The sequence below is a fragment of the Pistacia vera genome, unplaced genomic scaffold (genome assembly GCF_008641045.1).
Source record: "Pistacia vera cultivar Batoury unplaced genomic scaffold, PisVer_v2 Contig446, whole genome shotgun sequence".
Lineage (NCBI taxonomy): Eukaryota > Viridiplantae > Streptophyta > Magnoliopsida > Sapindales > Anacardiaceae > Pistacia > Pistacia vera.
Genome location: NW_022196275.1, coordinates 148,207 through 220,295, shown reverse-complemented (window position 1 = coordinate 220,295; position 72,089 = coordinate 148,207).

Genomic DNA, 72,089 nt, shown 5'->3' with positions numbered 1-72,089 from the left:
CACACAAGATTTAAGTTTACTTCATCGCCGCGGCGAAGTCTGCAAATTTCAGTTTCTTTAAAACGCACAGTTTCATTTTTTGGCAAAGTCTTAGGTTTTTGGGCAAAGTATAAAAGCAAAACGTTGCCATTTTGAGAGAGAGTTGTGTTTTTCTTAGTCTAGAGTAGCTTTTTTTATCTTCCTTAGTTGAGATTTAACGAATTTTGGGTTGAAAAGTGAGAAGATTTGGGATTGAATCTGGTGGATTCTTCAACTAGGGGAGATCTCTTGTCTTTTCTCTCATTTCAATATGTTAAACTTTGTGTTTATTGTTTTTCTTGTTATGTATTTTGATTTAGCTATGAACTAACCCATTTTGGGTTAGGGTTTTGATGTAATTCAGATTTCCATGGATTAAGTAATTGATTTTTGTTATTTTCATATGCTATTGCATGGTTTGTGTGGTTATTCTGATTTTATTGCTTTTAATTGATAAACATGATAAGATTGAGAAATGAGTCATGTTAAGCTTCTTGGGTAATCACTATTGTGGTATTGAAATCTAGAGATAGATTTGAGAATCAATGAAATCAATCTAGGATTCCATGTGCTTAATGAGCTTAGAACTATTAATCTTCAATTTGTTGGGTGCGAAAGTTTAATAGGGAAAAGTAGGAAAACATAGCCCGAGAAGGTATGTTTTACAATTTAGAGAATTCAATTTACAATCAATGCATGTGAATATGGAAATAGCATAATCTGTAGGTTTAATCCATAGAGTCCGAATGAAGTCAAAACCCTACCCGTTTGTTTAAATTGATATTACCTTGTTTTTAATCTTGCTTTCATAATTTAGCTTTGAATATTTAGCCATTTTTGTTTTAGTTTTAAGTTTAATTTTTCTCCCATTAATCCAAACAATTTCGATTTCTCCAACTTGAAAACAGTAGAAAACTTAGTGCTTAGCAACCAATCCCTGTGGGAATGATACTCACTCATCACTTTATTACTTTGTGCGACTAGTGCACTTGCTGTCATTGCATATTGTAATTACAGTGCATCAACCCCTTCCACGCAATCTGAACAAAGTCAAAAAACCATATGACCGCCAGCCAATTAGAGCTGACAACAGACCATCCAGATTGAGCCAATACAAAGTTCCAGAGTACAACCTTAACATCGAACCAGCCCAAGTCGTGGCAATCATGAAAGGTATGGGACCTACCATTAAGTGGTCGAACAAGCTCAATCCCGAAGCGAGGAGGGACACGACTAAGTGGTGCGAATTCTACGGTGACCATGGTCATAACACCGCGGATTGCATCGCCCTACAATTGGAAGTTGCAGCATTGCTAAAAAGGGGACATCTCCGAGATCTATTGAAGGATAAAGGGAAGAATACAGTCATCCAAAGAAGCTCAAAGGAAATATCTCCACCTCCACGAGAACCTACACCAAAAGGGTTTTGCTAAATTATCTTTGGAGGGTCGGAGATCAATGGGGTCAGCTATTCCTCAGCCAAGCGCTACGCCCAAGCTAACTATCACCCTAAAGTCCAATCTATCCATCTGCCCTCTCGATTGCATACCAACCAGGTAATTCAGTTTGAAGATGACGAGCCAGTCACCCTGGCCACCCCTCTTTACAATGCTCTAGTCATCTTCTTCCAGATCGCTAACATCCTGGTAAAGAGAGTATTCATAGACGGGTGATCCTTAACAAACATTCTCTTCCTTGAAGCAGCGAAGGCCATGAGACTGTATGAAACAAATATCAGTAAACGACAAACCATACTGGTCGGGTTCAGTTCTGATTAGAAATACACCATTGGAGAAATCGCTCTACCAGTTTACACTAGTAGAGTCAATAAGCAATCCATTTTTCTAGTGCCTGACTGTCCTCCACCATACAACGTCATCTTAGGTTGACCCTGGATCCATGACATGCGAGCTGTTCTATCCACCTTCCTCCAAACTATAAGGTTTCCAACGAAGTGGGGAGTAAGGGAAATCAAGGGTGATCTTAAGGCTTCTAGAGATTGCTATAAAAACGCCTTCAAAAGCAAAGGTCATGCTTCATAGCAACTACAATCTCATCCAACCCCTCTAGCCAAGCCAGATCAACCATCTATAAAAGAGTTGGATGAAGTACAGATACACCCAGACGACCTCAAAATGAAGACCTAGATAGGCTCCCACCTTAGGCCCAAAATAAGAGAGAGACTCATAGAATTCCTCAAGCAAAACCAGGATTGTTTTGCCTGGTCCCACGCAGACATGATAGGAGTCAGCCCAGAAGCAATCGTCCACCACCTCAAAATAGATTCGGATCACCCCCAGTGAAACAGAGGCATAGGAAATTTGCGCTAGAGCACAACCGGATCGTCAATGAGGAGATTGATAAATTATTGAATAATGGTCTAATCAGAGAAGTCCACTATCCCGACTGGCTAGAAAATGTTGTGGTCGTAAAGAAAACGAATGAAAAGTGGAGGGTCTACATAGACTTCATGGATTTAAACAAAGCATGCCTTAAGGACTCCTTCCCGCTCCCACATATCGACATGATGGTCGATGCGATAGTAGGCCATGAACTCCTAAGCTTCTTGGATGCCTTCTCAGGGTACAACCAAATTTTGATGCACCCGGACGACCAGAAGAAAACAACCTTCATTACAGAGAGGGGGACCTACTACTACAAGGTGATGCCATTTGGTCTCAAGAACACTAAGGCTACCTATCAACGGCTAGTTAACAGAATGTTCTCCAAACACCTCGAGGACACCATGGAAGTGTACATCAACAAATGCTCGTCAAGTCCCTCATGGCCGGGCAGCACCTCGACCACCTCAGCCAGGCATTCACCATCCTAAAGAAGTATAACATGAAGTTGAATCCAGCCAAATGCTCATTCAGGGTCTCATCAGGGAAATTCTTGGGATACATGGTAACTCAGCGTGGGATAGAAGCTAACCCTGACTAAATCTAAGCAATCAAAGACGTCTAATGCCTCACAGGACGAGTAGGCACCTTGAGCTGCTTCATCTCTAGATCCACCGACAAGTGCCACCATTTCTTCCACACGTTCAAGAAATCTAAGAAGTTTGAATGGACCCCCACCTGTGAGGAAGCCTTGCAACAGCTGAAGAGATATCTGACCTCCCCTCCACTCCTTTCCAAGCCTGTGGATGGGGAAAAGCTTTACACCTATTTGGCGGTCTCAGATACAGCAATCTCAACAGTGTTAGTTTGGGAAGATAATACAAAGCATCTACCGGTTTACTATGTAAGCAAATCACTCCTCGATGCGAAGATACGATATAGTTAGCTAGAGACACTGGTACTTACCCTCGTTCATGCATCCAAAAAGCTCAGGCCATACTTTCAGTGCCACTCCATAATCGTACTCACCTTCTTCCCACTCAAGAAGACACTACATAAGCCAGAGTTGTCAGGCCGACTCACACAATGGATAGTAGAGCTTAGTGAGTTTGACATATCTTTCCAACCACGCACCACCGTCAAATCCCAAGCATTGGCAGAACTTATTGCTAATTTCTCCCCGAACACCACCGTTCAGGCAGAAAGAGAGTTATTGTGCATGAATAGCAGATCGCCTTCAAAGTGGACTTTCTCAGTGGATGGCTCAAGCAACGTGAATGGAAGTGGGCTCGGTGTCGTACTTACTACACCAGAAGGAGACGTCATCCAGCGGGCCATACAATATGGATTCAAGTGCACTAATAACGAAGCTGAATACGAGGCTCTCATCGCTAGACTCTTCCTAGCAAAAGAAATTGGAGTAAGGAAGTTGGAGGTAAAGTCTAACTCCTAAATCGTGGTCAACCAACTACAAGGCACTTACCAAGCCCACGACTCGAAGATGATAGCCTACCTGAACCTACTCAAAGAATTGTAGACTGCCTTCAAAGAATTATCCATTGCCCAAGTCCCAAGGATGGAGAACACCCATGCTGATACCCTTGCTAACCTCAGCTCAGCCCTTTAATGTTCCTCCCAGTCATCCATCTCTTTGTTATTCCTCCAATGGTTGGCTGACTGGAAAGAATGACTAAAGAACAAGTCGCTCGAAGAAGTAATGGACATCGAACTGGTTGACTCCTGGATGACCCCAGTAGTAAAATACTTGGAACACAATGAGCTCCCAGCCAATAAGAATGAAGCACGCTGCTTAAGAGCAAAAGCTGCCAGGTTCACCATATACGAGGGCCAACTCCTTAGGAAGTCATTCTCTGGTCCCTACCTTAAAGGCATAAGCCCAGAAGAAGCCAAATAGGTTCTTGCCGAACTCTATGAAGTTGAATGTGGAAACCATGCAAGAAGACGTAGCCTTGCCCACCGGGTGATCACCGTTGACTACTATTGGCCAACCATATGCACTGACTTAACAGCTTATGTGAAGAAATGTAACAGTTGTCAAAGGTTCGCCTACGTCTCAACCTCCCACCCGAGCAACTCAACTTCACTCTCACACCTTGGCAATTCATGAACTGGGGAATGAATATAGTCAGAAAGCTTTCGACCGTGCCTAGGCAGTAGGTCTTCATGTTAGTGATCACCGACTACTTTACTAAGTGGATGAAGCCAAAGTACTCGCGCAAGTCAGAGACTGAGAGGTAAAAGCTTTCATCTGGAAACACGTCATTTGTAGGTTTTGAATACAGAAGTAAATTGTCACCGACAATGGATCCTAATTTATAAGTTCAGGCTTCAAAGATTTATACGACATGTGGGGGATCAAGCTTAGCTTCTTTACCCCTCGCAACCCCTAGTCCAACGGCCAAGCCGAATAATTGAATAAAACCATCATGCAAACTTTAAAAAAGTGCATGTAGAAAGCTAATGGCGCATGGGCAGATGAACTACCTGGAGTCCTTTGGTCCTACTGGACTATAGCCCGCTCATCCATGGGTGAAACCCCTTTCTCCCTCACATATGGATCTATAATCCTAGGATGTTTTATCTTGACTTTTTGGTTGGATTTTGGATACTGCTTCTTTCGTTTGTACTTGAATTGCAGCTTAATTTCTTATATTTTATGTTTCAGGCAAAAACGTGTAGTTAGAGCAAATACTAAGCAGAATTGAGTTTCTGCACCCAGAAGCAAGCGAATCTCAGGATTCGGGAAAGTTCTGATGTGGATTTGAATCACTATGAAGCTTGTTCCTATTGGAGATCACTAAAGATTGAAGATTCAAGCAAGGAAGCAAGCGGAGGGCAGTTTCATAATTTCAGAATAGTTCAGAGAAGTTTGCTATGGTGAAGTTCTTTCTTCGCCACAACAAGAAACTCTTGGGTCATATTGTGTCCAATTCAATGTTGCGACGAAGTTTATTCTTTGCCGTGGCGAAAACTGCAATTTACAGTTTATTAAAACTATGCGTTTTAATTGTATTCAGAGAGTCTTAGGTTTTGGGGGTCGACTATTTAAGGGGGACTTAGAAACTTCTTAAGGAGTTCGACTTTGTTTTGGAAGAAAAGAAGAGAAATTGAAGATTGGAAGCCTTTTGTGTTCATCAACTAGGGAAGAATTTACTCTCTTTTCATTTTTCCATCATGTTAAACTCCTTGTTTACAACTTTTATTTTGTTTTGCTTTAATTTTTTATGAACTTGTTAGTGTATATTAGTGTATGCCCTAGAAACCATTCGTGCTGTCGATTTTAGAGTATTTGGTCTTGTATCTATATATAATAAATAATAGAAGAAAGAGTTCTTTAATTCATATATATAAATTGCTTCCTTTATTTAGTCATGCATTTAAAATAAAGTACATATATGAATTGTCCAGATGATTCATTTAATCGGTAAATGAATTATCAAAAAGGGTTCCCTATAGAAGCAATATAATTTGGGCAACTATATTGCATAGTAGGCATATTGGATGCTTTCGAAAGATATCATGAGTTGATATAAATACGGATGACGATGATAGTCATGTCACTAGGGCATTGGTATGGATTAGCGGTTGGTGAACTATTTTTCGAACATGACCGAGTAACGACAAATCACTTGGAAAAACATGTAGTCAATGATTTATCATTTGGTTATATCAGTGTACGATGTAGTCCTTTGACTTGAGAAATTGTGGTCGAATCTGATACGGATGTGTATGGTTCATACGGGGTATAAGTACGAGACTAGTCATGTTTCGTATGATAAAGCCTATTTGGTCATGTGTTGTTCATATGCGGAAACGAATGATAGTCAAGAAGGGATCCATTGACTCGGAAATATAGGATTAGGAGTACCGCTGACTCCATCCGATTCGAGTTCCTGCTCAAACGTTGATAAATGTCAAAAATCAGAATCTTTGGCCAGAGTCTATTATTAGTCATACAAAAGCAACTTTGTGATGATGACTTCTGGGCATATTGATCGACGATTCGATAGAAGATCGAGTTTAGGATTTTGACGTTCCATGAATCCATGCTCGATTAGGATACATCAATGGAGGGACTTTACCTGCATGGTACATATGATCTGAAATGGGTTTGATGAAGTATTTCTTCATCGTGGTTTAGGGACTATGGCACATTGCTAGATGTTTACTATAGTCGTTGGGCCTCCGAACAGGTTTTTGGATTCATCCAGAACTAGCTCACGGCTAATCCATGGTGGACCTACATGGTCACACCAATAGCCTTGAAAAGTTAGAGAAGAATGAGAGAGAGAAATGATTATCCAAAGAGGGCTAGCACTTTCAGAGGGTGATGATGGGATTTCTATTGTAATAGTTACATAGAAAGTTGTTTGTGATATTTTAAGGGTTAAAATGGCCAAGCAATAATTAATTATATTTAATTATTATATCTTAAAGCGTTAAGATTAATGAGATGAACGAAAATAACCTTTTAATAGTTAAAGGGTAATGTTAATGTAAACTAGTTTAGTTTACATGGGCCTTTGAATAATATTGATTATTCAAAGGGTAAAATAATAAATTCGTGGGCTCCTTTTGAAATAAGATTTTTTTGGGGCATGGAAATGAAAAACAACTAATTGCAAAAATTGCCCAAGTATATATAAATGCAAATGGTTGCATTTTAGTTCATTATTCACTTTGTTCACTCAAAGCAAACTAAAATCTCTCTCTCTAAGCCACGGCCATTCTCTAACTCACTCAAGGTGGTGTTAAAGTGTGGAGGTCTCATCATTTTGAGTCTTGTCTTCATCAACCCAAAGCAAAGGAGTAGGTATAATGCTTTTTCCAAGCTTTGTTTGAAAACCTTTTTTTTTTTTTAATCCAACCTTCCATGCTTTCAATCTTCATTTCCGCCACTTTTCATGCATGTTGTTCTTTCAAAACTCACTCACTTTTGGGTTAGGGTTTTGATGTAATTGGGATTTTAATGTCTAATTAATAAATTGATGTTGCTTTTACATTCTATTGCATGTATTGTGTATTTACTCTTGTTTTATTGAAATTACTTGTTGAGCATGATGAGACTGAGAAGTAAATCGTGTATTAGCCTCTTAGGGTAATTGCCATTGATTGATTGAATGCTAGAGATAGGTTTGAGAATCAATAAAATCAAATTAGGATTCCATTTAGCTTAAAGGACTTGGAACTATTAACCTTCAATTTGTTGGGTGCGGAAGCTTAATAGGGATAAGTAGGAAAACATAGCTTGAGAAGGTATGTTTTACATGTTAGGGTGTCCGATTTATAATCCTTGCATGTGAATGTAGAAGTTACAGAAATCGTTGATTAATTCATAACATCCTAGTGAAGTCAAAACCCTAACCGCTTTGTTATAATTGATATTTCTCTTGAATTGATTTTGCTACCATTAATTAGGTTTTAAGTTACATAGTGGATCTTGTTTTAACTTTAGCTTGATTTTTCTCTCGCAAATCCAAACATCTTTCGTTTGCTCTAACTTGATACAAAACTAGGAAAATCAGTGTTTGACATGCAGTCCTCGTGGGAACGATACTCTACTTATCACTTTATTAATTTTTGCGACTAGTGCACTTGCTACACATTGCATGTTGTAAAATCAACGCATCGAAATCTGAAGCAGTCATCCCAGCCAAAGTATTAGTCCCTTCCACTAGACTCCAATAGGCGAACGAGGAAACCAATAGCCAAAACCCTTGCCAGAACCTGGACACCATCGATGAACTACGTGAGCAGGTGAACATCTGCAATGCAGTCTATCAGCAACAGGTCGCCCGACACTACAACCGCGATGTTCAAATCAGAACTTTCAAAACAGACGATTGGGTCCTCCATGAGCTCTTTCAAAACACTAGGGAGATCAACTCTGGCAAGCTCGACCCTACTTGGGAGGGTCCCTACAAGATCGCCAAGGAAGTAGAGAAGGGAGCCTACCGACTCCAAACCCCTGAAGGTAAAGACATTAGCAACCGTTGGAATGCAGTCCATCTCAAACGTTACTACTTTTAGATTAACTCCTTCATCGACATTTTTGTTTTCTTTTTTCTGTTTATAAAAGGATGAGTGGGCCTATCCACCTCCTTCATCGTCAGTCGGCCTCATGGCCCGAATTCAATAAAGTACTATTCAGCAATAGAACAATTTACACCTTTAATTGGCCCATACCGATTTAAAAATTTACACCTTTAATCAACCCAGACCGATTCATAAGTTTACACCTTCAATTGACCCAGACCGATTCATAAGTTTACACCTTCAATCAGCCTAGATCGATTCATCAATTTACACCTTAAATCGGCCCAAACCGATTCATAAGTTTACATCTTCAATCGGCCTAGGCCGATACATAAGTTTGGACCTTCAATCGGCCTAGGCCGATACATAAGTTTAGACCTTCAATCGGTCTAGACCGATTCATAAGTTACACCTTCAATTTGCCTAGACCGATTTATTGATTTACAGCTTCAATCGGCTCAGACCAATTGAAAGACTTACACCTCCAATCGACGAGTCATTGACTCAACCCACTAGATAGTCCAGATGACTAAGCCACTTGGCCTCATCAAAATCACAGCACAAGTAGTCGGTTCAACCCCTAATACATCTACAAACAATCAAGCAATCAACTCATCCATCCACAAGGAAAGCAATAAAACAGAAACACAAGAAGAAACACAAAAGCCATTAATGGATAAGTATAATATAAAATAGCCTCAAGCGGCCAAGTATGAAGTACAAAAAGTGAGGCACACACGCCAAGGAAGGGCATCGCAGGCCCCAAAAATACATGAGTAACAATAAACCTAAGGGGTATCATGGCCCATATCATTGGTACGAGTCGTCTCAGCCATCTCTGACTTGGTCACCCTGTCACTGACCCTAACGCTCATCCCTACGGCCTGGTCGCCCATATCCTTTGTAACTGAGCACCCTGGCTAGCTAGAGAGGTCGAATACCTGTTCATCGACCCACTCTCCACATGCCCAACAACCTCCTCCTCCTCCTCCTCCTTCTCCATCTCCCGTATAAGCTGGATGTCCTCATCTGGGTTCCAATGGGAGGTGTTCTTGCCTTGTACTCTAGCATCAACTCTCCCTGTACCCTAATGATGGCATCATCAGTGATACTGAGGCACTGCTCCCTCAGGGACTTGGCCTCCGCATTCTTCTTAGCCAGCTCTCTCTTGAGTTGATCCAACTCGGCCTTAACCTCGCTCAAACGCTGCTAGCTCTCTCGCTTGGCTTTCTAGGCCGCCGCCTCTCTCTGGCCCAGAATGGCATTTGATTTGGATACATCTTGTATCCTTTTCTCCTATGACACGATGGAATTCCTCAGGTGCAGGCTGCTGGTGAATGCTTGCATAACAAAACAACTTGATCAATATACGACCACAATAAGGCAAAACTCTGGCTCATACCTGGAAAGCATGGGAAACCCCCCAGTCATCAGCCACGATCGCACCCATCTGGTTCAAACGACTCTCGTCCACTAGGAACAGGAATGAGTTAGCCAACTGGCTCATGGAGGTCGTGTCTGAGTAGGTCGACGAGAAAGCTGGGATACTAAAAGTGATCGTCTCAGTCTCCTCATCCAAGACCGTGGTCTTGGATGACCCAGCTTCGGCCACAAGTTGACGGCTTGGTGCAGTCGCCACCACATACTCCGCTCTCCTCTCCTCTCCTCTCCTCTCTGGCTGAGGATTCCCTCTTTTGTTTTTAATAACGTCTTGCGATAGACTTGCTCGCACTTGGGATGGTTAGCTTCTTCATTAGCTTTTCTGCAATCACAAACTCTATAACAGTTAGTGGGTTCAGCCTAGACTTACCTAACAAAATATGATTGTAGCAGCGGATGAGCAACACGCTCCAGGTTTTCTTTAGCGAAGGGAAAAGGATACCTCGCTGGATAGCACCTACTTCGGCCAAAAGACAACTCATCCTGAGGTTAGCCTCCTCCAACACCACCCACCAATCCCTCTACACTTTTGGAATGGCTAGAATCTTCTGGGTCTGCACGTCCAAGCCGTCCCCACTCTGCCTAGCTTGGTTGAATTCAAAATCTGCAAAGAAGAAACATAATAAGATTTTAGTAATCAAAATCCAAAGTAAAGACAAAGTTTCTCACCAGCCCCCTCGCCAGGCATACGAAATCTCGCCTTGGCCACTCTCTTCAAAAACTGCATCACCCCTCATAAAAGAGTACCGATCCTTTCATTTCCTATTTCTCGACCGGAGGTCGGTCACGAGGTGAGCCCGATCATACCTAAGGCTGATCAAGTATCGACCATTGTCCTTGTCATTTTCCTTTAGAAAGTACGAATATAGCAACTCGTACAACGCAAGCATCACCTGGTTCTGCACACAAAAGTCCTCCAGAGCCATCAGTAACCTCCATATGTTCGGCATAATCTAGGAAGAGGCAATCATGAAATGGTTTAGGACCTCCCATACAAGGCGAGGGATGGGAAGCCTCAGCCTATCGTGGAACCGTTTCTCATAGGCACTCACCCAACCTTTCGCCTTCGAGTCGACTCGCTCATACAACCGTGACACCCTAATCTCAACAGATTCTAGAATACGATACATTGTCCAGATTCGCCACATATCATTGTCATTCAATAAGGGCAAGTAATCCCAACTCAGTATCTCGCTACCTGGTCGACTTGGCTCGTCCTTGGAGCCGCTACTGGTAGAGGGTGAACTTTCAGAATCACCAACTCTATCGGAGTCGTCCCTACTCCTCCCTTGTTTCTCTGACTTGTCGTCACTCAGTCCAAAGGCAGCCACATTCACCCCAGTTGGTATACCGATTGGAACGCCCCTACCTTCGGGCATCGTCACCATGGTGGGAGCATTCTCATACTTATCTCCAACCTCCCCCTTAGCCCCACTCGAACCGCTCGACCTTGACCTGGACATTGAGCACCCTGTCCATTCACCTAGGGTGACCAATCTATCTCAATTCAGAGCTTACTTCATTTTAAAGCCTCACTGGCCCTCAGTCACTGACTGACTCCCTATACAAAGGCCAACACCGCCTTGATGACTACTCGCCCTGAACCACCGATCGGACGACCCTCAAACAACTAACTTCTCTAACTCCTGTGTGACCTTCAGCTCAGTCTGGACGACCAAATACTAGCCTAGCTCAAACTTCTTACCACTCTGTCTAGAAGACCGATCGACCCAAAAAGCAGTACCAGAAACTCCCTCAGCCAAACACTATACTCAACTCGGTCAAGCAGACCGAGATGAGCTGAACAAGGAACATGTATAAACTGTTTTCATCTTCCACTCTCCCCAAACCCAGAATCCTCGATCGCTGACAAAAGACCTTTTTTTTTACTTTCTCTGTTCGACGAAAAATTCAAACCTTTTCAAAAATAAAATGACACTTCAAATTTTTTCCAAAACCTTTCAAAAATCAACCAAATCCTACTCAAAACCCTCTAGGAACTCTACACAAACAAAGAGAAGAACAAAAAAAAAAATAATAATAAAGCGGTGCAAAAATACAATGTTTACCGTCAGGAGGGTCGGAATCTGCGAAAGAAAGACCACCACCACAAAGAAAATCTCGAAGCAAAGAAGAAAAAGCAAAGAAAATTAAACAGGATGCGAAACAAAGTTGTATAATCGCCCCCTCGGTTTTATGGACAAAGCCTAACAGAATGAGACACATGGCAGCCTCTCGCTGGTTATGGGGCAGAACAACCCTTCGTTTTCCCACCCAAACGGAGGAAAAATCTCCATCGCACACGTGGAGCAAATCCACAAACGCAAATAAATTGCGATCCCATGCACATGCCATGCTTAATCACGCGGCCTACCCAACCGAGCTGGCGTGTTCAAGCATAGCAATTGCCCGCGGCCAAGCCAATGCATTCTTGCACTTCATCCATTCACGATGCCCTCCAGACCGAGCGGCGAGACTGGAACCATAAACATCGCCTTGCAGCCCCGAGACAAGTATCGCCAGAAGTTAGAGCATCCAACTACTTAGTCATCACGGACGGACAAACCAGTCACGATTGGGAAGTGAGCACACATACACCTATTCTCTCAAATTCAGCCAATCAGCCTAAGGCACCACCACCAAGTTGAACCTAACATATTTCGCTCGGCGGGAAGTACCAAACGAGCACGCCTTCAAGGGATAGCTCACGCACCCACTCACCTGGCTCATTATACCAAGTGAGGACACCTCTAGAGGACAACTCACACACCCAGCCATTCACCCTGGCATATCAAACGAGTACACCGTCATGAGAGGCCTCGCACACTGTCTCGCTTGGGAGGATGGACCGAGTGAGGAGTTTTTAAGCAAATTCTTTCATGCTTCCCCTCAACTTGGTATGTTGGAAGAGTCTAATAGGGTCAACTCCACCTCTCCACTCGATCGGACGTACCAAACTCATCCATGACTATTTTCTCCTTGACTCGTTACACTGGCATACCAAATCCCCCATCGACAATAAGAGCTACACCATTCGTTCCCGGGAATAGAGAAGCAACACATTCATAAGTTTAACCTGTCGGTCGCGAAGGCCGACCAGATGCACCTCCAAGCAATGCCTACTCTCTCAGCTAAGCACTTCTTAACTCAGAGAGTGGGGGCAAACTGTTGGGGCCAAAAAATGTCCTCGGCCTAGATAGGCCCAAAGACAAAGACACCTTCAACAAAGCCGAAAACTTAGGCCCAATTTTGATCGGGCCCATATCAGAGTTCTGCAGATGAGGCCCGTCTGGTGTGCTTTCCCAGTTCCTCATCATCTGGGCCTAGGCCTTCTGATCCCAGAACACCTTATTGGCTTATGATCAACTTGGAGCCCACAATCACCTACGAACTATAGTACTACTTGAACTTTACTAGGGAAGTCAATCACTATCCTAATTCGTCTAAGGTCTATATCCTAGGCATGTTGGGACTCCCTTTCCTACCAAGATAAGGGAGCCAAAGGCTCCACTCTTTCAGAGAACCACCGTCATAAGGACTCCCAGTCCTACTAGGATTCCAAGACCTTGCAGCCACTATTTAAACAGAGGCCAGACCTCTCACAGGGATGGAGACATTACACCTTCAAACCTTGGAGATCCCACCCTTGAGAACTTTGCATTACAACAGTAGTCACAGTCCCTGACTAGACTTCTGGTAAACTTTCCTCTCCCTAACCCTCACTAAACTAGCCTTACTCAGCCTTGTTAACTTTAGCGTCGGAGTGCCTATGGCAAACATCACCCCAGTGTTTTCTGTTTGCTTCATGCTTGTTTTCTTATGTGTGTAGGTGCAGAAGATCACTAGTGGCCTCAACCTCAAGGGATCAGTCCCCCTTTTCGTAAAGGTAGATTTTTGCATCTACAACAAAAGCCACCAATCTGCGGATCTAAGCAGATCTTAGGCAAATCGGCATATTGAAACCACTGATTGCTCATGGGCTAACAATGATGCCAGATGCATGACAGAAATTTGCCATCCTGCGAATTTGACTAGGGTTGAGCGATTTGAGATTTTTCAATTTTTTCAATTTTAAATTTTTTTAAAAGTTGATACTAAATATAAGATTGGTTATAGTTATTTGAACCCCACTAAAATTCTTTCTAAATTAAACCAAATTTCTTAAATAAAGTTATAATAAAAAATTTATTCCATAATTATCCTTATCTTCTTCTCATTTTGTTAATGTTAACTTACATACCAATTTCTAGAATTCCAAATAAAGTTTGATACAATTACAAACAAATAGAAAATTATTAATCTACAAAACATCAAAATAGTTTATTTATATTGCATAAAGTATCAAAGAGAATTTTGTCTGTGAAGTTTTATCAACTCATGAAGAATCCAATAACTAGTAGTTTTATTTTTTATTTTTTATTTTCTTTAAAGTTTTAACCATTATTTATATTCCTTTTAAAGGTGTTTTGGGAATATAATTTTATTTAATCAATCTACAAAAAAATAAAAAAATAAAAAAAATAATTAGAGAGAGTTTTAGATTGCTCAAATAGCACTAGTCTTATACAAAAATCAACTTAATAAATGCATATGATGATAGTGAATGATTTTTATATTAAGTCATCCAATCATATTTTGAAACGTAATTTTGTATGAAAGACTTTATAAAAAATCTTTGAAAGCATAGTATTATTCAATATTAAAACAATAATTTAATTTAACTAAGTCAAAACAATCGTAAAATATTGAAAGATAATGACTAAATAGTCATTAGCTTCCTCCCTATTTGTCCTACATCATAGGCATAACAACTTCTCAATCATTTTGAATAAAGAAAATATGTATCCCTTCAAATATAGATAGATTTATACAACCAATTAAGGTTGCCTTTGATACACTTTTCGTAATAGGATTTCTAAAATCCTATTCTAAATACATTTTAGAATAAGACTTTGAGATTGTGTTTGGTACATTATTGCAAAACATTTTCTAAAAATATTCAGATTACTTTTAACTCCATATATTTGTTAATTTAGCTAACACCCCCTTACAATAAAAGTTTATAAATTAATAAACACCTCCACCCACCCAATCGACTTCTGACAACCGGCCACCACAGCCGGACAGTGGCTGTCAATTGTTAGAATGGTGCAAGATCGACTGGATCTAGCCAGTCGTGCATTGATCTTACTTTTTTCGGCCAAATCCACCATTGACCTAGTCAAAAAAGGCAAGATCTACGGCGAAAATCTAGCCCTCATCAACAGCCAAATAGATCTGGCCATAAATCTAGCTATTTCTAACTAGATCCACGGTGGATCTGGTTGGAAAAGGCAAGATTGATGTACGACCGACCATATCCAACTAGTCATGCATCGTTTCGGCTCCAATGGCTGACGGTGGCAACGACGGTGGTTTCTAGTGGGTGAAAGTAGCTTAGGTGGGTGGGGGTGTTTTTTTTTTTAATTTATAAACTTTATTGTGAAAGATAATTGTTAAATGTTTTGAGTTGAATAGAATATAATTGGATTTTGAATTGAATAGTCAATATTAAAACAAACACATTTTTCACTGGATTAGATAGGATATAGAATAGAATAGAGTATGAAAAGTGTACCAAACGCAATCTTAAGATTTGACATGATTTAATGATGGAAGATTTGGAATATATACTTCAATAGGGCATATTGAACTTTTCTCAACTTTTTATATTGTGGGCTTGAATTAATTTTGGCCCAAAATTTGTGTCCCCTAAATTTACCAATTCATGGTAGCCTCCTCTTAATTCTTATAGAGAATACCCATTTGGGACATATATACTTCAATGCATAAACAAACTTGTGTTCTTTATACTTTATATCAACTATCAACAATTTTTCAATTACAATTTTTTCCCTAATTTGAATTGACTCTACTTGGAGCAAGTGTAAGTCAATAGATTGAATAGGAACTGAAACAGAAAGAAAAATTAACCACACTCCATTAACAAAACTCTGAAACAGGAAGAGAGGCAGAAAGAGAGAACAAAACTAAACTTAAGGCTTCTAAAAATCATAAATTGAATTTTGCCTTTTCCTTTTTTCTTATTCAATTGAATCGTTGAATTTCAAATGGTCCCCACATTTGTATAAAATTTTAATTTAGTCTTGGTTCTAGTTCCTATAGTGATGGAACTGGAACCGTAACCCCACAGTGCCAATTCCACCAAATTTGGAATTAGAATTGACCATATGAACACTGATTCTAGGTAGGAACTGGAACCAACACCTTAGGTTCCTGTCGGTTCTGATTCTACCCTAAAATCTTGCACACTCATAACACAGAGTAAGATATTGAAACAGAAAAGGACAAACCTATTGACCACTTAGAACTCATCATGGAACCTCATTAGCTAAACTTTTATCACCTAAGATGGAGTTTTAGTAGCTACAACAACCATGGGATGAAGCAGTAGAAGATTGCTCACCTCCTGAACGACAGTTTTTGATACAGCCAGAAGAGATAAACTTTTCCTAAACATAAACAAAAACAAAATCCATGTCAAGTCGTCAACTTAATGTTAAGAAACTAACAGCATTACACATAATGACTATAAAATAAAATGGAGACATGACATGATAGAAGATTGTTGAGATACTTGGCTAAATTTTTTGGCTAGAAAAGAGTTCTTGTTAGCACAAGCTATGTTTCCTACCCTTAGGATTCCTAGTTTATGTTGTAGAAATTGTTCTGGAGAGGCTTCCTTGTAGAGTTGGGTTTCCTTACAAGATGTGTATTATAGGCAAATTTCCCCTAGGAAGGAATACAAGTTGTATACATAAAATAACATAATTTTACAAGGAAGAATAGATCTCTATACCTAAACTAGGGGTCATGAGGTACAAGATGTGTGTTGGTGAAAGCCTTACCAAAAGTGTGGGGGAAAGCCTTACTAGAAGAGTGGGTGAACATCTTACCAAAAATCACTACAATAGAAATGAAAAGGTATGTGCTACAACAAAAATGAAAAGGTATGTATTAATATTGTAATGAAATCAGTGGACCAAGAATTCACTATAACAAAGAGAACCCATCTATCTATGAGGGTCCAAGGAAAAAAACTATCATAAATTTGCGTATTCCAAAAAAAAAAAGAAAAAAAAAAAAAGATCACTATAGCTTGAACAACCGCAAAAACACAATCAAAGTTAACACACAACAACTAATTTAAATGAATAAGAAAAAAGAAGTGTCTTCAAAGTCTTTTAAATAAAAGCGAATTTTGATGCTATAAACATCTTTTTTTCTCATAAAATACTTCTCCTCCATTGTATTTAACCATAAAAGAGCCAAAAACGACACACTTTTTAAGAGTTTTGACAATTTTTACTTTCCCAAAGGAAAAAACTTCTCTAGTATCAATACAAAAACTAGAGACAACACAATGAGGATTGATTTCTTTGTTAATTTTCCTCGTAACAAGTAAGTCACTAAATGATGAAGGATCAAATCATCTATCAATTCTGCACCATTTTTGCATATCACACCAGAGCAATTTAAAGTATATCTGATGGTACTTAATTGGATACTGTTTCCCATGCTTGAGTTTTCATTAAGCCAATGTTCATGCAAAACTTTAAATTGGGAGGAACTTTTTCCTTTCAAACTGAATAGTAATGTCTGAATATCTACCAGATAATTTTCTTCACATAAACATTTTTGTTATGCAAATTCATAATCAATTCACTGCTAATCACACACAAACCAATAGATAACACACACCAAACGAATCAAGATCAAACAATCACAAGAACATCAAATTTACTGTGGTTCACCTTTCCACAATAGAAAGACTACATTCACATTGAGATCCAAGAATTTTTGGGGCTCACTGTACTAGGAATCAATTGTTATTATAGATTACAAACAACTCTCAAAGATTCACCCAACTATCAATCTTTAACTCACTCAAAACTGGAATCCCTAGAGAAGACCTGACTCAGTCTCTCTAATCCTAAAGGAAACACTACCCTCACCCTAAGACCACAAAGATTAACAACTTGAAACAAGATTGACAAAAGAACTCAAAACAACAAGAGCAAACCCTATTCTGTTTCACAAAGAGAAGAGAATAATTCGTTACTGTTATATAGTTTGACCTGCTAGGTTGATTCTAGGCATTGGATCTCCTTTGTTTTAGTGGCTGAGATTAGCTCTCATTTGCATTGAAACGACAGCATATTGATAAGTACACATCTGTAGAAAACATTGACGTTTTGGGCTTTATATATTAACAATTCTCCATCTTAAAGCTCAAAACTTTTACAACCAAGATTTCCTAAGTGTAGCTAACCATCCTAAACTCCCTTCACGGATCAATTGCTGCTTGTTACTTGACAAACAGTAGGTTCAAGTAATGCTTGAACTTGACAGTAGTGACAATCTTTGTACCCATATCAGCAAGATTATCTTCAGTTGGGACTTTCTTCAAGATAATCAGTCCTTGGGCAATTAGATCTCTTACAAAATGAAATCTCACATCTACATGTTTGGTCCTATCATGATAGATAGGATTCTTGCTCAAGTGAATCGCGCTTTAGATATCTGAATAAATGGTGGCTACTCCATCAATCAAATCACTTCGGTTAGTATTCTTCAAAGCCACAATCATTCCTTGAATACATCAGCAACAGCCACATACTCTGCCTCAGTTGAGGAGAGTGCCACAATAGGCTGAAGCTGGGATTTCTAGCTCACACAATTTCCTCCCAACGTGAAGACAAAGGCAGTGGTTGATTTCCTTGTGTCTTTATCCCCTGCAAAATCAGAATCTATAAAACCCACAAGATCAAGTGAATTATATCTTTTACAGTATTCCAAACCAACATGTGAAGTGCCATTAATATACCTTAGAACTGATTTAAGAGTTGACTAGTGTTCTGACCCAGGATTAGACATAAAAGGACTCAGCAATGACATAGCAAAGGAGAGGTCAGGCCTGGTGCTAATCATGGCATACATGATTGACCATATTACATTTGCATAAGGGATCTGTTCCATCTTTATTAACACAGAATCTGTTTTGGGACATTGGTGTTTACTAAGTGTGAAATGACTAGCTAAAGGCATAGATACAACCTTTGATTCAACCACGTTAAACTTAGAAACTAGTTTTTGCAAATACGAACTTTGAGTTAATCTTAATACATGGCAGTTTCTATTCTTATGTATTACCATTCCTAATATCTTTTTAGCACATCCTAAGTCTTTCATGTCAAACTCAGCCTTAAGTTTACCCTTTAATTCATCTATTCTAGATTTAGATTTGCTAATCAAGAGCATGTCATCCACATATAAGAGTAAATACAAAGGCATATCATTATCCAAAGCAAAATAAAAGCAACTATCATATTTGCTTCTGTTAAACCCAATGCTTAAAATTAATGCATCAAACCTTTTGTACCACTACCTAGGGGACTGTTTCAATCCATACAATGACTTATGAAGTAAGCACACATAATTGGAAGTCTTTTATCAACAAATGCAGCAGGTTGCCTTATATATATTTTCTCTTCTAGGTTTCCATGTAGAAAAGCAGTCTTAATGTCTAGTTGCTCTAGTTCTAGATCATAATGTGCAACTACAGACAACATAATCCTAATTGTTTTATACTTAACTATGCCTTCCCTTTGTGTGTAACCTTTAGCTACAAGTCTAGCCTTATACCTAGGAGGGTCAGAAGATTTTATACCTTCTTTTACCTTGAATAGCCATCGACATTCAACTGGTTTCTGATCTTTTGGAATTGGGACCAAGGACTAGGTTCTGTTGACTTTCAGGGACTGCATTTCTTCCTCTATTGCAGCCTGCCATTTGTCCTTGTCCTTTGATCTGATTGCTTCCTCATAGCTATCAGGTTCTGATCTTAGTACTTCAACTCTAGCCACTAGTATAGTGTAGATCAGATCAGAATAGGAATATCTTGCTGGAGGTCTGATCTCTCTACGAGTCTTGTCACTGGTTAACTAATACTATGCCAGGGGTTCTTCTTGGGTTGGTTCAAGGTTCTCAGCTGGTTCACCCTCTTGGCCATGATCCAGGGCTACCATTTCAGTTTCTTCATTTGGATTTTCTTCATCAGGTTGAACATTTGAGGGCTCCACCTCAATTTGTGTTCCTGCATTTGGTTCTCGACTCATAGGATCACTGCTAGAGGTACCTGCATCAGGGTTAGTAGTTTTGCAAGGAAAAATATTTTCATTAAAAATAACATCCTGACTGATTATTACTTTAACCCTTGGTGATTTTCTTTCCCATAATCTGAAACCCTTAGTCCCTTCTTGATATCCAAGGAATGCACACTTTAGTGACCTAGGTTCAAGCTTCCTTTCATTTGTGTGTGCATAGGCTACACACCCAAAGACCCTAAGGTGTTTAAATTTGGCTTTCTTTTGGACCATCTCTCATCAGGACAGATGAAACCTATTGCACTAGAGGGCCTTTTGTTGCCAAATATGCTACAGTGTTGGGGGCTTTTCCCCAAAAAGTCTTAGGTAATCCTGATGTGAACAATAACCATCTCACCTTTTTTAACAACGTTCTATTCATTCTCTCAGCTATTCCATATTGCTGAGGAGTTCCCCTAACTGTTTTGTGTCTCAAAATACCCTGATCACTATAGTACCTATCAAACTCTGAATTGCAGAATTCTAGCCACTATCTGTCCTAAGGGTTTTAACTTTTTGTCCACTTGATTCTCTACAAGGGTTTGCCAACTCTTAAACCTATCTAAAGCCTCATTTTTAGATCTAAGTAGAAATACCCAAACTTTCATACTGTAGTCATCCACTGTAGACAGGAAATAGCTGCTGCCCCCATGAGATTTTATCTTTTAGGCCCCCAAAGATCAGCCTGTAAGTATTCTAAGCAATTAGTGGCCTGGTGTGTCCCCTTATGAAAACTTAACCTATGCTGCTTCTCCATTATACAAGTTTCATAAAACTTCAGATCACTAATGACTTCCTTGCCAAACAACCCCTGTTTACTCAGAGTATCTAGGCCTTTTTGGCTCATATGCCCTAACCTTAAATGCCATTTTTCAGTGTCTGTCAGATTTGTAGTAAGCAAACAATCAGAACGGTGACCCCTACCCAAAATGTACAGCCCATTCCTCTTTACCCTACTAAGTACTATGATGTTACCCTTATAGACATTTAAACACCTATTTTCTACCTTATAACAACACCCAGACTCATCCAGGGTTCCTAGTGAAATCAGATTTCTCTTAAGATCAGGAATATATCTTAACCTTAGTTAGTTTGACTAGTTTTCCATTATCCAGCCTCAAAGTTATACTACCAACCCCCTGAACCTTACACGCATTGTTGTTACCCATAAACACAGTTTTAAGGTCATTTGGCTTAAAATCTTAGAACTAGTTTTTGTTTGGACTCATATGTAATGAGCAACCAGAATCCAGTACCCATTCCTCTATGATATCAGCCTTAGACACTGTTAGGACCTCTGATTCTTCAATACTATGTTTGGTGGTGGCTAAATTGCTCTCAGTGTTGGAATGTTTCTGTTTCTGTTTCCTAATCCACTCAAAATAGTTTTTCTTTAGATGACCAGTCTTGTTGCAATAGAAATATTTTCGGGTTTCCCCTTTGGATTTATTTATGTTTTTACCCTTCTTTTTGTTCCTAGGGCCATTGCCGTAATGAGGATTACTACCAACCTAACTGGCTTCTCCCTTACCCTTAACAAACAGGCTATTACCACTCCTCTTCTAAACCCTAAGTTCTAACTCTGTAGTTGTTAACCCATCAACAATTAAATCTATACTAGGTACAGTACCAGTGTACTGCAAAGTGTTCTTTACTACTTGATATTCATCAGTTAAGGAATTTAAAAGAATCATGGCAAGGCTGCAGTCACTGAGTTCTTTATCAGTGCCCTTGAGAACCAGGGTCATTTTCAAGAACTCATCAAGGCTCTCCTTAACAATCCTATTACTATCCATTTTACACGAAAAAAGAGCACCTTTTAAGTATGCTAGATTAGGAGCTAATTGTAAAGAATAGAGAGATTCAAGCTTACCCTAGAGGCCGATTAGGGTTTCAAACCTATCGACCTTGTACATCACACTGTTGGCAAGGTTTATGATGATTAAATTGTAGGCCTCTTCAACCACTTTGGCCTTCTTCTTCAGCTTTTCCTCCGACCACTTGGTGGAATCCTTCTCCAGCACGATAGACACTTTGTCATGGGCCAACAAAGCTTTCATCTTCTTCCTCCAACAGCCAAAATCGATCTTCCCATCATACTAGGTGATCTCAACCCTAGTTGTACTCATGATTGGATCGAGGTGTTTGTCTTTGTGTTTGGTGATTACTTAACAGAACCCTAGAAAAACCAAGACTGGTCTCTTCTTCTCAAATTGATGTCCTGAATTTACAGAATTTCTAATCCTAGACTCTACCAAGCTTGTTAATCAAGAAATCCCTAATTTATGACCAAACCCTAAATCTTGAATCAAGAAAACCCTAAGGATTGATAACACTAATCGTGCTCTGATACCACTATTATGCAAATTCACAATCAATTCACTGTTAATCATACACAAACCAACAAATAACACACACCGAATGAATCAAGATCAAACAAACGCAAGAACATCAAATTTACTGTGGTTCACCTTTCCACAATGGAAAGACTACATCCACGTGGAGCTCTAGGAATTTTTGGGGCTCACTGCACTAGGAATCAGTTGTTATTATAGATTACAAACAACTCTCAAAGATTCACCCAACTATCAATCTTTAACTCACTCAAAACTGGAATCCCTAGAGAAGACCTGACCAAGTCTCTCTAATCCTGAAGGAAACACTACCCTCACCCTAAGATTACACAGATTCACAACTTGAAACAAGATTGACAAAAGAACTTACAACAATAAGAGCAAACCCTATTCTGTCGTACAAAGAGAAAGGAAGAATTTGTTACTGTTGTGAAGAAACTCTCCTTTATATAGTTTGACCTGCTAGGTTGATTCTGGCCATTGGATCTCCTTTGTTTCAGTGGCTGAGATCAGCTCTCATTTGCATTGAAACGGCAGCGTATTGATAAGTACACATATGCAGAAAATGTTGATTTTTGGGCTTCATATATTAACAATTCCAAAATAGGATTTGCAAGTGTACCTAGAAGAGTTAAAGCATCTATTTTCTTTTATCTTCCTTTGACTCATTAATGATATTGTTAACGATGAAGCCAAAAAAATGGATAGATAGGTTTAAGTCATGTGTTGCCATTTTGACTTGAGCCTTTCCTAACCATTGCTTCAACAGTAGATCCAATGGCTACCTTGTTGCCATTTGCCTAGCAATATATAACTTCCCATTCCATCAAAGTTTGCGATCAGATCAAGCAAAAGCAAAAGGGGAAAACACTCTCATTCTCAGTTTACTCTATAGATTTCTAGGGTTCTTCATTTTCTTCATTTCTAGGTTAATCTTTGTAATTTCTTGGGTGATTGTCTTAATCATTCATTGAGGGCTAGGTTTTCTCTTAAGCTAGGGATTCCAAGTTGAGTTTCTCTTGGGTAGAAATCACTATTGTGTATTGATTCAGAAAGTGATTAGGTGTGAGAAGAAAGAGGGTTTTTCGGTGAGCTTGTGTAATCTGTAACATTGATAGAGAGCCCCTCCATTGTGGAGCTTAATGTGGATGTAGTCTATCCTCTATTAGATAGGTGAACCACGATAAATTGTTTGTGTTGTTCTGGTTCAATTGATTGTGTGTATGTTTTGTGTTGGCTCTCTCAAAAAGTTTAGATTGATATTTTGATTCTTAGGTTTCATCAGGTTTCTCCTAAAACAATTACCAAAAATTAGCCATGAGTACTACACGCATGGAGAGAAGAAGATGAAGATGTTGTTTTCACACAAGAAGGTTGTTGTTACACTGGAGAAGGATGTAACGAAGTGGCCAAAAGAGAAGTTAAAGAAGAAGGTAGAAGTTGATGAGGAGGGGTACAACCTCATCATTATGAATCTCTTTGACAACATGCTAAGGAAAGTGGACGGCCTAGAAACTCCAATTGCACTATAGGATAAACCTCGAAACACTTTATGCTTTACAATCTGCTCCCAATCTGGCTTTCTTAAAAGGTGCTTTATTCTCATATAAAATGAACAGCTCTAAGTCTATAGAGGATAATCTGGATGAGTTTCTAAAATTGACCTTACTATTAAAAGGAACAGATCAAGAATTAGGTGATACCAGTTTAGCTATGATATTGTTTAATTCATTAACTAACGAAAATCAGGTTGTTAAGAATGCCTTGCAGTATCCTGGAACTATACCTAGTCTTGATTTAATCACTGCTGGATTAAAGGCTAGAGAGTTGGAATTGAAAGTCCAAAAGAGAAATGGGAATAACTTGTTTGTTCAGGGTAGAGTAGACACTGGTCAACCGAGAAATATTACATAACATACTACTAGTTCGAAGAATAAAAAGAAGGGGAAGGGATTCAGTAAGACCAAAGGGGAGGCTAGGAAATGTTTTCACTATAATAAAACTAGAAATCTAAAGAAGAATTATTTTGAGTGGATTAAAAAGCAGAAACAAGGAAACACAGAAAGTAATTTAGCCTCCACTAATGGTTGTATTCATGTCTCTCCTCACTGTATCTAAATCTAATTAGGTTCAAGAGTGGGTACTAGACTCAGGTTGCTCTTTTATATGAGTCCTAATAGAGATTGGTTTCAAAATTTTGAGAGTGATGAACATGAAATAGTGTTCATGGAGAATAACAATGCATGCAAAGTTCAAGGAGTGGGTAACATAACCTTAAGATTGGATGATGGAAGACTAATAATTTTAACTAAGGTTAGTTACATTCTTGAATAAAAAAGAAACTTAATCTCTTTAAAAACCCTAGATGAATCTTGATGTTGTTATAAAGCTAAAAATGAATGTCTAAATGTCTATAAGAATAACAACATAGTACTTAAGGGGTGGAAAAAGAATGGGCTTTATATTATGTGTGGTGGTTATTATTCTAGAAAATACAATACTGCTCTTGTTTCTGCTAACTCTACTGTGACATGGAAGTGGCACATGAGAATGGGCCATATAAGCCAAAAGGGAATGAACATCCTTTCTCAACAGGGGCTATTTGGTAAGGATCCAATCACTGCACTTGATTTTTATGAAACCTGTGTTTTAGGTAAGCAACACAGAGTGAGTTTGACAAAAGGAACTCATCTTGCTACTAATTGTCTTCAATATCTACATGTTGATTTGTGGGAGCCTGAACAGGTTAGGTCTCATGAGGGGGAATGGTTATTTTCTTTCCATAACATATGACTTTAGTAAGTTCAAGAATTGGAAGTTGTTAGTGGAGAACCAAGCTGATAAAAAAGTTAAGGAACTCATAACTAATAATGGTCTAGAGTTCTATAATACTTAATTTGATAAGTATTGTAGTGATCAAGGAATTCTTAGGCATAGGACTGTTAGAAAAACCCCTTAGCAAAATGGTGTTACTGAGAAGATGAATAGGACTTTGCTGGAAAAAGTCATATGTCTTTTGTTCACTTTAAGGTTACCAAAAACCTTTTAGAGGAAAGCCTTAACAAAAGCAGCTTATTTAGTTAATAGGAGCCCCTCTAGTGTCATAGAGTTCAAATGTCCAAAAGAAAAATGGTCTAGTAGGAAGCCCAATTTGAGTCATCTAAGGGTCTTTAGGTGTGCTGATTATGCACACACAAATGATAGGAAATTAGAGCGTAGATTTATAAGGTGTGTAGTCTTGATGTAAGTTTTTTTGTCAACATATAGTCACACATGGCAGCAGATTTAATTTTAATTTTAATTAAAGATGTTTTGAATATCTACCGTAATTAAATCGTGTTCCTATTTAGAAAAGATTTTATGTTGATATTAATTGTTAAACAGGAAAAGTTTTATTCTAAGTTAATCTTCTTTAGGAAGTCTTTTCTTATAAGGAGATTATAGATTAAAGAATCCTTTCATATAAAGGAGTTTAGGATCTCAAGAATCCTTTCCAAAACAAGTTTGGTTTCTTGTTTTTCCTTTCAAAATCACTCAAGTATAAATAATCATTTTATTTTTGTGACTCTTAAAAGAAGCCCTATTATTTACCTCCATTCTTCTCTGAATATTTTCTTTAAGGTTGTTTAGTTTTTGTAGGTTTCCGATATGCTTTGGTAGGCTTTGAATTACCATGTTTGATCTCTTGCTTGCATAAGTTGATTCTGGAACATTGTTCCGTGTTGAGATCTGGACATGTTCGAGTTGCTGTTGCCGAAGTAATTCGTCATTGTTGAAACTTGAGAGGAGCTCAAGTGTGACCTGGTGGTCCCGTGGAGGAGAAGCTAGACTATGAAGGTTTGAGGTTCAACCAAAGAGTGAAGATTGAAGTGTTGTCCAAACAAGGAGTTTTTTCAACTGATACTTATTATTGTCTTTGTAATTGAAAACATAATTTTTTTTATAGTGAATTAGCTTCTTTTGGACTTGGTCCCATAGATGTAGGCATGTTGTCGAACCATGTAAAATTGAGTTGTGTGGTTTATTTTATGTTGTGGATGGGTTATATGTTTAATCATTAGTTTAGCAACTCATTAAGCACAATGTGAACAAGTAATCTTAATTCTGCATAAGTTTTAATCAACATGATAAGAGTTTAAAACTTTCACTTAGGATATCAAGAAGGAACCAAGGGTTACAGATTGTGGGAAAAGGATGCACAGGGAGTTAGAATTATAGTTAGTAGGGATGTAGTCTTCAATGAAAGTTTGTTTCCATGTAAATCTACTAACAACAACGTAGGTACTTCAAATAGTGATCCTTTGAACTCTAATCAACCTGATGTTACTCAAATTGAGATAAAGCCAGGAAGACAACAAATTGAATCAGTGGACCCCGATGGAGAATTTGAATCAGATCATGACCCTATGATGATTGATGATAGTCACGATGGTGTGAATAAAGAAGTAGAAAATCTGGAGAGGTCTGTAACGCCCCACTTGAGGTACATAGCTAAGTTATGGTGTATTGCTTGAATTTTTATTTTTTTGCTCTCATTTGGGTTAATATATTGTTAATATTGGTTGGTTGGCCCTTAGTTGAATTTTTGTTAAAGTTATTTTTAGAAAAATATAGAGAAAATCCCTTAAGCTTTCATTAGGGGTAAAATGGTCTTTTCACTCAAAATTAGTTGAAAAAGTGGGGAGTGAAAAGAGATAGAATTTCATAGAGAGTGCATTAAAAATGAGGGCATTATTGTAAATTGACTAAGGGACATAGATGGAATTTCTAAGAAAGAGCAAGGGCAAAATCGGAAAGTGTGGTTGTAAATTAAAGTGTTAAGGGTTTGAAACCCTTCATTCTTCTTCTCCACCGCCACACTCCTCCCCCAATTTCTCTCAAATTGTCATTCAATCCTCCAAGGATTTTGAGGGCTTTTAAGTGGTTTTTCATAGGGTTTTGATTCTAGGCATTAAAAGGTAAGGATTCAAGCTCTTTATCTATAATTTATTTGTGTAAAGGTTGAGTTCTTATGAAGTTTATGCTTAGGGTTAAGAGAAGATTGGAATCCAACAAAAATAGAGAGCTTAGGAGAGACTACTCAAGCACAAGGTAAGTAAATTCCACTCAAGATCTAACTCAAGCTAAAATTTAAGAATTCAAGTGAGTAGAGATTTCTTTTAAATATGCATATGTAGTGATTATTGAGAAATTGAGATGAGATTGAGGATGAATTATGCTTGTTGTTGGATATATTTGAATATGAGAAGTATATGTGATGATTTGATGATGGGTTAAAATTGGAAGAATTGGAGAAATTTTTGTTTGCCATGTAGGTATGTGATGCTACAAGAGAGTTTTTCTCTCATTTTGGATGGTTTGAGAACTAAATAGAATGATAATTGAATTAGGGTTTGTTTATGCACAATTAATGTTTGATGATATGCCTAAGTGAAAACTGCTCTGTCACAGCCGTAACTTTCTGAGTGACTTTTGGGCATCTTACAGATTGAACTGGGTTGAGATTAAAACATAAAAGTTGTAGCCCTGTCTCTAAGATTTAAAACGAGACCAAAACCGTAGCAATCCGAGGTGTATTATGCCTTCTTGAGTGTGACCTGCGCAGAATGACTGTTTTGATGCAATATTGCATTTATGCGCATTAAGAAACTTTAAGCATGAACCATCCTTATGCATTAATTATGCATTAAGAAGTAGTTTGAGAAAGAGTAGAGAACTTTGTGAATGAGCTACTCTAAAAGTAAAGAGAATGAGAAAAATCTAAGAATGGGTTGGTGCTTTGTGAATTCCACCCGGAAGTTATGAAGAATGGGTTGGTGCTTTGTGAACTCCACCCAATAGTTATGAAGCATGGGTTGGTGCTTTGTGAACTCCACCCGCAAGTTAGGAAGAATGGGTTTGTGCTTTGTGAACTCCAGCCGGAAGTCACGAAGAATGGGTTGGTGTTTTGTGAACTCCAGCCGGAAGTCACGAAGAGTGGGTTGGTGCTTTGTGAACTCCACCCGGCCGTGTCTCTAGTAAGATGAGGCCGTGACATTCAAGTGACAAAGAATGGGAAAATATGAGAAAGAATAGAGGAAGAGAATGAGTAGAAGTAACGAAGAGTGGGTGGATGCTGTGTGATTTCCACTCAGCCGTGCCTCCGGTAAGATGAGGCCGTGACATACAACAGAAAGTTAATAGAAAGGAGCTTTGTGAAAGAGAAATAGAAAGGAGCTTTGTGAAAGAGAAATAGAAAGAGAAAATAAATAAGATGAGAAGAGTGTAAGCAAAGAATTATGAGAAAGAGTTACGGGGACAGACAAGTAGAGGATTTACTTACTGAGCATTATTTTGTGCTCACCTCGTTGTTTCTTTTTGTCTTTGCAGGATCTAGGTGAGGACGCGGTCGAATAGGCGTCAGCAAGTGAGGGGCAATAACTACACTGTCCACTATTTTTGATAACTTTTACTATTGATGCCTTACTTTGTATAAAGAATGATTAAATGTATTAAAAGAAAATTTTGGGCCCATTTACTTTTGCTAATATAAATATATTTACTTTATGTAATTCTATGAGTACCCTAGTATGAAGCAGTGATTACAAGGTCTCAACATGGTGATCTTTCCCAATAGCAGCTGACAAGAGATAGAACAAGGAGGGAAATAAGACCCCTTGCTAGATATTCATATGCAACCCTAATATTCATTGCCTTGGTTGCTGGTAATGAAGTTCAGAGATTTGAACCTAAAAGTTATGAAGAAGCCATGAGGTCAAAAGAGATAGAGAAACGGTTGACTGCAATGGATGAGGAAATTCACTCACTGAAGGTAAATGGTATTTGGTCCTTGGTTCCAAAACCAAAGAATCATAAACTTGTGGAGTGCAAATGGTTGTTCAAGCTCAAAGAAGGTATGTCTCCTGATCAACCTCCCAGATATAAGGCTCATTTAGTAGCAAAGGGTTACACACAAAGAGAAGGTATAGATTTCAATGAAATTTTCTCTCCTATTGTTAAATTTAAAACAATTAGGTTAATGCTATCTATAGTGGCTCACCATGACCTAGAGTTAGAACAGTTGGATGTAAAAACTGCATTTTTGCATGGTGAGTTGGAGAAAATCTTTATGTGTCAACCTACTGGGTTCATAGATAGAAATCTATTTAACCATGCTTGCATGCTACATAAATCTTTGTATGGCCTTAAACAATCCCTTAGGCAGTGGTATAAAAGATTTGATTCTTTTATTGTGAGTATTGGATTCTCTAGGATTAAGTATGACGGTTGTTTTTATTTTGCTTTTACTGATAACATGCCTACATATTTGCTCCTATATGTTGTTGACATGTTACTAATTAGTAAATCTGAATCAAGAATAAGTGAGTTAAAGGCAAAATTAAACTTAGAATTTGATATGAAATATCTAGGGTGTGCAAGGAAAATTCTAGAAATGGTTATAGATAGGAACAGGAAGAATCATGGATTAAGAGTTCACCAATGGTCATACTTGAAAAAATTGGTTGTAAAATTTGGAATGTCTACTACTAAACCAGCCAACATGCCATTAGCTAGTCACTTTGTCCCAAGCAAAATGCAATGCCCTAAATCTGATACTGAAGTGATTAGGATGGAAAGTATACCTTATTCTAATTCAGTAGGTTCTATAATGTATTGGATGATTAGTACTAGACCAGACTTGTCATTTGCTATTTCTTTACTGAGTAGGTTTATGTCTAATCTTGGAAATAAACATTGGATTGCATTGAAATGGTTGCTTAGGTCTATTAATGGCCCTTGAATGATGGTTTGAATTATTGTAAAAGGGGTGATACACTTGATCTTGTGGGGTATGTAGATTCTAATTTTGCAGGGGATAGGGATACAAGAAAGTCTACTACCTCCTACTATTTCACATCGGGAGGAAATTGTGTTAGTTGGAAGTCTTAACTTCAACCACTTGTGGCACTATCTACAACAGAGGTAGAATATGTAGTTGTGACTGATGTCTTCAAGTAAGCTTTGTGGCTTCAAGGAATTTTGAAGGAAGCAAGATTAGTGGACAGTATCTTGTAACGTTGTACTCTGATAGCTAGAGTGTGATACACCTGAGCAAGAATCCAGTTTATCATGAGAGAACCAAACATGTTGATGTTATGTTTCACTTTGTCAGAGGCCTGATTACTAAGGGAGTGATTGATCTAAAGAAAGTATCAACTAAAGATAAGTTCAAGGTGGTCACTGCTGCTAAGTTCAAGCATTGTTTGAATTTTTTTTTATTGGATAGCAGTAATGAAAGAGCTGAGAAGCAATTGATGCTAGTTTTCTGCACTAAAGGGAACCTTATGTTGCTGTTGGTAGTTTTGGGTTCAAGGTGGAGATTGTTAATGGTGAAACAAGAAAAACAGTGACGTATGGGTTTAAGTCATGCGCTGATGTTTTGACTTGAGCTTTTCCTAACCATTGCTTCAAGAGTAGATCCAACGGCTGCCTTGTTGCCATCTGCCCAACAATATATAACTTCCCATTCCATCAAACTTTGTGATCAGATCAAGCAAAACCAAAAGGGGAAAACACTAATTCTTGGTTTACTCTATAAATTTCTAAGGTTCTTCATTTTCTTCATTTCTGGGTTAATCTTTGTAATTTCTTGGGTGATTGTCTTAATCATTCATTGAGGGTTGGGTTTTCTCTCAAAGCTAGGGATTCTAGGTTGAGTTTCTCTTGGGTAGAAATGACTATTGTGTATTGATTCAGAGAGTGATTAGGTGTGAGAAGAAAGAGGGTTTTTCAATGAGCTTGTGCAATTTGTAACACTGATTCAACTAATGCAAAGAACCCCAATTGTGGAGCTCAACATGGATGTAGTCTATTCTCTATTGGATAGATGAACCATGGTAAATTATTTGTGTTGTTCTGGTTCGATTGATTGTTTGTATGTTTTGTGTTAGCTCTCGCAAGAAGTTTAGATTGATAATAGGCTTGAATCATAACAGATACATTATCAAGAAGCCTTATTAGGTCAATAAATTCTTCAATCTCTTTCACCTTTATATTCCTTTTAAAGTTCAGGTTCTAGTTTCCATATCAGGAAGAAGAGTTGATAGGTTCCAGCCTAAAAATTACTCTTCATTTGAGGGCCGATCTATAAAGAACAGAGCAGTGATAATTCATGTTAAGATCTCAAAGCAATTATTCTCCCGAAAAACGAGTTTCCTTGCCTTTCCCCATCTTAGAAGCAATGAACTAGTTGAATGAAGAATATTCCTTAAAAATGGCTTTTCAAGAAATCTAATCAAATCCATAATTAACTTCTTTGAAATCTGATCCATTTGGTTAAAGTTATAGTTTACTTTTTACCTTTTGCATAACTTCGTACTTAAGAGGCTTTCTCTCACAGGAAACCACCAAAGCCGCTAAGCTAGAAGAGCCCTATTTTTCTTCTCCAAGTTCCTCCTTTTCCTCTTGCTCAAAAGGCTCCCATCTACCTAGGTGGCTATTATTGCCTTCTCCATATCCTTTCAGTAGGAAATCTCTCATCATCCTTTTCTCTTTATTGATACACCACAAAAGATTTTAAAATGGATATCCTTGTCCTATTGTTCTCATCATCTTTTTAATTAAACTTTAATAAGTTATGTTTCTGTTTATTGCTACTTTTTTGTAAGCTCTAACACACCTTAAAATGATTCCCTAATCTTTCCATCACGCTACCTAGGCATAAACACAAATGGAGTAATTATTATAGAAAAATAACCAATTAGCTAGGTCTTCACATGATAACCCTTGGTCTACTGTACCAACAAATTGTCTAAGTCTCTGAGATGTCTTTCATAAGAAATGCATACCACCTATGGAGGAAACATATATAATCCTGACACAAAATAGTATTTCTGGTAAAAAATAGTTTGTAAGCCATTAAACATTATTACAAAAATTATATGGATAATAAATGTTAATAAAGAATTAGAGTGAGTTGAGTTAGTCAATCAGCCGTTTAATTTCAATTTGTTTTAACAGTTAGTTACTGTAATCTCAGCACTATAAAAGTGCCATTACTGTACCATTTTGTTTAAGCTAAATAATACAAAATTTTTGCTTCTTCTTTTACGTTTTCTCTCTATTCCAAAGCTTAACAACTCACATGGTATCAAAGCTGATTGACAAATGTCACAGATGGCCGATCTCTCTCAATTTTCTCCCAATCGACACAATTCAAATCACAAACTAACCTTTGAGACCACCAATTCTGTAATTTCCCCAACAATGGTGTCTTCTACTCCACCTATAATATCTCCTAAACTAACTAGGGATAGTTACAAATTTTGGAAATCACAGATTCTGTTTGCCGTGGGTTCACACGACCTGGAAGAGCATCTTACTAGTCTGATATCTTGCCCAGCTCCCTTCATCAAAGTTCAAAGTGAAGGATCAATAGAAATTGCATAAAAGAAACCTGATCTAGCGTATAATCAGTGGAAAAAGACAGATAAACTTCTAGTAAGTTGGCTCCTTAGTTCAATATCTGACTCAATGTTTACAATTGTATTGAAATGTCAATTTTCTTCCAATATGTGGATTGCATTAGAAAAGAAGTTCCTCACTGAGTAAGGACTAAAACTTTCCATATTAAGAATCTGCTGCAAAACACCAAAAAAGATAATTTAAGCATTCACGATTACATCATGAAAATGAAAAACTTTGTTAAAATACTGTTGAAATACTAAATTCTAGTGGAACATTAGCTACTTAAGAAAAGCTATTGAATTACATACTTGATGGCCTCAGTTCTGAGTATGACGTTGTCGTAGTAAATATCACCACAAGGTTAGAATCCAAAATTGATCCTTTGTCTGTTCAAGAAGCACAAGTTATTTTATAGAAATATGAACGGAGATTAGAAAGAGCCAATTTTGGATTGAACTCACTCGTGAACACTGAATTTCAAGGAGGTTTTGTTCATTTTGCAAACTTGACAACTGGTGATAGTAACACAAAATATCATAGTGAACAACCTCAGTCTTCAACCATGCAATCTCTTAGTTTTTCACAACACAACCCTACTCCTGGACTTAGCCATAACCAGCTTGTAAATCCAGCTTCTAGTCAGTTTGTGAATTCAGCACAAAGTTAGTTTATGAATGTTGTACCAAGTCAGTTTGTAAATCTAGCACTATAGCCTACCTTTTACTCTCCTTAATTTGCTAGAAATAGAGGAAGAAGGTGAGGAGCTAGAAGAGGCAGGCTTATCTGCCAAGTCGGCAGTAAAATAAGGCATTTAGCTCTAAATTGTTATCATAGATTTGATACAAGCTTGACTAGAGGAAACAACTCCATGATGTGATCTAATTTTGCTCCTAGTTACTCCACCAGACCACCAATTGGTTTTCTAGGATTGTTGTATTCTTCTCCAAATTCCCACCAGCCTTCTTACAATCCTGCGTTAATGACTTCACCAATTGGATTTCACTCAGGTCCAATGCCTACCTCAATTGGTTATTCTGGAGCACCATTTTATAATGATCTTGGAGGCTAGAACTCTACTCAAGTTAATCAAGTCAATCCTCTAGCAGGATCTAATTCAGCAGTCTCTGGACAGCCTCAAATGATTCATGATTCCAGCACATCACCAAATGCTCATAATTAGGTGATTTTGTCACAAAATCAGCCATCACATTATGATAATCCCACTGCCAATTATGTTGCAGCACCCTCTATAGTCCAGGATACCTCCTGGTATATGGATTCAGGTACCACAGATCATGTGACGGCAGATCTCTCTCAACTCACTAGAAACTCCCTTTACTCAGGCAGCGCGCAGCTTCAGGTTGGGAATGGTGAGCTTCTAACTACATCTCACACTGGCTATACCTCTTTACCATGTCATTCTAGGTCTTTTTATCTTAAAAATGTCTTATGTGTTCCCCACATTACCAAAAATCTGCTCAGTATATCTAAATTTATTAGAGACAACAATGTAATTGTTGAATTTTTTACTGACCATTGTGTTATTAAAGACTAACAATCCAAAGTGGTTCTTCTTCAAGGAAGGCTTAAAGATGGTCTTTATCAACTTCCAACTCCAATCACTCCATAGTCCAACTTGCCTGCTAATTTTCCTCAATCCAATGTCTCTGTTTTTCATTCTTCAGCTCAACTTCCTAGTCCACCATAATCCATAAAGCCTTTGTTTTCTTCAGTATTGAAAGTTTGTACTAAAAATAATGTCAATATTGGTTGTGTGCCTAAGAATAATGATATTTTTCAAATTTTCCCGCACTTGTTTCTCCTTGTAACACTGCTGATATTGATAATTTAATAGAGGTGTTCAACCTTCTATACTACAAAACTAGTGGAATGCTATGGCACACACATTTGGTCATCCCAATGCATCAGTTCTTGCCAAAATCTTACATCTTTACAATTACATCACACCACCTCACACACCTTTGACTTCTGCCAGCATGCCAATTCGGTAAGTTACATTAGTCCACATTTCCTAGGACAGATTCAAGAGCCTCTCAACCTTAGAATTAATTCACTCAAACCTCTGGGGGCATATCCTATTCATCCCTGAGGCTTCAAATACTACATGCAGTTCCTGGATGACTATAGCAGATTCACCTAGGTTTTCCTTTGAAAACAAATCTCAAAATCAACTATTCAAACAATTTCATGTCATGCAGAAATAAGTTCAATACTACCCTAAAGTGTGTTCAAAAGATTGGGGTGGGGCGGGGGGTGGGGGGGGGGGGGGGGGGGTGGGGGGGTGAGTTAAATATAGAAGTTTGGTCATATTTTCATGACATGGAATTATTTTTAGGCAGTCATGTCCCTACACTTATCAACAAAATGGATGAGTTGAAAGGAAACATAGAGAAATAGTTGAACAAGGATTAACCTTCTTTCTGAAGCTAGTATGCCTTCCTACCACACAAATAGGTTGCCCAAACCTGTTTGTCTGGTCTTTCCCCATTCCATGTTCTCCAAACAAATTCTAGCATATAACCACATTAGAGTCTTTGGATGTGCTGCCTATCCTTTCCTAAGACCTTACAACTCTTACAAATTTGATTTCCATACACAACATGTGTTTTTGTTGGGTATACATGCATCACAAACGGTATAAATGCATGGATCCTAAAGGAAAATTTACATATGTCGAATGTAAAATTTGATGAAACTAATTCCCTTTTGCCCTTGAACAATTCAATTCCATAAACATTGCTTCTATTCCTCATTTATTGATGAAAATTTTCCAGAATGCCTACTCCTTGTCCTACATGTGTTTCATTATCACCAACCATTTCCTATCCTTCTACCATGTCCACTTCTATATCTCTTCTTCACCTATTATGCCTACCAATGGTCAGCAAAATTCAACAGACACAAAGTTGTCTCAGTACCTTATGCACCTAATACTGCAATTCAATCACATTTATTATATTGTGTCTCCCCATTAGTAGATTCCTACCTTATCTCCTACCAACCCTCAAAACACATCCACTCTACACACTCTCACCAGAATACTCACCATTAGATTCAATATCAAAACTCTTCAGTCACCTAAATTCCATGTCCAACTTCCTTTGAGTCTATTCATCCAGTTGTAGAGGTACCTTTTATAAACACTCATCCATTCAACACAACTTACAGAGTCGTCTGAGCCAACATTTTCCTTAGTTTTCAACCTGCTTCAGAACACCTGATAGACCTTTCACAATCCTTAAACACTCAACCTATGATCACTCGGTCAAAGTCCAAACACACAACTCCCTATTGACCACCACTATCAGCCCTTCCTCTTCATGATACCTATGAGCCAATCAATGAGCTGAAGCTCTCTCTCACCCTTCTGGAAGGCTATCATGGACAGTGAATTTGAAGCAATGATATCTAGTCATACGTGGGAACTTGTACCAGTGAGTCTCACATGAACATTGTAGGTGGCAAGGGTGTTTAGAATTAAACATAATTCTGATGGATCCATTCAATAGTTCAAAGCAGGCTTGTTGCTAAAGGTTTTAACAAACACCCCGGGTGGATTATCTAGAAACATTCGTCCTGTCATTAAATCATCCACAATTTGAGTTATACTTAGCTTGGCTGTCACCGATGGTGGGATATTTAGCAAATTGATGTTAATAACACATTCCTAGATGGAGAGCTATCGAGACAATCTAAATGGCATAGCCCAAGGTTTTGTTGATAGCAAAAACCCCTTCACGTATGCAAACTGATAAAGGCACTCTATGGCCTCACACGAGCTCCTCGAGCTTGGTTTGAGGAGCTAAAAGATGCTTTCTCAAGTGGGACTTACTTCTTCAGTGGTGATTCAAGTCTTTTTATTTAAACACAATGGTCAAGTCATGTATGTAGTGGTTTATGTTGATGACATTATGACTGGGAGTGATGCACATTGGTTCATGATATTGTCCACAAGTTGATTGAGTTGCATTGAAAACTCTAGGCTCTTTCAGTACTTCTTAGGCTTTGAGGTACATAAGACAAATTCAAGCATTCACATGAGTCAAGATAAATATGCGAGATCTCTTGATAAAAATTGGTATGAGTGACTCCAAATCATGCTCAACCCCTAGGCTCTAGGGAACCAATTGACATGTGAAGTGGTGAGTTGTTTACAAACCTTCTCTTTTAGAAGCACAATTGGTGCCTTGTAATATCTCACTCTATCAAGACATGATATTGCCTACTCCGTAACAAGCTAAGTCAATTTCTAAAGCCCCACATCAACTCCATTGGCAAGATTGTAAGAGACTTCTTCTCTATCTAAAGGCACACTAATTTTGGAATTCAGTTTACTAAAATTCAACGATTCATCTTGAATGTTTCAATGATGCCCATGGGCAGGGGACATCTAAGACAGACGATTGAAGAGTGGGTGTTGTTATTCCTCGATCCAACTCTTGCAATGGAGCTCTAAAAAGAAAGAAAGTGGTGTTTGTCATCTACTGAGGGAGTATAGAGCCCTTGCTCAAGGAGCTACATAAATTGGTTTTTCACAGCTTGTTCTCTGAAATTTGTCTGAACCTTCCGAAATACCTGTCATCTGGTGTGATAACCAGAGTGCGGGTTCTTTGCATCCAATCCAGTCTACCATGCTCGAACCAAGCACATTGAATGGATGCCCACTATATTCGAGAACAAGTTGCTGTCAACAACTTGAAGGTTCAATATGTCCCTACAGAACATCAGACTGCTAACATTTTTACCCAGTCTCTGTCCACTTCCAGATTTGAGTATCTTCTAGCAAAACTTACATTAGTTCCATCTCCTAAAAAGTTTCTCTCCTGAACAAAATGCATCCTAGCCTCCTCTTCTAAAGTTTCTTGGTTTGTAAAGTGCTAGAGCATCAGGATGATTTTACAGTTGTATCAGGTTGAGCTTATCAACATTAATCTTGTTGAAATATCACGGTTGATCTTGATGAAATGAGTATCAGGTCTTGGTTTGTGAAGTGTTGGAGCATCAGGATGACTTATGGTAGATCAAGTTGAGTTTATCAGCATTAATCTTGCTGAAATATCATAGCTGATCTTGATGAAATCAGTACCAGTTCCAGTTAGATCAATTTGCTATAATAGCATCAGTTTCTCAGATTCAGTGGTTCCAAGTCCAGTCAGATATGCTCAGTATCAATATCAGTAGTCCCAATAAGATTCAATTTGCTGTAATAGCATCAGTTCAATCTTAGTAGTCTAGTCAGATTCAATCTTAGTAGTTCCAGTTAGATTCAATTTGCTTTGGTCCAATAGCATCAGATTCAGTTTGCTTCGTTTGGCTGAAATGCATCAACATCAGATTGTTTGCTTCAGTTTGGCGGAAGTCATCAGTTTCAATTAGCATCAGATTCAGTTTGCTTCAGTTTGGCTGAAATAAGCATCAACATCTGATTGTGCTTCGGTTTGGCTGAAAGCATCAGTTTCAATTAGCATGTTCAGTTGCTTCAGTTTGGCTGAAGTAGCATCAGCATCAGATTGAATTTGTTGTAACAGCTTCAGTATCAGGCATTAGTTTCAATTTGTTTTAATTGAAGCTTCGATTGTCATCTTCACAGAATTCACCAAAGTGGCTCTTAATTTTTATCAATCCTCAGCTTAGCTTACGACAGGATGTTAGGAAAAGAGTCAAGAGTCAGAGTCAGAGCTGTCAGCAAAGAGGATGTTAGTAAAGAATTAGAGGGGTTGAGTTAGTCAATCTGCCGTTTACTTTCAGTTCACTTTCAGTTTGTTTTAATAGTTAGTTACTGTTATCTCAGCGCTATAAAAGTGCCATTACTGTACCATTTTGTTAAGCTAAATAATACAGAATTTTTGCTTCTTCTTTTACGTTTTCTCTCTGTTCCAGAGCTTAACAGCCACAATACAATTCAAAAACAATAAGAAAAAATTTTCTCCATAAGAGTTCTTAAGATGAAAAACTAATGCATGAGATGCTTTTTAAAAATACATTCAAAGAACTTAAGGGAAAATGAAATAAAGTTTACCTATTATTACACACAGGCAAAGGTCTACAAGCCCGATTAACCCAATGAAAAGCTCCAATGCTGGAAGAAGGTTACATATCAAAGATAGTGACACAATTATTTAAATGTGTATAATCTGCCAAAATTGAAACTTCAACATCATGATGAAATTTGAAGAGATTAAAATAATTTCTCGTTTCCCTTTTATGATGCGTGACAATATTGAAAATGCAACACCATGCACAGGAAATTCAAGAGGTTTAGATAAAATTCCTGTTTTCCCTTCTCCCTTGAATGGTGACAATAACGCGCCAAAACACACAATGCTACAATACCAATTTAAAGAACTCTTCTATTACTCATTGATAAAAAAACAAAAAAAGCAGTTTCTGGTTTAGGTAATGGAGAATAACTTGGGTCAATAAAATTAAATCAATAGTTTATCAAGAAAAAATTATAAATAAACCTATCCCAAAATTATTTCAAGTGGGTTCGAATTAATTCCCTCAACCTAATCAAACTTGAATATATGTTTTTAAGAAAAAGTAAAGATATGAATCAATACATATATTGTAGTCAAGCAAATAATACTTGTTAATTTGTCATTTGAATTAGAGAATACAAACACAGTGTAATATTATTTAAAATGCACAAAATGTTGCTAAACACAACTTCTTGTTAAAAGAGAATATTTTAAAGAATATCTGAAACCGAGTCCATATATAAATTGTCTTTATTTAGAGAAGAAAAATGTGCATAAACACAAGAAGTTGTTATAATCTGTAGACAGCAGAGATTTACTCTACACGAATAAAAATAATAAAAAAATCTCCAGGTGGAGGGGAAAAAGTTTAATAAAAGCATAATCATACTAAATGCAACAAAATGAAAATTCAAATATACCAAAATCAAGCAAACCTGTCTATTTAGGAGGCAGAGTAAACCCCAATTCCAGAGCTTCAGTTGCCCTTTAAGCCTATACGCAATGTCTGGAACCAACAAAGTAAGAATAAGAAAGGCAATCAGAATCTTCCAATATCTTCATAAGCTTATTGAAGAACACACTGAATAATAGGAGCCATCAAGAATATTCTAGCTTGTATGAAAAATTCAAGCGTAGAAATTTACAAAAAAATTCAGTTTTATCATAAAGCAATAAAGCATGTATAGCGGTAAGGTTTTTCCTTCATTTATTGTTCCTTTGACGATTATACTGGGTTGTAATATATCACAAAAATACCAAGTATTGAAGATTCCTTCTTTCCCACTGATACTTCCTGAAACAGGGACATCATGCCAAATATATCAGATCAACGCAAGGCCATTATGAGCTCATATTGTGATGAGTCAAAATTATTCATTTTCTGCCGTGCTGACCCGATTTATACCTCCACGTTTAAAAGGTTTAGTAATGAAGGCTATGGTCGGAGTTGATGACTAAATATATATAAAACGGCTTTGGCGACTTTGGGTGGTTAAAGAAGTGCACTCAAGTATTTTAACTTTTCTTGTTTCCTAACTAAATTAACATTCACCTTTTCAAATAAGTACTTTTATTAGCACCGTTTTCAATTAATGTTTTAACAGGTTACAGACAGACTTAAAACAGTCATACTCTCCAAATAATCAAATCATGTCAAACAAGGTGAAATTTTTTATCATCAGTACAAGATATGTCTAACAAACAAGAAAGCTTTGCCCTAGAAAATAAAATGAACAATGGAGTAATTACACTCCCTAAAGATAAATATGTCAATTTGCAATTTGCATTCATTTATGTTTCATTGAGTATTTATTATTTGATTAACAGTGTGAATTTTGCTTTTAGCCGCTAAAGCAATAAGGTCAAAGACAAGGTTGGTTCACCTTCACACACAGATACCATTGACAAATTGCTAAATAATCACGGTTCCAATACATAAGCAGTTTCTCTCATGTTTGGCACAATATTTGCTACCTTTACAAGATAAAATACTGAACCAGAAACTATTTTTTTTTTTTTTTCTAAATAGGAACCAAAGCATATTTAGTTCAGTCAACAAAGACGAGTAGCACTTTCAAATGACATATTTATCCAACACTCTCAAGCTTTTAACTGTGTCCTTTCTTTCCTTGCCCTTCCTTCCCTTAGATTTTTGGAATGTCCTTTCTATTGTTGATTAGTTTCTTAAAAGAATGTTTCTGTACACATTCCTTTATCCAAAGGGTGTATGACCAGCTTGGCAGTAACAATATCCGAGTTGGTGTAGACTGGAGATACCGGGATAGGAGTATACAGTAAGTATTAGTTGTCATAATTTTCAAATAAGAAATTCTAATGGAGCATAACAAATAGGTCTTTGCAAATTTTCACGTCACTAAAAAGTGTGTTCACATCCTATAATTCAATGGTAGCTGTAGAAGGATTTATCGAATTCACACAAAGGTGATGTTAATTGTATAAGAATGCCAGTGAGACTATTTCAGGTATGGATCCTTATCTGCCTTTCAAGACCCTTGATGCTTGACTTTTTATCAGGTGAATACTTCTTCGTTTCAGTAATCGCTCTAGCTATTAGTAACTTCATTGCCCTGACAGTTGGGACTTTAAGAGAACAAAAGTCTCACGAGCAATTAAAAAACTACCTGAATGGCATAGTGAATAAATATTGAACTTCCAAGAGTGAAAAAAACTTGAATTAATTTTTCCTAACAATTACTTAAAAAGAAAAATGGCTCCTCAATTTAAGATTGGTTAGAAATTCAAAGCTGCCATAACAACGAACGTATAAGAACCGTCTCATGCACACTGCAAATAGTTCCTCATCATAAAACATATTAGGTTTCCTTTTTGCATGGCAGTTCGATAAGTCACCAAGTTGTTGCTCCCAACGCTCTTTACTGCTCAATCCCCGAGCTAGTAAATTCGCGAATAAAACACAAATTATAAGTCCAGCCATATAATTCACGTATCATTTGCAATTTTTTGTATTTTATCAACACATCTGTATTATTTGCGAACTACATGCCTCAGACGTTTTATTCATGAATTAATAATATTATTGTTGTATTTTATCAATATTATTCATGAATTATCCATATTTTATAAGCAAATCTATATTATTCGCAAATTGAATACTTTGCATTTGAAATGCTATATTGATTTTAATCAAACGATCCATGAAAAGTGCTAAAACCAAGATTGATATGCCCGTATTTTTCAAAATGTATTATTGAAAATGTGCCATATTAAACCCATCTATACCCCGTACCTTATTTTTCCCATTTCCGAATTTTATGGCCGAATTTTTACAAACATATTTTTCACTATTTGTCGTATCATACCCGTAAAATTTCAGTACCCATTTTTTGTCGTACCTATATTTACTAACTAGGCTCTATCCTAGACAACATTTTTTGACTTGTATAAAAAAAAAAAAAATCTGTTAAATCAAAATAAATATATATCACAGAAAGGTATACCTATAGTCCACTTAAAAAGAAACCTAGTACAATTGCTAAAGGAAACCTAAACACAAAAACATTATTACTTCCTAAACAATTTTTTTTTTTTTAAAGAAATAGAATTTATATTAGATTAGAAAAGAAGATACAAAAAGTGAACCAGAGATCCATAGCAACATCCAAAACAATCCCACTCTAGAACACTAAAACTACACAAAATGTATACCCCAAACCAGAGTACTACACTGAAATCAAAAGGAACAAGATACAAGTCCATGAACAAATTATCCCAAACTCCATCCCATTTCAAATTAATGAAGAAAAAGGAACAGTCTTAACCTACTTGGTCATAGAAACCCAAAAAGAGGCAAAGAAAAGATGCATCCTATAGATTATCACATCTTCCATTTGTTGATAAAAAGGGGTGAGAATGCAAAGAAGTTGAGTAGTAGGAGCAAACTGAACTTTGACCAAAGTGATGTCATTTTGTCAAAGTTTAGACATCTTTATTTCATTTTCACAAACGAAATTGTTTGCATAGTTTCTTTTATCTAAAAACGGTATAAAAGGGAAAGGTTTTCCTTGTGTAACCCGCTTCTAAAGAATTGAATAGAAGCAAAACTTAATCTCTGTTGCTTTTCTTTTTCGTGTTCTCTGAATCCTTACCATTGTTTCACATGGTATCAGAGCCAATGACTCACGTCGGTGGTTACAGGTCCTAGCTCTTCCAATCTCAAATAATTAGTAGCAGAAATGGCGAAAGAGGTCCAAACGTGTATAGCTTCAATTCTAGCTTCCAGCTTACGAGTCATTAACCCTAAGTTGACAAGGAACAACTACAGATTTTGGAGTTCACATGTGCTATTTACAATCGGCTCACACGAGCTAAAAGATCATCTACTAGGTAGGATTCCTTGTCCTTCGCCAATTATTCTAAGTGATTCTGAAATTGAAACTGATCTAAGTAAAATTAGCATTCAAATAAAAACTAGTTGGTGTGCTGTCGTAGGCAACCAAGATTAAAAACCTTCTAACCTAACTACTGAACTGTAAATAGGGTAAGCAAGGGTCGATCCCACGAAGAGTGTCTAGCCGAATTTTCGATAATGTGAACAAGGTTGGGGAGTTTTGAGTAAAACAGAAAACAATCTTAGCAAAAATCAAAACAAAAACAATTCAAATCGAAATCAATTAATATAACAAAACTTGGTCTCAGTCAACATCCACCATCGAAATCTTACAACTGATCCTTGGTGCAAAATTAAATCAATTCATACTGAATATTCACCGTTGGAACTATTTTCCTATCTCTCCTTAATTGTAATTAATTAAGAAACAAGCGATCTTAATTAATCTTACCACTAAACAACCCTAGACAAGCGCTCAAGATTTAATCTAGTGGCAGCCTTAAGAATTAGAGAAATCAATGAAGCTAAACAACACAAACTCAAGCGGTTGTATTTAATTTAGCTGAGTGTTCTTCTTAAGATTACTAATTCCTAACGCAGCAAATTATTAACCCTAATTGCTTCACAAGTTAGAGGGATCAAACAATTACGGATTTGATATCTAACTTAGTGGTAGATTGCAACAATTAATAAACTAGTCAGAAACATCAGACTGCTAACATTTTTACCCAGTCTCTGTCCACTTCCAGATTTGAGTATCTTCTAGCAAAACTTACATTAGTTCCATCTCCTAAAAAGTTTCTCTCCTGAACAAAATGCATCCTAGCCTCCTCTTCTAAAGTTTCTTGGTTTGTAAAGTGCTAGAGCATCAGGATGATTTTACAGTTGTATCAGGTTGAGCTTATCAACATTAATCTTGTTGAAATATCACGGTTGATCTTGATGAAATGAGTATCAGGTCTTGGTTTGTGAAGTGTTGGAGCATCAGGATGACTTATGGTAGATCAAGTTGAGTTTATCAGCATTAATCTTGCTGAAATATCATAGCTGATCTTGATGAAATCAGTACCAGTTCCAGTTAGATCAATTTGCTATAATAGCATCAGTTTCTCAGATTCAGTGGTTCCAAGTCCAGTCAGATATGCATCAGTATCAATATCAGTAGTCCCAATAAGATTCAATTTGCTGTAATAGCATCAGTTCAATCTTAGTAGTCTAGTCAGATTCAATCTTAGTAGTTCCAGTTAGATTCAATTTGCTTTGGTCCAATAGCATCAGATTCAGTTTGCTTCCGTTTGGCTGAAATGCATCAACATCAGATTGTTTGCTTCAGTTTGGCGGAAGTCATCAGTTTCAATTAGCATCAGATTCAGTTTGCTTCAGTTTGGCTGAAATAAGCATCAACATCTGATTTGTGCTTCGGTTTGGCTGAAAGCATCAGTTTCAATTAGCATGTTCAGGTTGCTTCAGTTTGGCTGAAGTAGCATCAGCATCAGATTGAATTTGTTGTAACAGCTTCAGTATCAGGCATTAGTTTCAATTTGTTTTAATTGAAGCTTCGATTGTCATCTTCACAGAATTCACCAAAGTGGCTCTTAATTTTTATCAATCCTCAGCTTAGCTTACGACAGGATGTTAGGAAAAGAGTCAAGAGTCAGAGTCAGAGCTGTCAGCAAAGAGGATGTTAGTAAAGAATTAGAGGGTTGAGTTAGTCAATCTGCCGTTTACTTTCAGTTCACTTTCAGTTTGTTTTAATAGTTAGTTACTGTTATCTCAGCGCTATAAAAGTGCCATTACTGTACCATTTTGTTAAGCTAAATAATACAGAATTTTTGCTTCTTCTTTTACGTTTTCTCTCTGTTCCAGAGCTTAACAGCCACAATACAATTCAAAAACAATAAGAAAAAATTTTCTCCATAAGAGTTCTTAAGATGAAAAACTAATGCATGAGATGCTTTTTAAAAATACATTCAAAGAACTTAAGGGAAAATGAAATAAAGTTTACCTATTATTACACACAGGCAAAGGTCTACAAGCCCGATTAACCCAATGAAAAGCTCCAATGCTGGAAGAAGGTTACATATCAAAGATAGTGACACAATTATTTAAATGTGTATAACTGCACAAAATTGAAACTTCAACATCATGATGAAATTTGAAGAGATTAAAATAATTTCTCGTTTCCCTTTTATGATGCGTGACAATATTGAAAATGCAACACCATGCACAGGAAATTCAAGAGGTTTAGATGAAAATTCCTTGTTTTCCCTTCTCCCTTGAATGGATGACAATAACGCGCCAAAACACACAATGCTACAATACCAATTTAAAGAACTCTTCTATTACTCATTGATAAAAAAACAAAAAAAAGTTTTCTTGGTTTAGGTAATGGAGAATAACTTGGGTCAATAAAATTAAATCAATAGTTTATCAAGAAAAAATTATAAATAAACCTATCCCAAAATTATTTCAAGTGGGTTCGAATTAATTCCCTCAACCTAATCAAACTTGAATATATGTTTTTAAGAAAAAGTAAAGATATGAATCAATACATATATTGTAGTCAAGCAAATTAATACTTGTTAATTTGTCATTTGAATTAGAGAATACAAACACAGTGTAATATTATTAAAATGCACAAAATGTTGCTAAACACAACTTCTTGTTAAAAGAGAATATTTTAAAGAATATCTGAAACCGAGTCCATATATAAATTGTCTTTATTTAGAGAAGAAAAATGTGCATAAACACAAGAAGTTGTTATAATCTGTAGACAGCAGAGATTTACTCTACACGAATAAAAATAATAAAAAAATCTCCAGGTGGAGGGGAAAAAGTTTAATAAAAGCATAATCATACTAAATGCAACAAAATGGAAAATTCAAATATACCAAATCAAGCAAACCTGTCTATTTAGGAGGCGAGTAAACCCCAATTCCAGAGCTTCAGTTGCCCTTTAAGCCTATACGCAATGTCTGGAACCAACAAAGTAAGAATAAGAAAGGCAATCAGAATCTTCCAATATCTTCATAAGCTTATTGAAGAACACACTGAATAATAGGAGCCATCAAGAATATTCTAGCTTGTATGAAAAATTCAAGCGTATGAAATTTAAAAAAAATTCAGTTTTATCATAAAGCAATAAAGCATGTATAGCGGTAAGGTTTTTCCTTCATTTATTGTTCCTTTGACGATTATACTGGGTTGTAATATATCACAAAAATACCAAGTATTGAAGATTCCTTCTTTCCCACTGATACTTCCTGAAACAGGGACATCATGCCAAATATATCAGATCAACGCAAGGCCATTATGAGCTCATATTGTGATGAGTCAAATTATTCATTTTCTGCCGTGCTGACCCGATTTATACCTCCACGTTTAAAAGGTTTAGTAATGAAGGCTATGGTCGGAGTTGATGACTAAATATATATAAAACGGCTTTGGCGACTTTGGGTGGTTAAAGAAGTGCACTCAAGTATTTTAACTTTTCTTGTTTCCTAACTAAATTAACATTCACCTTTTCAAATAAGTACTTTTATTAGCACCGTTTTCAATTAATGTTTTAACAGGTTACAGACAGACTTAAAACAGTCATACTCTCCAAATAATCAAATCATGTCAAACAAGGTGAAATTTTTTATCATCAGTACAAGATATGTCTAACAAACAAGAAAGCTTTGCCCTAGAAAATAAAATGAACAATGGAGTAATTACACTCCCTAAAGATAAATATGTCAATTTGCAATTTGCATTCATTTATGTTTCATTGAGTATTTATTATTTGATTAACAGTGTGAATTTTGCTTTTAGCCGCTAAAGCAATAAGGTCAAAGACAAGGTTGGTTCACCTTACACACAGATACCATTGACAAATTGCTAAATAATCACGGTTCCAATACATAAGCAGTTTCTCTCATGTTTGGCCAATATTTGCTACCTTTACAAGATAAAATACTGAACCAGAAACTATTTTTTTTTTTTTTTCTAAATAGGAACCAAAAGCATATTTAGTTCAGTCAACAAAGACGAGTAGCACTTTCAAATGACATATTTATCCACACTCTCAAGCTTTTAACTGTGTCCTTTCTTTCCTTGCCCTTCCTTCCCTTAGATTTTTGGAATGTCCTTTCTATTGTTGATTAGTTTCTTAAAAGAATGTTTCTGTACACATTCCTTTATCCAAAGGGTGTATGACCAGCTTGGCAGTAACAATATCCGAGTTGGTGTAGACTGGAGATACCGGGATAGGAGTATACATAAGTATTAGTTGTCATAATTTTCAAATAAGAAATTCTAATGGAGCTAACAAATAGGTCTTTGCAAATTTTCACGTCACTAAAAAGTGTGTTCACATCCTATAATTCAATGGTAGCTGTAGAAGGATTTATCGAATTCACACAAAGGTGATGTTAATTGTATAAGAATGCCAGTGAGACTATTTCAGGTATTGGATCCTTATCTGCCTTTCAAGACCCTTGATGCTTGACTTTTTATCAGGTAATACTTCTCTGTTTCAGTAATCGCTCTAGCTATTAGTAACTTCATTGCCCTGACAGTTGGGACTTTAAGAGAACAAAAGTCTCACGAGCAATTACATGGAATTATTTTTAGGCAGTCATGTCCCTACACTTATCAACAAAATGGATGAGTTGAAAGGAAACATAGAGAAATAGTTGAACAAGGATTAACCCTTCTTGCTGAAGCTAGTATGCCTTCCTACCACACAAATAGGTTGCCCACACCTGTTTTGTCTGGTCTTTCCCCATTCCATGTTCTCTTCAAACAAATTCTAGCATATAACCACATTAGAGTCTTTGGATGTGCTGCCTATCCTTTCCTAAGACCTTACAACTCTTACAAATTTGATTTCCATACTACAACATGTGTTTTTGTTGGGTATACATGCATCACAAACGGTATAAATGCATGGATCCTAAAGGAAAAATTTACATATGTCAGAATGTAAAATTTGATGAAACTAAGTTCCCTTTTGCCATTGACACAAATTTCAATTCCATAAACATTGCTTCTTATTCCTCATTTATTGATGAAAATTTTTCCAGAATGCCTACTCCTTTGCTCCCTACATGTGTTTCATTATCACCAACCATTTCCTATCCTTCTACCATGTCCACTTCTATATCTCCTTCTTCACCTATTATGCCTACCAATGGTCAGCAAAATTCAACAGACACAAAGTTGTCTCAGTCACCTTATGCACCTAATACTGCAATTCAATCACATTTACCTTATATTGTTGTCTCCCCATTAGTAGATTCCTCCACCTTATCTCCTACCAACCCTCAAAACACATCCACTCTACACACCTCTCACCAGAATACTCTACCATTAGATTCAATATCACAACCTCTTCAGTCACCTAAATCTCCATGTCCAACTTCCTTTGAGTCTATTCATCCAGTTGTAGAGGTACCTTTTTATAAACACTCATCCATTCACACAACCTTAACAGAGTCGTCTGAGCCAACATTTTCCTCTAGTTTTCAACCTGCTTCAGAACACCTGATAGACCTTTCACAATCCTTAAACACTCACCCTATGATCACTCGGTCAAAGTCCAAACATCACAACTCCCTATTGACCACCACTATCAGCCCTTCCTCTTCATTAGATACCTATGAGCCAATCAATGTAGCTGAAGCTCTCTCTCACCCTTCCTGGAAGGCTATCATGGACAGTGAATTTGAAGCACTGATATCTAGTCATACGTGGGAACTTGTACCAGCTGAGTCTCACATGAACATTGTAGGTGCAAGTGGGTGTTTAGAATTAAACATAATTCTGATGGATCCATTCAATAGTTCAAAGCAAGGCTTGTTGCTAAAGGTTTTTAACAAACACCCCGGGTGGATTATCTAGAAACATTCAGTCCTGTCATTAAATCATCCACAATTTGAGTTATACTTAGCTTGGCTGTCACCGATGGCTGGGATATTTAGCAAATTGATGTTAATAACACATTCCTAGATGGAGAGCTCATCGAGACAATCTAAATGGCATAGCCCAAGGTTTTGTTGATAGCAAAAACCCCTTCACGTATGCAAACTGATAAAGGCACTCTATGGCCTCACACGAGCTCCTCGAGCTTGGTTTGAGGAGCTAAAGAATGCTTTTCTCAAGTGGGGACTTACTTCTTCAGTGGCTGATTCAAGTCTTTTTATTTATAAACACAATGGTCAAGTCATGTATGTAGTGGTTTATGTTGATGACATTCTATTGACTGGGAGTGATGCTACATTGGTTCATGATATTGTCCACAAGTTGAATATTGAGTTGCATTGAAAACTCTAGGCTCTTTCAAGTACTTCTTAGGCTTTGAGGTACATAAGACAAATTCAAGCATTCACATGAGTCAAGATAAATATGCTCGAGATCTCTTGATAAAAATTGGTATGAGTGACTCCAAATCATGCTCAACCCCTATGGCTCTAGGGAACAAATTGACATGTGAAGCTGGTGAGTTGTTTAACAAACCTTCTCTTTATAGAAGCACAATTGGTGCCTTGTAATATCTCACTCTATCAAGACATGATATTGCCTACTCCGTTAACAAGCTAAGTCAATTTCTCAAAGCCCCCACTCAACTCCATTGGCAAGATTGTAAGAGACTTCTTCTCTATCTTAAAGGCACCACTAATTTTGGAATTCAGTTTACTAAAATTCAACGATTTCATCTTGAATGTTTCACTGATGCCCATTGGGCAGGGGACATCTAAGACAGACGATTGAAGAGTGGGTGTTGTTTATTCCTCGATCCCAACCTCTTGCAATGGAGCTCTAAAAAGAAGAAAGTGGTGTCTTTGTCATCTACTGAGGCCGAGTATAGAGCCCTTGCTCAAGGAGCTACAGAAATTGCTTGGCTTCACAGCTTGTTCTCTGAAATTTGCCTGAACCTTCCTGAAATACCTGTCATCTGGTGTGATAACCAGAGTGTAGGTTCTCTTGCATCCAATCCAGTCTACCATGCTCGAACCAAGCACATTGAATTGGATGCCCACTATATTCGAGAACAAGTCGCTGTCAACAACTTGAAGGTTCAATATGTCCCTACAGAACATCAGACTGCTGACATTTTTACCCAGTCTCTGTCCACTTCCAGATTTGAGTATCTTCTAGCAAAACTTACATTAGTTCCATCTCCTATAAAAGTTTCTTCTCCTGAACAAAATGCATCCTCCTCTTCTAAAGTTTCTTGAGTTTGTAAAGTGCTAGAGCATCAGGATGATTTTACAGTTGTATCAGGTTGAGCTTATCAACATTAATCTTGTTGAAATATCACGGTTGATCTTGATGAAATGAGTATCAGTTTCTTGAGTTTGTGAAGTGTTGGAGCATCAGGATGACTTTATGGTAGTATCAAGTGATTTATCAGCATTAATCTTGCTGAATATCTAGCTGTCTTGATGAATCGTACCAGTTCCAGTTAGATTCAATTTGCATAATAGCATCAGTTTCTCAGTATTCAGTGTTCCAAGGCTCCAGTCAGATATGCATCAGTATCAATATCTGTAGTCCCTAAGATCAATTTGCTGTAATAGCATCATTTCATCTTAGTAGTTCTAGTCAGATTCACTTAGAGTTCCAGTTAGATTCAATTTGCTTTTGGCTGCAATAGCATCAGATTCAGTTGCTTCAGTTTGGCTGAAATAAGCATCACATCAGATTGTTTGCTTCAGTTTTGGCGGAAGTCATCAGTTTCAATTAGCATCAGATCAGTTTTGCTTCAGTTTGGCTGAAATAAGCATCAACATCTGATTGTTTGCTTCGGTTTGGCTGAAAGCATCAGTTTTCAATTAGCCCAGATTCAGTTTTGCTTCAGTTTGGCTGAGTAGCATCGCATCAGATTGAATTTGTTGTAACAGCTTCAGTATCAGGCATTAGTTTCAATTTGTTTTAATTGAAGCCTTCGATTGTCATCTTCACAGAATTCACCAAAGTGGCTCTTAATTTTTACATCCTCAGCTTAGCTTACGACAGGATGTTAGGAAAGTCAAGACAGAGTCAGAGCTGTCCAGAATAAAGGAGAGTGTTAGTAAGAATTAGAGTGAGTTGAGTTAGTCATTGCCGTTTACTTTCAGTTCACTTTCAGTTTGTTTTAATAGTTAGTTCCTGTTATCTCAGCGCTATAAAAGTGCCATTACGTACCATTTTGTTTAAGCTAAATAATACAGAATTTTTGCTTCTTCTTTTACGTTTTTCTCTCTGTTCCAGAGCTTAACAGCTCACAATACAATTCAAAAACAATAAGAAAAATTTTCCTCCATAAGAGTTCTTTAAGATGAAAACATGCATGAGATGCTTTTTAAAAATACATTCAAAGAACTTAAGGGAAAATGAAATAAAAGTTACCTATTATACCACCCACTGGCAAGTCTCAAAGCCCGATTAACCCTGAAAAGCTCCAATGCTGGAAGAAAGGTTACATATCAAAGATTTGACACAATTATTTAAAGTGTTATTCTGCAAAAATTGAAACTTCAACATCATGAGTGAAATTTGAAGAGATTAAATAATTTCTCGTTTCCCTTTTATGATGCGTGACAATATTGAAAATGCAACACCATGCACGGAAATTCCAAGAGGTTTAGAATAATTCCTTGTTTTCCCTTCTCCCTTGTAATGGATGACAATAACGCGCCAAAAAACACCAATGCTACAATACCAATTTAAAGAACTCTTCTATTACTCATTGATAAAAAAACAAAAAATAAGCATTTTCTTGGTTTAGGTAATGGGAATAACTTGGGTCAATAAATTAAATCAATAGTTTCTTATCAAGAAATTATAAATAAACCTATCCCAAAATTATTTCAAGTGGTTCGAATTTATTCCCTCAACCTAATCAAACTTGAAATATATGTTTTTAAGAAAAAGTAAAGATATGAATCAATACATTATTTTGTAGCAACAATAATAATACTTGTTAATTTGTCATTTGAATTGAGAATACAACCAGTGTTAATATTATTTAAAATGCCACAAATGTTGCATACACAACTTCTTGTTAAAAGAGAATATTTTAAAGAATATCTGAAACCGAGTCCATTATATAATTGTCTTTATTTAGAGAAGAAAAATGTTGCATAAACACAAGAAGTTGTCTATAATCTGTAGACAGCAGAGATTTACCTCTACACGAATAAATAAAATAAAAAATCTCCAGGTGGAAGGGGAAAAAGTTAAATAAAAGCATAATCTATACTAATGCAACAAAAATGGAAAATTCAAATATACCAAATCAAGCAAACCTGTCTATTTGGAGGCAGTAAACACCCATTCCATGAGCTTCAGTTGCCCTTTAAGCCTATACGCAATGTCTGGAACCAACAAAGTAAGAAATAAGAAAGGCAATCATGAATCTTCCAATATCTTCATAAGCTTATTGAAGAACACACTTGAAAATAGGACCATCAAAATATTCCTAGCTTGTATGAAATTCAGCGTATGAATTTACAAAAAAATCAGTTTTTATCATAAAGCAATAGCATGATATAGCGGTAAGGTTTTTCCTTCATTTATTGTTTTCTTTGACGATTATACTGGTTGTAATTATCTCACAAAAATACCAAGCTATTGAAGATTCCTTCTTTCCCACTGATACTTCCTGAAACATGGGACTATCAGCCAAATATATCAGATCAACGCAAGGCCTTATGACCTCATATTGTGATGAGTCAACATTATTCATTTTCTGCCGTGCTTGACCCGATTTATACCTCCACGTTTAAAAGGTTAGTAATGAAGAGCTATGGTCGGAGTTGAGACTAAAAATATATAAAACGGCTTTGGCGACTTTGGTGGTTAAAGAAGTGCACTCAAATGTTTTTACTTTTCTTGTTTCCTACTAAATTAACATTCACCTTTTCAAATAAGTACTTTTATTTAGCACCGTTTTCAATTAATGTTTAACAGGTTACAGACAGACTTAAACAGTCATACTCCTCAAATACTCAAATCATGTCAAACAAGTGAAATTTTTTATCAATCAGTACAAGAATATGTCTAACAAACAAGAAAGCTTTGCCCTAAAATAAAATGAACAATGGAGTAATTACACTCCCTAAAATTAAATATGTCAATTTGCAATTTGCATTCATTCATATGTTTTCCATTGAGTATTTATTTATTTATAACAGTGTGAATTTTGCTTTTAGCCGCTAAGCAATAAGGTCAAAGACAAGGTTGGTCTACCTTCACACACAGATACCATTGACAAATTGCTAAATATCACGGTTCCAATACAAGCAGTTTCTCTCCATGTTTGTGCACATATTTGCTACCTTTACAAGATAAACTTACTGAACCAGAAACTATTTTTTTTTTTTTTTCTAAATAGGAACCAAAAGCATATTCAGTTCAGTCACAAAGACTGAGTAGCACTTTCAAATGACATATTTACCACTCAACTTCAAGCTTTTTACCTGTGTCACTTTCTTTCCTTGCCTCTTCCTTCCCTTAGATTTTTGAGAATGTCCTTTCTATGTTGATTAGTTTCTTAAAAGATGTTCTGTACACATTCCTTCTTATCCAAAGGGTGTGACCAGCTTGGCAGTAACAATATCAGGAGTTGGTGTAGCTATGGAGATACCGGGATAGGAGTATCAGTTTAAGTATTAGTTGTCATAATTTCTTCAAATAAGAATTCTAATGGAGCATAACAATAGGTCTTTGCAAATTTTCACGTCACTAAAAAGTGTGTTTCAAACCTATAATTCAATGGTGCTGTAGAAGGATTTATCGAATTCACACAAAGGTGATGTTAATTGTAATAAGAATGCCAGTGAGACTATTTCAGGTATTGGATCCTTATCTGCCTTTCAAGACCCTTGATGCTTGACTTTTTATCAGTTTGTAATACTTCTTCAGTTTCAGTAATCGCTCTAGCTATTAGTAACTTCTTGCCCTGACAGTTTGGACTTAAGAGAACAAAAGTCTCACGAGCCATTTAAAAACTACTACCTGAATGGCATAGTGAATAATATTGAACTTCCAAGAGTGAAAAAACTTGAATTAATTTTCCTAACAATTACTTAAAAAGAAAAATGGCTCCTCAATTTAAGATTGGTTAGAAATTCAAAGCTGCCATAACAACGACGTATAAGAACCGTCTCATGCACACTGCAAATAGTTCCTCATCATAAAACTATTAGGTTTCCTTTTTGCATGGCAGTTCGATAAGTCACACAAGTTTTGCTCCCAACGCTCTTTGCTCAATCCCCTCTAGTAAATTCGTGAATAAAACGCGAATTATAGTCAGCCATATAATTCGTATCATTTGCAATTTTTTGTATTTATCAACACATCTGTATTATTTGCGAACTACATGCCTCAGACGTTTTATTCATGAATTAATAATATTATTGTTGTATTTATCAAATTATTCATGAATTATCCATATTTTATAAGCAAATCTATATTGTCGCAAATTGAATCTTTGCATTTGAAATGCTATATTGATTTTAATCAAACACCATGAAAAGTGCTAAAACCAAGATTGATATGCCCGTATTTTTCAAAATGTATTATTGAAATGTGCCATATTAAACCCATCTATACCCCGTACCTTATTTTCCCATTTCCGAATTTTATGGCCGAATTTTTACAAACATATTTTTCACTATTTGTCGTATCATACCCGTAAAATTTCAGTACCCATTTTTTGTCGTACCTATATTTACTAACTAGGCTCTATCCTAGACACATTTTTGACTTTTATAAAAAAAAAAAATCTGTTAATCAAAATAAATATATCACAGAAAGTATACCTATAGTCCACTTAAAAGAAACCTAGTACAATTGCTAAAGGAAACCTAAACACACAAAACATTATACTTCCTAAACAATTTTTTTTTTTTTAAGAAATAGAATTTATATTAGATTAGAAAAGAAGATCAAAAAGTGAACCAGAGATCCATAGCAACATCCAAAACAATCCCACTCTAGACCACTAAAACTACACAAATGTATACCCAAACCAAGTACTACACTGAAATCAAAAGAACAAGATACAAGTCCATGAACAAATATCCCAAACTCCATCCCATTTCAATAATGAAGAAAAAGGAACAGTCTTAACCTACTTGGTCATAGAAACCCAAAAAGAGGCAAAGAAAAGAGGCATCCTATAGATTATCACATCTTCCATTTGTTGATAAAAAGGGTGAGAATGCAAGAAGTTGAGTAGTAGGAGCAAACTAACTTGACAAAGTGATGTCATTTTGTCAAAGTTTAGACATCTTTATTTCATTTTCACAAACGAAATTGTTTGCATAGTTTCTTTATCTAAAACGGTATAAAAGGGAAAGGTTTTCCTTGTGTAACCCGCTTCTAAAGAATTGAATAGAAGCAAAACTTAATCTCTGTTGCTTTTCTTTTCGTGTTCTCTGAATCTTACCATTGTTTCACATGGTATCAGAGCCAATGACTCACGTCGGTGGTTACAGGTCCTAGCTCTTCCAATCTCAAATAATTAGTAGCAGAAATGGCGAAAGAGTCCAAACGTGTATAGCTTCAATTCTAGTCCAGCTTACGAGTCATTAACCCTAAGTTACAAGGAACAACTACAGATTTTGGAGTTCACATGTGCTATTTACAATCGGCTCACACAGAGCTAAAAGATCATCTACAGGTAGGATTCCTTGTCCTTCCGCCAATTTTCAAGTGATTCTGAAATTGAAACTGATCTAAGTAAAATTAGCATTCAATAAAAACTAGTTGGTGTGCTGTCGTAGGCAACCAAGATTAAAAACCTTCTAACCTAACACTGACTGTAAATAGGGTAAGCAAGGGTCGATCCCACGAAGAGTGTCTAGCCGAATTTTCGATAATGTGAACAAGGTTGGGGAGTTTGAGTAAAACAGAAAACATCTTAGCAAAAATCAAAACAAAAACAATTCAAATCGAAATCAATTAATATAACAAAACTTGTCTCAGTCAACATCCACCTCGAAATCTTACAACTGATCCTTGGTGCAAAATTAAATCAATTCATACTGAATATTCACCGTTGGAACTATTTTCCTATCTCTCCTTAATTGTAATTATTAAGAAACAAGCGATCTTAATAATCTTACCACTAAACAACCCTAGACAAGCGCTCAAGATTTAATCTAGTGGCAGCCTAAGAGATAGAGAAATCAATGAAGCTAAACAACACAAACTCAAGCGGTGTATTAATTTGCTGAGTGTTCTTCTTAAGATTACTAATTCCTAACGCAGCAAATTATTAACCCTAATTGCTTCACAAGTTAGAGGGATCAAACAATTACGGATTTGATATCTAACTTAGGTGTAGATTGCAACAATATAAACTAGTAGGCCTCCCTAGTAATTACAAAACATCATAAAATTAGGCACAGAAAAACATCCAATCCTCAACACGAAATTAAACACTAAGAAAAATAGATTAGATCTCACAGTTTATTGATTCTAAGGCCTCTGTTTCCTTTAACCAAGTTAAAAGTTTTAGCCTCTCATGGCCATCACAAAATATTCCAAAGGAAAAGTTATCAAGAAAACCAGAGAGAGGCGTGTGTCCCCTTAAAACCTAATCTGATCTCCCTTTTAAAATCCAATTCAAATCTGGAAAAACTACTCTCTCCTAAACAAATTCTAATATCCTAAAATAACACTTATCCCAATCTGATTAATTGGAAATAAAATAAAATAGAGTCCATAAAATAGGAAAGTGTGTTTCCAGCTGTAATTTGGTGCAGTTGTATGTCTTCAAAACGTGCAATAATAGACTGACTTGCATGACAAGTCAGAACGCGGCAGTGCAGGTGCGTCAACTTCAAGCCCGATTACAACCTTGATGCAGAGAGAATCTCTGCAAACTCAAAACATGAAATTGTATATCTATTTCTTAGAGTTCCTACCATTTTGAATCATCTCAATCGGAGCTCGGATGAGAGGATTATGCCTCGATTATAAGCAGTGACGAAACTGTCCGAATTCACCTAATTAGTTCCGTTTTGTAATTAACACCTCCATTTGCTTCCTAAATCAAAATAAAGTAATAATGAGTACAATTGGGCAACATACTTATAAGACTAACATTAAGGTGGTTAATATGACATTTTGCATTCCCATCAAATTCCCCCCACACTTAGCTTTTGCACGTCCGAGCAAACTAATTAACAAACATACATGCAGTCATACCAAGAACACCATCATCTCAAGTCATATCCAGAACACCAACATGATGCATAAGCACAATATTTAATCCATACATATTCATACCTAACTTAGGAAGCAGCAAAATAAAATAAAGTAGAGTTAATGACATTCATCTCTCTTCGTCATCTTCCACAGTTACTCTCAATCAATCAATGCAAACAAGGAAACTAATCATAACCAATTCATGTACAATCCCCTCTCAACTTTCCTCAATTGTTTCTCTTACTACTACAAACTGGGTGCAACTAGGGATTTTTTTTTTTTTTTTTTTTGAAAAAGAATGAGTGCATTTTATGCTCCATCTCTTTCATAGTTTGTTTCTGATTGAGTGCGTTTTACGCTCCATCTCGACGCACCACATACCTTTCTTTTCTTTTTCCTATTTGCTTAAACCCAAATTTAGGACTAGCTTAAGAGAAACAATTTTTTTTTCTTTTAAGGGTTGTTATACATTCCTCATCATGCTTCGTCGCCAAGTCCACACAACTTCTCAACACATATTGTTTCAAACTACAAAGATTTAAATATGATTAACTCTATTTTATGAAATATTGCTAACATCCTAAGTCAAGGAATATGCTCAACAACAAAGGTCAAGTTACTATTTCATGCACCGCTAGACGTTCAAAGACATGACTTAAAGCATAAACCTTCCTAAAAACAAAAACTTTTTTTTTTTCAATTTTAAAACACAACCTAAATCCCCTCCCCCACACTTAAAACTGACATTGTCCCCAATGTAAGATGAAATGCAAAGAAAAGGCAAAAATAACCAAAATTTAAAATGCGAGAATAAGAAAACAAACTCCCCTTGGGTTGCCTCCCAAGCAGCGCCTTTGTTTATTGTCGTTGGCTCGACTCAAGGCTTTTCTTCTTGCAATGCATTGAGTAACGTTCTTCCATCTCCAAGGAACACGTTCTTGAGGTAACTAGGGAGAGACTTCAAATCTGGAACGGAGACCTGCAAAACAAAGGGTAAAGGTCGCTCATTAGAAATTGGTAATGCAATATAAGGAACGTTACTTGACTGCTGTTGTAACTTTGGAAAATCATTCAATGCTGAATCAGTTTCCTGTAAATCAGTACTCAAAGCTAACTCCTCATTCTCTTCCTCAATATGCTTACTAATGACAACTCCCAATCCATCTTTTCCATCAAGTTCAAACGCTTCCTATGCTAAAGAATCAACCACATCAATAGAATAAACATGATTATCATCATCATTATCAGGATATTTCATGGCATCATAAATATTAAACTTGACAAGTTGACCATCAAATTCCATGGTAAGTATGCCACTATGAACATCTATCTTAGTCTTGGATGTTTTTAAGAAAGGTCTTCCTAACAAAATAGGGGCAGATTGATCTCCATTTTCCATATCAAGCACATAGAAATTAGTAGGGAAAACTAAGTTATTAACTTGTACCAAAACATCCTCAACTACACATTTAGGATAAGCATTAGATCCATCAGCTAATTGAATTAAAACACCAGTTTTATTCAAAGGCCCAAGTTTCAAAGAAGCATATATGGAATATGGCATCACATTAATAGAAGCTCCTAAGTCTATCATGGCTTTCTCAAACCTAGTGTTACCTATCGTACAAGGGATAGTAAACATACCTGGATCTTTGCACTTCGCTGGAAGTTTTCTCTGAATCACTGCAGAAACATTTTCTCCTACTCTCACCTTTTCACACCCCTTTAGTTTCTGTTTCCTCTTAAGTGTAGACAATTCTTTCAAGAATTTAGCATAACGAGGTACTTGTTTAATAGCATCTAAAAGTGGAATATTTACCTCGCATCTACGAAAAGTCTCATATATGTCTCTGTTCTGCTCACTTTTCTAGATTCTGCTAAAGCTTGAGGAAAAGGAGGTACTAGTTTATAATCAGAAAGAGGTGGAAACTTACGCTTAGGAACTCCATCGTCATTGGAAACTTTGTTGTTTGCAACTACATCTTTCTCCTTTTCTTCCTTCGACGATGCAGAGGCTGCCTTTGTTGGAATCTCAATCTCTTTACCACTTCTCAAAACGATTGCACTTACATTTTCTCTTGGATTGACCACCGTTTGAGAGGGTAATTTCCCCGAACCTTGCTGCGCCTCCAGCTTACTTATTGCAGTTGCCATCTGCCCTATCTGATTCTCCAAACTTTGAACACTGGCCCTCATCTCCTATTGAAATTGCAAAGTATTAGTGGTAAGAGACTTAATAATATCTTCTAAAAACATACCAGAATTAGAAGTTTGACCTGGTTGTTGTCTAGGGGAATATGGCTACTGGTACTGCTGGTAATTTGGGTGGTTTTGATGGTAGGGCTTATTCACTTGTGGATTCCCATAGCCAAGATTACGGTCATCCCTCCATCCAGGGTTATATGTGCTCGAATAAGGATCATACTTCCTTTGCGGTTGTCTAGGAAAACCACCTGCTTCATTCACTTGCTCAATGGGCTCCTCTTGAAGAGTTGGGAACATATCAGTTGGATGCCCTACTACCAAACAAATTCCACAAGCCTTCGCTGTTTGCATGTTACCTATAGCCATTTGACGAACAAGAGAAGTGAGACTCGAGATTTGTTGTTCTAGGGAAGAAATATTTACCTCATTATCGCGCCTAGATGGAAGGTCAAGCCTACTGCCAAACTGTTGAGAATTGGCCGCCATATTTGCAACCAAGTTTCTTGCGGCCTCAGGAGTCTTATCCACCAAAGCTCCTCCACTTGCAGCATCAATCATGCTCCTATCAGTGTATGTAAGGCCATCATAGAAATACTAGATAAGTAGCTGCTCACTAATCTGATGATGGGGGCAGCTTGCACACAATTTCTTAAAGCGTTCCCAGTATTCATATAGGGACTCTCCGTTATGCTGCCTTACACCACAAATTTCTTTCTGAATGTTTACCGCCCTCGAAGCTGGGAAATATTTTTCCAAAAACAATCTCTTCATCTCGTTCCATGTGGTTATAGTTCCAGAGGGTAGATAATAAAGCCAATCCTTTCCAGAGGGTAGATAATAAAGCCAATCCTTAGCCGAATCCTTCAAAGAAAACGGGAGAGCTCTTAATTTAATTTGCTCCTCGGTCACCCCCGTAGGTTTCATACTTGTGCAAACCACATGAAGCTCCTTTAAATGCTTGTGAGGATCTTCACCTGCAAGACCATGAAAAGTGGGCAAGAGATGTATTAGTCCATATTTTAATTCAAAAGTAGTGGCAGCATCTAAAATAGGAAACGTTATGCATAAAGGTGCTTGATTCAAATCAGGGGCAGCAAGCTCTTTCAAAGTCTGATTTCCAACCATGACGTCCTCCTCTTCTAAATCAGAGTTGCTAGAAAATTGGGAATCAAAAGCCAAATTGCTTTCCTCAGAATTTCTCCGAGCTTCCTTCCTTAACCTGCGCAAAGTGCTCTCAATTTCTGGATCAAATGTTAAATCACCAAGGTGAGAGGACCTGGTCATACAACAAAAAAACCTAATAAAAGAATTAGAATAAATGACAAAAAATGAAAACTAACTAGAAAATTAAAAAAAAAATAAAATAAAATGGCTAGAAACACGAAAACGCCAAAAACCCAATCAAAACATTTGAATTTGGCCTCAAGACGGTGGGGCTAGAATTTTTTCTAGTTTTGCTCAAAATTTCGTTTTTTTTGAAACGACTACTCGCAGCACTCCTAATTCAACCAAAATTTTCCTTATGAATAGTACTACTGTTCATCCAAAACAGTACTACTATTCACAGTTTTTTTCTGCAAAATAAAAAAAATAACAAAAACGCAATAAAAAAAATCACAAAAATCAGCTAGAATCACTCCCCGACAACGGCGCCAAAATCTGGTGTGCTGTTGTAGGCAACTAAGATTAAAAACCTTCTAACCTAACTACTGAACTGTAAATAGGGTAAGCAAGGGTCGATCCCACGAAGAGTGTCTAGCCGAATTTTCGATGATGTGAATAAGGCTGGGGGGTTTTGAGTAAAACAGAAAACAATCTTAGCAAAAATCAAAACAAAAACAATTCAAATCAAAATCAATTAATATAACGAAACTTGGTCTCAGTCAAAATCCACCATCGAAATCTTACAACTGATCATTGATGCAAAATTAAATCAATTCATACCTGAATATTCACCGTTGGAACTATTTTCCTATCTCTCCTTAATGGTAATTAATTAAGAAACAAGCGATCTTAATTAATCTTACCACTAAACAACCCTAGACAAGCACTCAAGATTTAATCTAGTGGCAGCCTTACGAATTAGAGAAATCGATGAAGCTAAACAACACAAACTCAAGCGGTTGTATTTAATTTAGCTGAGTGTTCTTCTTAAGATTACTAATTCCTGACGCAGCAAATTATTAACCCTAATTGCTTCACAAGTTAGAGGGATCAAACAATTACGGATTTGATATCTAACTTAGCGATAGATTGCAACAATTAATAAACTAGTAGGCCTCCCTAGTAATTAAACGAAACAATCATAAAATTAGGCACAGAAAAACATCCAATACTCAAACACGAAAATTGAACACTAAGAAAAATAGATTAGATCTCACAGTTTATTGATTCCAAGGCCTCCGTTTCCTTCGACCAAGTTATAAAAGTTTTAGCCTCTCATGGCCGTCACAAATATTCCAAAGGAAAAGTTACCGAGAAAAACCAGAGAGAGGCGTGTGTCTCCCTTAAAACCTAATCTGATCTCCCTTTTAAAATCCAATTCAAATATGGAAAAACTACTCAATCTCCTAAACAAATTCTAACATCCTAAAATAACACTTATCCTAATCTGATTAATTGGAAATAAAATAAAATAGAATCCTAATAAAATAGGAAAGTGGTGTTTCCAGCTGTAATTTTGGTGCAGCTTGTATGTCTTCAAAACGTGCAATAATAGACTGACTTGCATGACAAGTCAGAACGTCAGTACTACAAGTGTGTCAACTTCAAGCCCGATTACAACCTTGATGCAGAGAGAATCTCTGCAAACTCAAAACATGAAAGTTGTATATCTATTTCTTAGCGTTCCATAGCATTTTGAATCATCTCAATCAGAGCTTGGATGAGAGAATTATTCCCAGATTACGAAGCAGTGGCGAAACTGTCCGAATTCACCTAATTAGTTCCGTTTTGCAATTAACACATCCATTTGCTTCCTAAATCAAAATAAAGTAATAATGAGTACAATTGGGCAACAAATACATATAAAAGACTAAATATTAAGGGGGTTAAGTATGACATTTTGCATTCCCATCACTAGTAATGACAATATAAGTGAGAAGCTAAATCTAGCGTATGTAATTTGGAAAAGGACAGACAAATCCTTAATGAGCTAGTTGTTAGCTTCTGTTTCTGAAGAAATGTTTAGCTATGTATCCAAATGTCATTTTTCCACTGAAATTTGGTTAGGGCTAGAAAATGAATTCTTAACAGACTCTAAAGCTAGGGCTCTCCATCTTAAGAATCTTCTTCAAACTACTCATAAAGGAAATATGAATATTGGTGACTATGTCAAAAAGATGAAAGAGATTGCAGAAAGTTTGTCTGCCAGTGGGATAGTTGTGTTTGATGGAGATTTGCTACAGTATGTACTTGATAGTTTAGGACCTGAGTATGATCCTGCAATGGTTACACTTACTTCTAGGTTAGAATCCAAAATTGATAATCTCACTTAGTTCTTGTTACAGAAGTATGAAATAAGGCTTGACAAATTTAATTCAGTTGACTTGTATAATAGCTTAGTTAATCTTGCTGTTGCTAGTAGTTCTAGGTGCTTTAACAATCCTGGTATGTCTAGCCAGTCTGGTCAGAGCAATGACAAAAAGAATAACCAACCCAGCAATGTTGTACCTTCACTGATGTCACTTGGCAACCGTCACTATCTACAAACATATACGACTCCCTCATTTTATCAAACACCATCTCCTTAACAGTTTACTACACCAGCACCTCAAAATTACACTACGCCTCAGCCCTTCCCAACTTACCATAACACTGGTGGTTTTCCCTCTCGACCTAGTGGCCTTATATCTTATGGAAGAGGAAGAGGTAGAGGATATAGCAGAGGTAGGCTTATATGCCAAGTGTGTAACAAAGCTAGTCATTCAACTGTTCATTGCTACCACCAATTTAATTCCTTATATACTGGTGCTCTACCATCTTCTGGAAACACACCTCAAGGTGCCTATGCTGAACAACACACTTATTCAGCTGGTCCTCATCATTTTTCACATGGTGGATCCCAAGCTCATATGACAAATGTCCCTTACCAACCCCAAGCAATTCACAGTCATCATCAATAGAACTTCAATGCTCAGACTAACCCTGGTCTGTCATCCAATGCCACATTTGATGTTCCCAATCAATAGCCAATAGGCTCCAACCAAGCTAATTTTGTGTTCACTAGTCATGGACAAATGAGCCAACCTGGTCACACTCTCACTGGTGGTTATTCTACTTCTTCGCATGCTGGTGGAACTCATAACAACTCAAGGATACCTCATAACCAGCAAATACACTCAACAGCCATAGCTACAGCTTTTACCCCTACTGATCCCACATGGTACATGGACTCAGGAGCCATGGATCATGTCACGTCAGATCTGCATCAACTGAACATCTGCAAGAACTATGAAGGAGAGAAGCAACTTCAAGTCGGTAATGGTGAGTATCTTTCAATTTCACATACTGGTCATTCTATCTTTCCTACTTTACATTCCAAATGTTTACACCTTAGAAATATCTTATGTGTCCCTAAAATCACAAAATATTTGCTTAGCATATCTAGGTTTACAAAAGATAACAATGTTGTGGTGGAATTTGATGATAATTGTTGTGTTGTCAAGGACAAGTCCACATGAGCAACTTTACTACTAGGGGGCCTTAAAGGAGGTCTCTATCGGCTGAATATTCCTCATTCTCCATAGCCTTTGCCTGCTTATACAGCTCATTACACACCTTATTCACCAGAACACTTGCATATCACTTCACAACCTTAGAATTCAAGATAAGTCAATCTGTTTCATTTTCCGCTAGTAAGTCAGATTTTACTAAGAATTCTGCATGTTCAGTTGAGTTGAATCATTTTGCTAATGAGCAGTGTACTCAAATTGTTATGAATAATATTCCTATTTGTGATAATGTTGTTAATTCTGAATGTGGTATACATGCTCTTGTTTGTGATAATGTTGTTGCTATGTCTGAAACTAACTTGCAGTGTACTCAAATTCCTATGAATAATATCTATGTTTGTGATAATGTTGTTGCCAATTCTGAATGTGATATACATGCTTCTGCTTGTGATAATGTTGTTGCTAGTTCTGACACTTGTGACACCAGCAAACTTGCTGAAACATATAACTATAGTAATGTCAATGACTGTATCAATCCTGATGCTTACAAGGCTGTTTGCTTGACTACTAATAAAGGCACTAACCAGTACATGCTTTGGCATATGAGGTTAGGACATCCTAGTCTCCCTATTTTACAAAAAATTTGTGTCAAAATTAAAAGCCCCTTAGGTGCTTCACCCACTCCTTTATTCTGTGATGCCTGCCAATTAGGAAAACTCCATCAAAACAGCTTTGCTTTATCTCAATCTCATTCCTTAGCACCCCTTGAACTTGTTCACAGTGATGTGTGGGGTCCTACCCCAATTCCTTCTCTTGAGGGATTTAAGTACTATGTTTAGTTTTTGGATGATTTTAGTCGGTTCACCGGACTTTTTCCTCTCAAAACTAAAGCTAAGGTTAAATCTATTTTTATCAAGTTCCACCGCCTTGCTGAAAGACAATTTGGAACAAAATGAAATGTCTTCAGTCAAACCAAGGTGGTGAATACAAAGCCCTTATTCCGTATCTTCATGAAACTAGTATCCAGTATAGGCACTCTTGTGCCTATGTTCACCAGCAAAATGGTCATAGTGAGAGGAAGCATGGACATATAGTAGAGACAGGTCTTACCCTCCTTGCACATGACGCTATGCCACTGACCTATTGGTGGCTTGCTTTTGAAACAGCAGCCTATTTAGTCAACAGACTACCCACTGCAGTCTTTAATAATGATACACCTTATCACACACTGTTCGGCAAAGAACCTGATTATGATTACTTAAAAACATTTGGTTGTGCTTGTTTTCCTTATCTTCGAAATTACAGCAGTCACAAGTTTGATTTTCATTCTACTAAATGCGTATTTGTAGGATATAGCTTAGTGCACAGGGGGTATAAGTGTTCGAGGAATGATGGAAAACTTTTTGTTACTCCTAGTGTGAAATTCAATGTGAGTTTCCTTTTTTATTTGGTGATTTTACTTAGTTTAAGGCTCTGTCATTGTCTGATAATTCACAACCCAATTTTGTTAATCCATTACCTATTTACACCTATTTATTCACGTTCATTCCTACACACTTTTCAACACATTCTTCAGTTGACCTTGATCCTTTAATTTCTATGCCAAGTTCAGCTAACCCTGGCACTCCAGTAGTAATTAGCCCTTGTGATAAGACTGCTCCTTGCAATGCAATAATTTCTAATAATAACACAGCAACAAAGTGTCTACCTCCAATATCTGCTAGGTTTGATTTTCCAACGCTTAATACAGCCAACACCTGATTAGCCACCACAACTTCAATCACACTTCCACATACAAACACACAGCCCCATCATATAATAACTCTAAAAACTTCACAATCCCTACACACAACTCCAAACATCTAGCTTACAAACAAACGTTCAATTACACACACACAGCCCCATCATATAGCTACTCCTGCACATTCCCTGAACACAGCTCCAAACACTTCACAGTCCCTTCACACAGCTCCAAATACACAGCTCTTCGACAAAAAATCAAAGGTTGCCAACACTTTACCAACACCTTTATACTGTCCTGATCCTGTTGTACAAAATCTACCCATTATTACATCTTCAAATGTTCTACCCACTTGCTCACTTGAGGTTGATCTTACATCAACAAAGTTCTCTGATGCTCCTGTAACTAGTGTTCATGTGCCTACCTCTTTTGGTTCCAACATCCATCCCATGATAACAAGAGCAAAATCAATTGCAAATGTTCTCCCTCATCAAGTCTATCTTACAACAAGTCCAAATGTAGTTGAATCTGAAACTTTTACAATAGCTGAAGCTTTTGTCAGTTCTGTTTGGACAGCAGCTATGCAAGCTAAATTTGATGCACTTGTTCATAACAACACCTGGTCACTTGTACCTTCCACACCTGATATGAACATTGTACGGAATAAGTGGGTGTTTAGAACCAAATATAATGCAGATGGCACATTGCAAAAGTATAAAGTATAAAGCAAGATTGGTAGCTAAGGGTTTTCAACAAACACCTGATCTAGACTATTTTGAGACTTTTAGTCCAGTGATTAAACCATCTACCATTCGAATTATACTTACCTTGGCAGTAACCAATTCCTGGGATGTTCAACAAATTGATGTGAACAATGCATTCCTAAATGGAACCTTGAATGAAATAGTGTATATGGCACAACCCCTTGGATTTGTATCAGCTGCTCATCCATCCTTTGTTGGCAAATTACACAAGGCTCTTTATGGATTAAAACAGGCTCCTAGAGCCTAGTTTAACAAGCTTAAAGCTGCTCTTCAAACAAAAGGGTTCAAAAACTCCATTTCGGACTTTAGCCTATTCATTCTACATCAGCCCTTTGGTCTAATCTATGTCCTGATATATGTAGACGATATTCTTATCATAAGATCATATTCTAGCTATATTTCACACCTGATGGTAGAATTGAATGAGCAGTTTGCTTTGAAGACTCTTGGTTCCTTGAAATATTTCTTAGGGTTGGAAGCCAACAGAGGGTCTACTGTTATACACCTTAAACAGACCAAATATGCCTCAGATTTGTTAGAAAAAACCAAAATAATGGATGCCCATCCCTGCTCCATACCAATGGTTGTTGGTAAAAAAACTATTTGCTAGTGATAGTCCCTTATTTGATCAACCAAGTCTTTATAGAAGCACCATAGGGGCACTACAATATTTGACTCTTACAAGACCAAATATTAGCTTCCCTGTCAATGGGTTAAGTCTATTTTTACAAGCACCTACTGATCTATAGTGGTAGGCCTACAAAAGAGTGGTTTGGTATATCAAAGGTACTCTATTCTATGGGCTTCAGTTCAAACCAGCGAGCACTCTTCATGTTGAGTGCTATACCGACGCTGACTGGGGCAGTAACCTAGATGATAGACAGTCAACTAGTGGTTATTATGTCTACCTTGGTCCAAATTTGATTCAGTGAAGCTCTAGGAAATAGAAGGTGGTGGCTCTCTCTTCCACTGAAGTTGAATATAGAGCCTTAGCTCACACTACTACTGAAGTGGCATGGCTTCAGAGTATGTTCTCTGAGTTATGGCTTCAGAGTATGTTCTCTGAGTTAGGGATTACACTTCCTCACACTCCAATTATTTGGTGTGACAATGTTAGTATAGGTGTTTTGGCTGCCAATCCCGTGTTTCATGCACGAACGAAACATATTGAGATTGACACACACTACATACGAAAGCAAGTACTAGCTAAAAAGATCAGTGTTCATTATGTGCCTTCAAAATTGCAAATAGTTGATTTGTTGACCAAACCATTATCTGCTACTAAGTTTGCTGAGTTAAGACAAAAGTCAATTGTTGTTGAATCTGCTTCTTCACATGCATAGTCCAAAACTGCATGCTTTTATCTGCCACTTGTTACTCATTTTGGTGAGCCCCTAATTCAACTGGTATGTGAGTTGATTATTGATTGGTTGATTGATCAGTTCAGAGTTCTTTAGTATGCTGCTTGTTGCTGTTTGCTCCTTATCTTGGTATTCAGTCAGTTCTGTAACGCCCCACTTGAGGTACGTAGTTATTTTTTCTTCTTTTGCTCTTATTTGAGTTGGTTTATTAGTATTATCGTTTGGTTGACCTTTGATTGAGTGGGGTGTTGTATACTTGCCCTGAAATTGGTTGAAAATAGAAGAAGTTCAGTGTTCCAAGCTTCGCCGGGGCAAAGAAGAATCTTCGCCGCGGTGAAGAGGTGTTGAAGCCACGGGAAGCTGTTGGACAGTTTCGCCGCAACGACAGAAGCTTCCTCGCCACGGCAACAAGCCGACCAAAATGTTTGTTAAGTTTTTGATATTTTCTTCCCTAAGGGCATTTTGACCAATCTACCCTTAATTAGCAGGAAAAGTGGGGAGTAAAATGTAAGAAATTTTCATGGAGAATATGTTGTTATAGGGGTGTGTTTGTAATGAATCAAAGGATATAGATAGAATTCCCAAAGAAGAGTAAGGGCAAAATGGGAATGCTTGTGTATAAATTTCATTAAAAGGAATTAAGTCATTGCAAACCCTTCATTCTTCTTCTCCATCGCCACTCTCCTCTCTTGCTTCCTCTCAATTTCTCTTTCTTTTGTTCAAGGAGTTTTAAAGGGCTTTTGGAGTGATTTGGGGTAGAAAATCAATCTAAGGCATCCTAAGGTAAGGATTCTTGCTTTGGTTGTGAAGTTTTGTGAGTTTTTGAGTATATTGAATATTGAGGGTTTTTGTTCATTTGTTTAAGAGTAGAGAAAAAGTCAAGCAAACCAAGTGAAAGGAAGAGCTAGTGAAATCTCTCCATAACAAGGTAAGTAAATCCCAACCCAAGTTGAGATTTGAGAATTTTCTTGATTAGGGTTTTTGATAGCAATTATGTATGTATGTTATATACATGTTATATGCCATGTTATTGAGTCTTAAATGGAGATTTCTAGTGCTTTGTGATTGTTTATACATTTCAAATATAAGAAGTGAGATGTGGGTTGGAAAGGTAGTTTGAGATGGAATTGAAGGATATTGAGGAATCCTTTTTGGAAGTGTCTTTCTTTGGCAGGATTTATGGCTATGTGAGGGGGTTTCTCCCCATTTTGGATGGTTAGAGAAAGACTTAGAATTATTGTTATAGTAGAGTTTTATTATGCACTTGAGTTGTTTGATGAAATGCCTAATAGAGGTTTGAGTATGAGTAGTGAACCTTAATTCTTGCAACATTGCATGTTAGCATTTCATAAGTGCATTAGTGGAGATGAACCATCCATAGGCATAAATTGTGCATTGAGAAGTGACCTAAGAAAGAGTAGGAAACTTTGTATACGCACTTGCTCTTTGAGTAGAGAACTTTGTGGATGCAACTACTCTAAGGGTAGAGAGAATGAGAAGTGCTAGGGTAGAGTGAATGAGAAGAGTAGTAGAAATGGGTTGATGTTTTGTGATCATCACCCGACAGTTATGAGAATCGGGTTGATGCTTTGTGATCATCACCCGACTAGCCATTAGAAATGGGTTGATGCTTTATGATCATCACCCGATAGGTAGTAGAAACGGGTGGATGCTTTGTGATCATCACCCGGTTAGTTATTATAAAGGGGTTGATGCTTTGTGATCATCACCCGACATTTATTAGAAGTGGGTTGATGCTTTGTGATCATCACCCGAAAGTGATTAGGAACGGGTTAGTGCTTTGTGATCATCACCCGAAAGTCATGAGGAATGGGTAGGTGCTTTGTGGTCTCCACCCGATAGTTACGAAAACCAGGTAGGTGCTTCGTGATCTCCACTCGGTAGTCATTAAGAACGGGTTGGTGCTGTGTGAACTCCACCCGACAATCATGAAGAGTGAGATGGTGCTGTGTGAACGCCATCCGGCCGTACCTCCGGTAAGATGAGGCCATGACGTTTAGTAGGAAACAACAGACAGTGTGAGGAAAGAATTAAGAGAATTACATACGGGGATAAACAGATAGAGGGTTTTACTTACTGATCATTATTTTGTGCTCACCCCGTTATTTTCCTTTGTGGATGCAGGATCTAGGTGATGGTGCAGTCGGAGGGGCGTCGGCAAGCGAGGAGCAAAAGCTACACTGTTTCCCCTGTTTTTGTCTTTTAAAAATGGCTTTTTGTAAATGATGCTCGTTATGTATAAAAGACGTATTACTTATAATAAAAGGAAGAGTTTTGGGCCCATTTTCTATTGTATTATGTATGCATTGCACTATTTTACAGTAGTTGTTACAAGTTCAATTACTATATAAGCTGATTTGATTAGTTGCTGGATCAGTTCGGAAGTTTTTTTTTTTTAGCTCAAGGTATCTATTGATTTGTTGCTACTAGATCAGTTCAGGATCAGTTCAAAGCTTTGTTTATTGTTTGAATTACTGCATCAATTGATTTGCTGCTACTTGTTGCTGCTTGCTACTTATCTTGGTATTCAGTCAGTTCAATTACTATATAAGCTTATTGATCAGTTGCTGGATCAGTTCAAAAGTTTCTGAGCTCAGGGTATCAATTGATTTGTTGCTACTGGATCAGTTTAGGATCAGTTCAGAGCTCTGTTTTTGTTTGAATTATTGCATCAGTTGATTTGTTGCTACTGGATCAGTTCAGGATCAGCTCAGAAGAATTTTTTTTTTTTGAATTCATATAATCAGTTGATTAGTTGCTACTAAATCAGCTTAGGTTCAGTTCAGAGCTTTGATTAATTCCTACTTCAGTACTCTTGGTCAGAATACAATCAGATTATAGTCATACAGAATGTAGCCAGATTTTATGTTTTATATGTTCAGATTGTGTTATATTGTAGTCTAGATTGCTGGTGCAATGTGATTCAGTTGGTTTGTGGTTAAAGATTACAGAAACTGCTTTTACAGACCTACCCATGCTTATCTTATTCTACAAGTTCAGTCCAGCTTCCAAGCTTCCAGTCATAATTTGCTCAGATGCTGCATGATCAAATGTTACAGACTTAGGCTATAAACTGTGGCTCAACTATGTTGACAGTAATGTAGTAAAGCTTCCTAATTTGATTTGAGGGGAAATGTTGATAAAAAGGGATGAGAATGCAAAGAAGCCAGTTTGGTTTGAGGGGAAGTGTTGATAAAAAGGGGTGAGAATGCAAAGAAGCTGAATAGCAGGAGCAAATTAAACTTTGACAAAAGTAATGTCGTTTTGTCAAAGTTCAGACATCTTTATTTCATTTTCACAAATGAAATTGTTTGTGTAGTTTCGTTTATCTAAAAACTATATAAAAGGGAAAGTTTTTCCTTGCGTAACCCATTTCTAAAGAATTGAATAGAGGCAAAACTTAATCTCTCTTGCTTTTCTTTTTTGTGTTCACTGAATCCTTACCATTGTTTCACACCATTAAGTGTTGGCTTTCTTCTCGTTCCCAAAGAAAAAATACACTCCACAAGCAATGCTTCACAAGAACCTGAACAGACCTGAGCTATTTTGGCTACCTAGCACATCTAGCAGACAAGTTGGACACATAATGCAGTGAAAGAATATACGATTTGAAGACTTACCATGAGGCAAGACACATCTTTGGGGACTTTCATTGAATGACTTCATTTTCATATCCTTTTTTCCAAAAAAAAAAAGTCTTTAATTTGTTGCTGAATTTAACACTAAAATATTTTGAAGAATGAATTGTGTTTCTCAATTCATAATTTTCAAATATAACATTAAAAGAATGTTATAAGCATTTGAATTGCTGAAACGGTAAATATTTTTTTTTAAATGATACAAAATGGACTCTTGGATTTTACAATAAAAAGTAAGGAATTTTTATGCACAAACATCACAGTCATTA